Here is a 52,205-nt window from a genome sequence, read left to right as displayed (position 1 = left end):
TATACCTACATCGTTTATTCCCTCTTTTATTGTTCTGATGCTGTTGTCATTTACAGATTAACCTCTATGGTTTCCTGTTGTAATTCTTTTCATTTTGGATAGTCTTTGAAAGTTCATTTCCTAGGTTGGTATCTGGCTGGTACAATCCTGTGTCCTAGATTCAGCCTGTTGTCTGATGTTGTTTGTTCTCAGATCGAATGACTCCCTTTAATAACTCTTATAAATTTGGTTTGGTTTTTACATATTCCCTTAATTTCTGTTTAATCTGGAAATGACCTAATTTCACCATCATATTTGAACGAGAGTTTTGCAGGATATACTATTCTTGGCTGGCAATTTTTTTCTTTCAATGTTTTATATATGTCATCCCACTGCCTTCATGCCTGCATGGTTTCTGCCGAATAATCCGAGCTTAGTCTTACTGTTTCTCCTCTGTTACTTTTTGTTTTTCTTGAGCTCCTTTCAGGATTGTTTGTCTTTGGTTTTAGCAAGTGCGATTATGATATGCCTTGGTGATTTTCTTTTGGGGTCTATCCTATATGGGGTTCTTGGTCTACCCTATATGGGGTTCTTGGATCATCAGCTTTTTGTCTTTCATTATATTGGTAAAGTTTTCTGTCAGCAATTCTTCATTGATCTTCTCTGTTTTTTGTTTTCTCCCCCTGTTCTGGAACTCTGATCACTTGAAGATTTTTGCTTTTGATTGTATCCCACATAACTCTCAGGGTCTCTTCATTTTTCTTCATTCTTTTTTCTGATTTTTCCTCAAATAGAGTTGCATCCAAGTGGTTGTCTTCAGTTTCTCTGATCCTGTCCTCCATTGTTTCAAACCTTCTATGTCGCTGTTCATTTTTGAAATTTTGTTGTTTATCTTTTGGATTTCTAATTGTTGTTTGTGTATTTTAGCATTTTGTTCCTGTATTATTTTCTTGAATTCTTCCATTTTTTTGTCTGCATTTTCCATGAATTTGTCTACCTCTTCCATGAATTTGTCTAATTTTCCCTCATTTTTGTCTGCTTTTGCTTCAACTCTGGGATAATTCTGAGTATTAGAGATTTGAATTCCCTATCAGGTAGTTCTAGTGCCTTTTCTTCCACTGGAAAGTCATCTGCTGTTTTATTTTGGACACCTACTGGAATCATCCTGTCCTGTTTTTGTATATGTTTTGATATTTGTCTGCTGTCTTCAGGGCATTTAGTAGTTATTTTCCTCATTTATTGATTGTAGATTTGTTTGTTTCCTCCTGCTTTTTTGTTTTATTTGGCTATGTCTGAGCAGGTGGGCTGTACGTTCTTTGTTGTTTGCTCGTCTATGGGCATACTTTTCACCTCCTTCTCCAATGGGCAGGGTCAGTCACTCAGGTATGGTACAGCAAGTCAGGTCCAGCTGAAGGAGAGTTGCTGGGATGGCTTGTTTGTGGCATGTCCTAGGGCTGACAGGGCAAGCTGGGAATCAGTTCAGGGCAAGTTCCGGTAGGCCATGCCTGTGCTGCTTATGGTTGTGATGTTCAGCACACAGTGCAGGTAGGCAGGGAAGAGGGGGAAGATTGTGATGTGATGAGCTAAGATGGGTATGGGAAGGAGGAGAGAGAGGAGAGAGGAACAGGAGCCAAAAAATACACACAAACACACAAAAAAAGAGTGCTGAGGGAGCTTGCTGTTGGAGTGGAGAGATGAGAGACTGAGAAATGGAGAAAAACAAAAAGGAATAAAAAGAAAAAGGGTAAAAGAAAAAAATGAATAAATAAAAATCAGAGAAAAAAAGAAAAGGCCTCAGAGATCCCACCAGTGCAGCTGGTAGAACTGGGGAAGTTGCTCCCAGGCTGTGAAGTACAGCCTGGCTAGAAGGGGTAGAGATGTCACACAGTGCCAGGTATTCAGGAGACCAGAAAGAGACAGTAAGTACAGACAGATGAGTAACTGAAAATGAAGAAAGACAAAAAGGGAAAAAGAGAGAGAAGAAAACAAAACAAAGAAACAAAAAAAACCCAAAAAACAAGAAAAAAGAAATGCCCCCAGGGATGTCTCTGTGCGTCTGCACAGAGTAAGGGAGTAGCTCCCAAGCCATGGAGTATTGCCCCGCTAGAAGGGGCTCCCAAGCAGAGAAAAGAAAAAGAAAACAAACAAACAAATCAAAACAGAACAAATCAAACAAACAAAAGAAGCCCCGGGGGTCCCACCAGCGTGGCGGCACTGACCGTGAAGCAGTTTCACAGTTCAGTTGAGTGGTGTTTCAGGAAGAAGCAGAGATGGCACACAGAGCCAGGTATTTGAGAGGAGGGGGAGGTGTTGAGAGGTAAGGAAGAAATCTAAAGAAGTGGAAAAAAGCAACACCAGCAGCCAACAAATGGCACTCAGGGAGCTGGCCAGTGTGGGCAGGTGGAATCCAAGTGACACCGGGGTGAAGCTGGTGCTTCCTGGCCAAGAGACTGTGGCCACAGGAAGCAGAGGAGGCTGAGTGGGAGTGAAGAATGGTGGGAGGTTGGAAAGCATATATCGCTGGTTACTGGTTGTTCTGTCTTCTGCTGGAAACTCCATGAAGCTGCTTTTTAGTACCCCCGTTCACTGATCTCTGATAGGAGTCCAAGATGGCAGATCCATGCTGCGGTAGCTGATAGGGGACCTCTGCATGTATCGCTCCTCACTCTCTGTTCTCTGTCAGTTTCTTATCCCATTCGGTGCTTGGCTGAGTTCTTTAACTCTTCATTTGATGTATAGGGTTTCAGGACTGACATGTGTCTCTGTTTGACTTAGTTTTTCAGATCTTTGCTGTGGAGGGACAATGTGGTGCTTCTGTCTATAGCGCCGTGTTGCCCGCAAGTCCCCTGCTGTTTTTTGGTTGCTGTTAGCTTGTTAGATTTTTTCCACCCTCTGCTTTTTAATATATTTATGTCTTTGCATCTAAGATGTGTCTCTTGTAGACAGCTTATTGATAGGTCCTGTTTTTTATTCATTCTGTCACTCTCTGTCTCTTTATGGGTGCGTTTAAGCCATTTACAGTCAGTGTGATTATTGATAGGTGTGAGTTTATTGCTGTCATTTTGTAGTGCTTTTTTTTTTTTTTTTTTTGCAGTGCTGACGTTTTCTTTGTTCCTCTCACTCTTTTGTGCTGAATTCCTTTTGTTTGTGTTTTTTTTTTTCTTTCATTTTTGTAGATTTTGTGTTTACTGAGAGTTTGTTTTTCCTCTTTATTTTGATGAGTAGTTTTGTTAACTTTTTTTGTGGTTACCTTGAAATTTACCCCTATCTTCGTAAGTTTAAACTAGTCGTTTCTTACTTGATATCACCTTGACTTCCTCTCCATTTGAAAGTTCTATACTTACACTGTTTATTCTCTCTTTTATTGTTCTGATGTTGTTGTCATTTACAGTTTGATGTCTCTGGTTCCCTGTTGTAAATCTTTACTTTTATTTTATCCTTGAGAGTTCATTACCTCAGTTGGTAACTGGCTGATGCTGTCCTGTGTCCTAGATTCAGATTGTTGTCTGATGTTGGACTCCCTTTAATAATTTTTGTAAGTTTGGTTTTGTGTTGCACATTCCCTTAATTTCTGTTCATCTGAAAATGTCCTAATTTTATCATGATATTTGAGTGAGAGTTTTGCAGGATATATTATTCTTGGTTGGCAATTTTTTTCTTTCAAGGTTTTATATATATCATCCCATTGCCTTCTTGCCTGCATGGTTTCTACCAAGTAATTGGAGCTTAGTCTTATTGTTTCCCCTTTGTATGTGACTTTCCATTTTTCTTGAGCTGCTCTCTGGATTCTTTTTGTCTTTAATTTTGGCAAGTGTGATTATACTGTCTTGGTGACTTTCTTTTGGGGTCTATCCTATATGGGATTCATTGAGTTTCTTGGATGGTCAGCTTTTCATCTTTCATGATATTAGGGATGTTTTCCATCAGCAAATCTTCAATGATCCTCTTGTGCTTTCCATTTTCTCCCAGGAGGGAAGCAATTGTACCACACAGTTGTTGTTGTGATTAGGAGAATTTCATAGGGGCCCAGTACTTTCTTGAGGCAGTTCTTTTTCCAGATTCCTTTCCAGAGACCAGGACGCCTGGCCAGAATAAATGTATTAGTGCAGAATGGAGTCCAGTGTTGGCCTGAGAGCTCACAATACTGAAAAGGAACTTGGAATAGAAGTGAGAGTTTGAGAATGATAACAATGTGTCTTCAGGAAGGAACAGATGGAAAAGAATTATACAGTAAAACCTGTGAAAACCAGAACCTGTGTAAGGCAGAAACCTGTCACAGAAGGAAAATTCAAATATTTTTCACTAATAGAGGGCGATAGAAAAGTGGTAAGACTGTACTCTGTCGAAGGTGGAAAACTTGTAAGACCTAAAAATACAAGGCAGTCCTGAGGAGTTATGGCTCTCACAGGTTTCACTGTATTAGTTTCCTGTGGGTGCTGTAACAAATTACCACAACGTCATGACTTAAAACAACAGAAATTTATTCTCTCACAGTTCTGGAGGTGAGATGTCTGAAATCAAGGTGTCAGCAGGGCCGAGCTCCCTCCAAAGGCTCTAGGGGAGAATCCTTCCTCGAGAGCCTCTCCAGCTTCTGGTGGCTGCCGGCATTCCTTGGCTTGTGGTTGCATCACTCCAATTTCTGCCTCTGTGGTCATGTTGACATCTCTTCTGTCTGTCAAATCTCTTTCTGCCTCAGTCTTATAAGAACACTTGTCATTGGATTTAGGGCCCAGCTGGATAATACAGGATTATATCCTCATCTCAAGATCCTTAACTTGATCCTCTGCAAAGATGCTTTTTCTGAATAAGGTAACAGTCACAGGTTCCAGGGACTGGACATGTACATATCATTTGGGACCACCATTCAGCCCACTACAAACATCTTGGGCTACCTCATGATGGTTTCATACAGCCCAAGCCCACAAGCTCCTTTGAACTGGAGTTTGTATGGTCTTCATGACAATTGGAGGCCCTCAGACCACATGTCATCTGCTCTGTTGCAACTAACATTATCTACGACAGAACTTTAGGCCAAGAGCCAGAGCTGGACTCTATTTAAGACTGTTATGTCAATGAATCCATAACTTCCGGAGGAGAGTAATCCTTTACCCTACTTCCCTGGATTCAAGTTATACACATTACTGAATTTTTTTTCTAATTAATAGATAAGTCTGCAGCTCCTACCCAAATTTATAAACTCTTAGCATATGTAAATGTCTTTCTCCTTCTAACTCTAGATCTTTGAATTTTTTTTTTGGATCCTAACAAATACCGTTTTAAAGACCTTGAAATGTGAGTAAATCTTGCATTCTTTCATGTTCTTAGGACTCTACAATGTTTACAAGATACTTAAAATTGTATGCTATTGACTTCTGACTTGAGGTCACAAATTATTGGGTCGTTCTAGTCATATTCCCTGTGAGTCATAAAAAAATGCCTTCTGATTGATGTATTCACATTTACTAGTTACTGTATTCTTCATAGATACAATGAGTGAGTCAATAAGCCCAACACAATTGAATAACAAGACCCAGCAGATAAACATTCTATTCACTTCATCTTCTTCGAGGATTCATTATGTTATCTTTTGCTCTTTTTGTGTATCATTAAGGACTCATGACTTTCAGATTTATTCTATCAATTGATGTCAGCCAATATTCTCCTTTTGATGCCCACATTGTCCCAGCTTTGGCCAGTGAAAGTCCTTTTTAGGTCGACTCTTATGTAATTTTTAAAGACCCAATTATTTAAAGCTTTCTTGCTTTCTGGCCCAACAAGGTGTTGGTGTTCCAGGATTATTCTATGCTTTTCAGCTACAGACATGAAATTAGCCATTGCTCCAAAAAATCTTGGCTCCTTTTGTAAGGAAAATAGCATTACAAACCAGGATCTGGGCATTAAGGTCTATCATGGGGGTGACATTGCTTCTTGGCCGTTTCAGTGGAAAAAAGCCAAAAAGGAGATTACAATTTTTGTTTAATGTTTTATAAAGGCTTGACTTCATATTGATATGTCCAATTCAGTTCTAACAGTACATTGTTCCTACTCAGATTTTTGAGTCTACAATTGTCTCCTTTTCACTAACCCTAGAATCTAGCTTCCTATCAAAATAAACATAATTATTTATTTGCTTTATCTGACAATATAAGAGAATACTTCCAAAAAAGAACACTGCCAATACAAAGAGTATAAATCCTGAATAACGTTTTTGTATTACACTGCATACTCCTAAGAATTTGTAGCCAAATTCTTTGTTCTAGAGTCACTCATAGTCTCTCATACTGTGCAGCTATGTGAGAACTCATATGACAGTTTCAGTTCACTTGTTTCCACTCACTTTCATTTTGATGAGGCTGCAACCTGTCTATCCCCCTTTTCTACCTTTTCATTTTTGATAGCACTTATGAACTCCCAATACGCTGTAAAATCCACTTAATAATAGTAGAAATAATTATTACTATTGTCATTAATATTATCATCTCCCCCACCCCCTTTCCCTGTTGGAATATAAGCCTCATGAGGGCAGGGATTTTTGTTAATTAAATCTTCAGTTATTTTTTGAAGGCAAGACTAAGAAAGCTGGGCTTAATTCTGGGGCCAGGGGACCTCTACTGGGTCAAGCAACAGCAAGGACTGCAAGAGATGGACATCTCCAATGATGAGCAAAACTTCTCTAGGTGCTCCCAGGCACCCACTCTCTCCAATACTTTCCTTCTGTCTCTCTCTCATAAGGGCACTTGTCATTCGATCTAGGGCTCATTGGATTGAGTTCTGTGGGACTCAATTATAGACTGTGAAAAGAAAGCAAATCATTAGTGCTGGATCTGGTCCCCTGGGCTTTGTACCTGATCATCTGGGAGGTTTCAAAATGGAGAGGGACTCGGAAAGCCTTGTGACTAGAGTGACCTCACTCCTGGTTTTCCCAGAACAGTCCCAGTTTATAGCTGTCATCCTGTCATAATCATTAATAGTGTCCCTTTTCACTTGTAAAAGTGTCCCAGTTTAAAGGACTGGATGATAGGGTTAAATTTTATTGGAGGGGAGGAGAGGAGTTCTGGCAAGTAAGGATGTAATTGCTCCAGGAAAGAGCTGATAAGCAGCTACAGAGGAGGCAGCACCTCTAACACTTGGGCTCCAGAAATGCATGTTGGGTACACAAACAGACAACTGAATAATTGAGAGAAATTTTTATGTATCTATATATGCCAGCCAGAATGGATGGGCACCGCGACCAATGTAATAGAGACCCAAGGTGAGGGGAACCAGGGGTCATTTCTGGGTTCTGTGCCTGGGCAGTGCCCCCAGGGTGGAGGGATGGGGGAGAAGGAGAAGGGAGGGTGATGAAGGGCATATGGTCTTTGTTTTTGCAAACTGAAAACATATAGACAGTTCATAAAAATATAAAATCAATACAGTCTTCATTAAAAAAAGTCAAACAACACAGAAGCATACAAAATGGTGCAAAGTAAAAGTCTTCAGCAATATTCCCCCTGGAGAAATCCCCACCGTCTGTCTGCATGAGTCACCACCAAGCGGAGATGGCATTGTAAGCAGTTAGATTATCCCCACCGCTGGGCTGGCTGGAAGGGGCCCCCGAAGAGACAAACCAGCTCAAACATTCCAGAGCGGGGAGGAGGTGGGGGCTAAGAAGAGAGGCAGAGGTCATGCCCACCAATCCCTTTACTCTTCAAGAAACTTCCATCCTCTGCTCCTTCCCTGACATGGCACTTTTCCTCACCTGATGGAGGAGGGGGTGAAAAGAGGCTTTTAGAGGTGGGTCCTGGGTTTATAGGTTGGAAGGGGCCAAGGACACCGTGAGTGAGATGTCTTAAGGGAAAAAGGGTCCCAGAGGCATTTCTTGTGGAGTGAGGCCTCCAGGAGAGACCCAGCAGCACCCTGACCAGGTGAAGATTTGGTCACAGCCTCAGTCGGGGGTTCTCATGCAGCCAGAGGCTGCGCCTCAACTGCAGGCAGTTCCCAGCTGTGGAGTCCCAAGGAATGCAAGGAGGGGACTGATATTACTCCTCCCGTGCTTGGGGTCACCCCCACTCCTCCTGACCACAGATGTCCTTCAGGGGCCTCTCTGGCCTCAAGGTTAACAATATAACACAAACCCTAAAGACCACTTTCTGGCAGGAACCAAAAAGATTACCCCGGGTGACCCCATTCCATTTTTTATTCTGCATTTTAACAATTCTACAGGGAAAAGGAACACAGAAAGCTTTACACTTGTAATTGGCATTGTTCCATATTCACACCTCATCATACACGGACATTTTACCTGCTGCCCTCAGTATGCACACACCACTTACACTTTATAGTATTTCTTGTACTCACAGTGTTCAGACACGTCCCATTTTCAGTAGGGTGTGGGCCACCTCCAGATATGTATTAATACAATTTGTTGAACCAGTAACCTCTGCACAGGCATTTGGCTAGAAGTGAAATCAACATCAACACCATTACACCCATCCTTCCTCTTTAAGGTTTCCTTAGGATAGTGGGATTTCTAAGCCAACTGGTGTGTAGAGTATTTAATAAAAACCAACCCATTGCCATCAAGTCGATTCTGACTCTTAGCAACCCTATAGGACAGAGTAGAACTGCCCCATAGGGTTTCCAAGGAGCAGCTGGTGGGTTCCAACTGCCAACTTTTGGTTAGCAGCCAAGCTCTAAACCACTACACCAGATAGTTCTTGTTAAATATTTATATACCAGAAAAGCTGAACCAATCGTAATGGCTTCCCCCACAGTCCTACAAGTGCTGGATTTATATATATATATATATATTTATATTTAAATATATAAATTTATTATTTAGTTATTTAACAGATGTGTAGTTCATCCCCCCATTTTACAGATGAGAAAACTGAGGACCAGAAAGATTAGGTCACATTCCCCAGGGTCACTCAGCTAGTGAATGGCAGACTCAAGTCTAAAGGGCACATCTCTTGACCCTCAGTCAGTGCTCTGTCCACCAAACCACTCTGCCTCAGACAGGTGCATCTAGGCATGGACAGGGCAGGCTCTTCTTGCTTCCTTTGCCTCTTGTCCATAGAGGAAAATAGAAACACAACCTTTCTTCATAGGTCTTGTGTCGTGCAGACCAAGTTCTCAGCTTCAGCTGGGCCTTTCGCAAGCCCATTAGATCCAGGCCCTGAGGAGCTCCTCAGGAGACAGCACAGACATGGCACAGGATTCCACCTCTTCCCTTCTGCAGCTGATTAACTTCTGGGGTGAATTGGTTATTTTCTGAAAAATAATTTCCATGAATAGTCATTAGATGCTAGTAGCAGTAGTAAAAATATCACAAAAATCCCAACTATTTGATCATTTAACTTCCAATAAGTAAAAAAGCCCAAAGACAATTCCAACCCGTAGATCATGGACTTCTGACATTTGCTGAGATTATCTCCCAGTTCACTACCAAGCAGTTCCCTGGGGACCCTGCTTGGTCAGCGCTCCCCTGTCTGGGACCCTACCCCTCAAAAGCCAAGAATATAATTCTCGTAAAAAAAAATCTAAACTTCTTCTACCAGAGAGTTCTGAAAATAATGCTCTGGTCTGAGATGCTCTATGTAAAGCATCTAGCACAGTGCCTATCCAGAGAGGGTGCTCCATAAGTCGGAATTCCTTCCTCACTCATATTTCGTCTTCTCACAGAGGCCCCAGTACATCAACTTTTCAGAGAGACTCTCCTACCCATTGCTAGCATGCTCGTCTCCACCAAGATGCTCCAGGTCTTCTGCAATAGTCTCCCATGTCCCTTTCTGTCATAATCCAAAGAGTGGCACATGGGCAGAGATAAATTGACATAATGATTTCCCTCCATGGCAGTGCCCCAGGAGACATCAGCTTCATCGAGCCAGTAATCTTGATCCTTGTCTGTTAAGAGGCACCTGCAGGGGCTGACTTAGTGTTCATGGGCAATATCAACATGAATAGACAATGCAGCCATAGACAAACAAGGCTCACTGAGTAGGGGTGTTAGTGTGGAATCCACTACAATTCACTGCTGCTGGTCCAGGCAGATTCCCAGGTCACTGACTACCTAAATCTGAAGGGGTTATACTTGACTATTTTCTAAATTCTAGAGCTATGTTGTCCAATAGAAATATAATATGAACCACATATGTAATTTTAAATTTTCTAGTAGCCACATTTAAAAAATAATTTTAAAGGTGAAATGAATTTAATAATGTATTTTATTTAACACAATATATCCATAATGTTTTCTTTTCAACTTGAAATTAACATAAAACTATTAATAAGATATTTTACATTGTTTTTTATTTTTTTCATTGAATCTTCAGTCTGTTGTGTATTTTACACTTAAACAGCACATCTCAATTTGGACTAGCCACATTTCAAGTGCTTAATAGTCACATGTGGCTAGCAGCTATTGTACTGGACAGCACATTTCTGGAACATTAAAGTGAAGCAAATAGCATAATCTCAGAATTTCAGAAGACAAAAAACTGTTGTCCCTCAGATTAGAACAAATTTTCAAACAAGGCGCAGCTGAATTTTTTAAATATTTGAATTAGCTTTTAACATTAAAAATTCAGGAGATTTCTCACGAAAATTCTGAATTTATGGCTGCACTTCTGAAATTTGAATATCTGGCAGCACTGGCTCACATCCTACTCAACATCACCCAACTGGGGCTGAGATACAACTGCCTTCTTTAGATGGAACATGTTTGTCAGAGTGCCCACCACTCCTCCCTACTGAATTACATTCTTTGTACTATACCCTCATTAGGGGAGGGAGGAGATAACTGCCTGGCCCCCAGAGACATCTGTGCTCAAAAACCCCACTGTCTCTGAAGCACACAAGGTCACACTTGGGATGGTCCATTGAAGAATTACTAGCTTAGGACCACCCTTACGCTTGCGATCTATTTTACAGTGGAATATGGCAAGAAGCAAGAGAGAAAGAATAAAGCGAGTAACAGAAAGGAAGAAACAACTCTGGATGAAAGACAAGGAAGAGAAATTATATTTTAAAATAGGGAATATACACTGAGCAGTATTAATATAATTTTCCTTACATACACACACACACACACATATTTAAAAAAAAAAATGCCGTGAAGTTGATTCTGACTCATAGTGACCCTATAGGACAGAGTAGAACTGCCCCATAGTGTTTCCAAGGAGCAGCTGCTGGATTGGAACTGCTAACTTTTTGGTTAGCAACCAAGCTCTTAACCACTGAGCCACCAGGGCTCCCACACACATATATGTATTTATGTAGCAGTCTGCTTCCGTAAAGATTACAGCCCTGGAAACCTTATGGGAATTCTATTCTGCCCTATAGGGTCGTTATGAGTCAGAATCACTCAACTGCAACAGGTATACACATACACACAGACACACACGCATATAAATATACACACATGTATGTATAACACACATATATATATACACATACATGTGTGTGTATATACCTGTTGCAGTCGAGTCGATTCTGACTCCTGGTGACCCTATAGGGCAGAAGAGAATTGCCCTATAGGGTTTCCAAGGCTGCAATCTTTATAGAAGCAGACTGCCACATCTTTCTCCCTCGGAATTGCTGGTGGATTCGAACCGATGACCTTTTGGTTCGTAGTTGAGTGCTTTAATCAGTGTGCCACCAGGGCTCCACATATATGTGTGTATTTTATATATATATATAATTGTTGTTGTTGTTGGGTGCCATCCAGTCCATTCTGACTCACAGGGACCCTGTATACAACAGAATAAAATGCTGCCCGTTCCTGCGCCATCCTCACAATCATTGCTATGTTGGAGCTCATTGTTGCAGCCACTGTCAATCCATCTTGTTGAGCATCTTCTTCTTTATCCCTGACCCTCTACTTTACCAAACATGATGTCCTTCTGCAAGGACTGCTCCCTTCTGATAACATGTCCAAAGTACGTGAGACGAAGTCTCACCACCCTCACTTCTGAGGAGCATTCTGGCTGTACTTCTTCTAAGACAGATTTGTTAGTTCTTCTGGAATTCCATGATATATTCAACATTCTTCACTGTCTTGGTCATCGAGTGCCGCTATAACAGAAATATCACAAGTGGATGACTTTAACAACGATAAATTTATTTTCTCACAGTCCAGTAGGCTACAAGTCCAAATTCAGGGCGTCAGGTCCAGGGAAAGGCTTTCTCTCTCTTTTGGCTCTGGAGGAAGGTCCTTCTCTTCAATCTTCCACTGGACTAGGAGCTTCACTGCACAGGAACCCCAGATCCAAAGGATGCAGTCTGCTGCCAGTGCTGCTTTCTTGGTGGTACGTGTTCCCCCCTCTCTGCTCGCTTACCTTTCCTTTTATCTCTTGTAAGATATAAGGTGGTGCAGGCTACATGCCAGGGAAACCCCTTTACACTGGATCAGGGACGTGACTTGAGCAAAGGTGTTACATCCCACCCTAATCCTCTTTAACATAATCTAATCTTGCCTGATTAACCACAGGCAGAGATTAGGATTTACAACACATAGGAAAATTATATCAATTGCAAAAATGGAGGACAACCACACCATACTGGGAATCATGGCCTAATCAAGTTGACACATATTTTGGGGGGACACAATTCAATCCATGATATTCACCAACACCATAATTCAAATGCATCAGTTCTTATTTAGTCTTCCTTATTCATTGCCCAGGTTTCACATGCATATGAGGCTACTGAAAAGATCATGGTTTGTCTCAAGTGCACCTTAGTCCTTAAAGTTATGTCTTTGCTTTTTAACATTTTAAAGAGGTCTTTTGCAGCAGCTTTGCCCAATGCAATACGTTGTTTCATTTCTTGACTGCTGCTTCCATGGGTGTTGATTGTGGATCCAAGTAAAATGAAATCCTTGACAATTTCAATGTTTTCTCCGCTTATCACTATGTTGCTTATTGGTCCAGTTGTGAGGATTTTTGTTTCCTTTATGTTGATGTGTAATCCATAATGAAGGCTGTAGCCTTTGATCTTTATCAGCAAGTGCTTCAAGTCCTCTTCACTTTCAGCAAAAGAAGGTTCTGTCATCTGCATATAGCAGGTTGGTAATGAGTCCGTCTCCAATCCTGATGCTGCATTTTTCTTCATATACTTCAGCTTCTTGGATTATTTGCTCCACATATGGATGGAATAAGTATGTGAAAGGGTACAACCCTGATGCACATCTTCCTTGATTTTAAACCATGCAGTATCCCCTTGCTCTGTTCAAATGACTGCCTCTTGGTCTATGTACAGGTTCTGCATGAGCACAATTAAATGTTCTGGAATTTCCACTCTTCTCATATTATCCATAATTTGTAATGATCCACACAGTCGAATGCCTTTGCATAGTCAATACAACACAATTAAACATCTTTCTGGTATTCTCTGCTTTCAGCCATAATTCATCTGACACCAGCAATGATATCCCTCGTTCCATATCCTCTTCTGAATCCAGCTTGAATTTTTAGCAGTTCCCTGTCGATGTACTGCTGCAATCATATTTGAATTATCTTCAGCAAAATTTTACTTGTGTGCCATATTAATGATATTATTTGATAATTTCCACACTCTGCTGGATCACCTTTCTTTGGAATGGGCATGTATATGGCACTCTTCCAGTTGGTTGGCCAGGCAGCTGTCTTGCAAACTTCTTGGCATAGATGAGTAAGTGCTTCCAGCATTGCGCTCGTTTCTTGAAACGTCTCAATTGGTATTCCATCAATTCCTGGGGCCTTGTTTTTCACCAATGCCTTCAGTGCAGCTTGGACTTCTTCCTTCAGTATCATTGGTTCTTGATTATATGCTGCCTCCTAAACTGGTTGAACTTTGACCAATTCTTTTTGGTACAGTGACTCTGTATTACTTCCATCTTCTTTTGATGCTTCCTGAATAGCTTAATATTTTGTCCACAGAATCTTTCAGTATTGCAACTCGAGACTTGAATATTTCTTCATTTCTTTCAGATTGAGAAATGCCAAGCATGTTCTTCCCTTTCGGTTTTCTAACTCCAGGTCTTTGCACATTGCATTATAATACTTTATTTGGTCTTCTCAAGCTGTCCTTTGAAATCTCCTGTTCAGTTCTTTTACTTCATCATTTCTTCCATGCCCTTTAGCTACTCTACATTCAAGAGCAAGTTTCAGAGCTCTCTTCTGACATCCATTTTGGTTCTTTTCTTTCTTTCCTGTCTTTTTAATGACTTTTTGCTTTCTTAATGTATGATGTCCTTGATGTCATCCCACAATTCATCTGGTCTTTAGTCTTTAGTGTTCAGTACATCAAATCTATTCTTGAGATGGCCTCTAAATTCAGGTGGGATATACTCAAGGTATTATTTTGGCTCTTATGGACTTGTTTTAATTTTCTTCAGCTTCAGCTCGAAGTTGGATATGAGCAATTGATGGTCTGTTCCTCATTTGGTCCTTAGCCTTGTTCTGACTGATCATACCGAGCTTCTCCATCGTCTCTTTCCACAGATTTCGTTGATCTGATTCCTGTGTATTCCATCCAACAAGGTCCACGCATATAGGTACCGTTTATGTTGTTGAAAAAAGGTATTTGCAATGAAGACGTCATTGGTCTTGCAAAATTCTATCATGTGATCTCTGACGTCATTTCTATCACCAAGGTCATATTTTCCAACTACCAATCCGTCTTCTTTGTTTCCAATTTTTGCTTTCCTATCACCAGTAATTAGTAAATGTATCTTGATCACATGTTTGATCTATTTCAGACAGCAGAAGTTGGTAAAAATCTTCAATTACTTTATCTTTAACATTGAACAATATATATATATGGTTTTCAATTGCTACATACTTGGTGATAAAAACTTGAATGGAATGAAATTCTTAATGGTATATTTCAGAGTGCAACCATCACCAACTGTAAAATTGTAGGTGTAGACATGAAATGTCTAATTAATACAGATAAATTAAACACAAACGCACTAGGGCTTTTTGAAAAATTGTCAAGGATTTCCGTTTAGTAATTTTTCATGGTTTAATTTGGAAAGACACATGGATTTTGTAAGGATGACTGGAAATTGCTTTTTAATAGTTTGGAGGATTATCTATAAGTAGTGCACAGCTGGTCTGTGCTAAAGTCAAGGGAGTAGGGAGATGGCAGTAGATGCACAGCTCCAGAATGTGTTTGGGATTTAATGGTCACTAGTGATCTACTAATGAGTACTAGGAAACTGTGCATAGATCAAGAGGCAGTAGTTCCAACAGACAAGGGGATACTGTGTGGTTAAAAGTCAGGAAAGTTGTGTGTCCAGATTGTATCCTTTCACCATACTTATTCAACCTGTATACTGAGCAAATAATCCAAGAAGCTGGACTATATGAAGAAGAACGGGGCATCAGAATTGGAGGAAGACTCATTACCAACCTGCAATATGCAGATGACACAATCTTGCTTGCTAAAAGTGAAGAGTAATTGAAGCACTTGCTGATAAAGATCAACGACTACAGCCTTCAGTATGGATTACACCTCAACATAAAGAAAACAAAAATCCTCACAGCTGGACCAATAAGCAACATCACGATAAATGGAGAAAATATTGAAGTTGTCAAGGATTTCATTTTACTTGGATCCACAATTAACACTCATGGAAGCAGAAGTCAAGAAATCAAATAACACATTGCATTGAACAAATCTGCTGCAAAAGACCTCTTTAAAGTCTTAACAAGCAAAGATGTCACCTTGAAAACTAAGGTGCGCCTGATCCAAGCCATGGTGTTTTCAATCACCTCATATGTATGCGAAATTTAGACAATTAATAAGGAATACCTAGCAAGAATTGACACCTTTAAATTGAGGTGTTCGCAAAGAGTACTGAACATACCATGGACTGTCAAAAGAATGAACAAATCTGTCTTGGAAGAAGTACAACCAGAATGCTCCCTAGAAACGAGGTTGGCAAGACTTGGTCTCACATACTTTGGACATGTTATCAGGAGGGACCAGTCCCTGGGGAAGGACATCATACTTGGTAAAGTAGAGGGTCAGTGAAAAAGAGGAAGACCCTCAATGAGATGGATTGACCCAGTGGCTGCAACAATGGGCTCAAGCACAACAATGATCCTGAGGAAGGCGAAGGACTGGGCTGTGTTTCATTCTCTTGTACATAGGGTCACTATGAGTCTGAACCAACTCGACGACACCTAACAACAACAGTGATTTACATCTCACACAGCACTGGAGGAACTGCATAGACTCAGAAAAATTGTACAGTTTTAAAATCTAGGAGCAAAAACAGAATAAAAGTTAAAAGCCTTATGGAAAAGAAGGCATGTAGAAACAGACACATAACAATGTGGAAAGGATAGTAAAAGAGAATACAGCAGCAAAAGGTAGTCAAGGATAGCAGTATCTTTCTGCCATGGATGCAAGAGGAGTCAGACTAGAAATTAATGAAATGATCCACCATGCTGTCATAGAATCTCCTTATCTCTGGCCTCATGTAAGCTTCTTGGTTTTCTCCAAAAGCTATTTTTTAAGGCAAGGCCCCCATGCATTAGCATTCCTAGGAGTTCTCACCATTTGAAGACTCTTCTTGTGCACCTGAAATCCTATAAGGAAATGACCCTTTACATGGTTCTTTCTCTGGCCTTTAACTGTTCTTCACTAACAAGGCGCTGGGCCTTGGGAGGATGCTAGTGCCCCGATCCTGAGGCAGAGAAGGAGAACTCTGCTGAAGCTCTGAATGTGGGATGAGGAGAGGAAAAATGAGGATGTTAAGAATGGAATAGCCAGTGATTGGAGAGAAATCATGAACAACAGAGTCAAGAGGGAAACTACTACACCAAAACAAAACTTGTTGCTGTCAAGTCACTTCCAACTTATGGTGACCCTGTGTGCTACAGAGTAGAACTGCTCCATAGGATTTTCTTGGCTGTAATCTCAATAGAAGCAGATCACCAGGCCTTTCTTCTGTAGTACCACTAAATTAAAAAACCAAACTCATTGCCGTTGAGTCGATTCCAACTCATAGTGACCCTATAGGACAGAGTAGAATTGCCCCACAGGGTTTCCAAGGAGCAACTGGTGGATTCGAACTGCCAACCTTCCGGTTAGAAGCCAAGCTCTTAACCACTGTGCTACCAGGCTCCATAGTACCACTAGGTGGGTTCGAATCACCAGACTTTAGCACAGTAGTCAAACGCAAATAGTTTGCACCACCTAGAGACCTAGGGACCTACCAGATGGGGAACACTGGACTTTTCACCAAGTGTGGAAAGGAAGAGATAGTGACACCCCTGAGCTGGGAATGCCTCCCTTTCATTATTATCATTTTGGATCAGTGTAGTGATTCCTCTTTTATTGCAGGGTTCCACTTCTCCTTAGGGCAGAGGAGCACCTATCAGACAGACCCTCCTACAGAAAACCAGATTAAAAACTCCAACCAAAATATAAAACAAATTTGCTTAAGTCACTAGAGAGAAACTAAAAGTTGACACTTAAAAGATAGGAATATCACAGGGTGAGTTTCCCATTTTTTACAGCTCTTTGCCCAAGGACAGGCCCCACTTGGTGCCATGAGGGGTAGAAGTCTTACTGGCTTAAAGAACCAGAGGACAGAGTTTGGTGCAAACACAGAAGTTAGAAAGTGAGAGGCAAGAGCCATAAAGGAGAATCCTCAAATTCTGCACATAAAGTCTGCCCAAATCTCTTTGTGACCTCTGAACTATGCAGGTGTGGGGCAAACTCCAAGTAATCCACCTAAGGTTAAAAGAACTAACAGATATCAACTGACTATGGCATGGAATATCAGAGTTTGGAATTTGTGTTCATCCAAGTTAATTGCCTACTAAAACAAACTAGCAAACAAACAAAAAAATCAATATTCTTTAGAGGAACATAACAGAATTCAAGATCTCTCCAACATTTGATCAAAATATCCAGAATACAATCCAAAATTACAAGACATAAAAATAAACAGGAAAACATGATCCATACCAAATAAAAAAGTAATCAATGGAGACCAACCTTGTGATGACCTACAGGGTGAAATTTTCAAAGATTTTCAAATAGCAAACACAGGTATAGATGAAAATATTTTTATAATGAATGAGCAAATAGAAAATTTCCGCAGTGAATATAAACTATAAAAAAGAACCAAATGGAAATTGTAGAACTGTAAAATACAGTGTCTGAAATTTGAAAACAAAATATACTGGATATACCTAAAAGCAGATTGGTGATAACAGAAGAATCAGTGAATGAGAATAGAGGTTAATAGATACTACCAATCTGAAGAATGGAAAGAAAAAAAGTATTTAAAAAAATGAATAGAGCCTCAAGGATCTGTGGGGACAATATCAAAGGTCTAATATACATGAAGTTGGAGTTACAGAAGGAAAAAGAGATTGGTACAGAAAAACTATTTGAAGAAATAATGACTGAAATTTTCCAAAATTTTGATGAAAAATGTAGATTTATAGATTCAAAAGCTCAATGAACCATAGCAGAATAAATATAAAGAGAGCCACACCTAGGCACATTATAGTTAAACTGTTATTAAAAAAAAAAAAAAGATAATTTGAAAGCAGCAAGAGAAAAAGGACACATTTCACATAGGGGAACAATGTTAAAAAATAACAGCTGTCTTCTCATCAAAAACAATTGAGACCAGAAGACAGTAAAACAACATTTTTAAGTATTGAAAGAAAAAAAATTGTCAACCAAGAATTCTATATCTAGCAAAAATATTCTTCAAGAATGAAGGTAAAATAAAGACATTTTCAGGTTTTAAAAATCTAAGAGAATTTCTCACCAGCAGACCTGCACCACCAGACCTACTATAAGAAGTTTTTTTTTAGATGGAAGGGAAGCCATAACAAATGGAAACACAGATCTCAGGAAAGAAGGAAGAGCACTGGATATAGTAACTATGTGAGTAACTATATTACCATTGTGGTCGAGTCAATTCCAACTCATAGCAACCCTATAGGATAGAGTAGATCTGCCCCATAGAGTTTCCAAGGAGCGGCTAGTGGATTTGAACTGCCGACCTTTTGGTTACCCACTATGCAACCAGGGCTCCAGGTAACTATATAAGACTATTTTAAATACCTTAAAATATATATGACTATTTAAAGCAAAAATTATTGCAATATTCTTACATTTCACGTGAAGAGATAAGCAATATTAACTCTCAGCAGACTCAAAAGTTAAGGACATGTATATTGTAATTCTAGAATAACCATGAAAAAATAATGTGAAGAAGTATAATTAAACGATCAATAGAATAAATAAAAGGTTTATTAGAATAAATAAAAGGTCAGTAGATACAGGGCAGTTTGAGAAAATATTTAATTAACCCAAAAAGAGGCAGAAAATGAAAAACAGAGAAAAAAAAATAGATGGGAGAAATAGAAAATAAACAGTAAAATGGTTAACCTAAATCCAAATCAATTATCCAATAAATATTAATGGACTAAATATTCCAATTAAAAGGCAGAAATTATGAGAATCTGAGAAATCAACAAAAAAAAAGCAAGACCCAACTATACATTGTTTACAGAAGGCACCCTTCAAATATAAAACACAGATAGGTTAAACTTAAAAGATGGAAAAATATATGCCATACAAACAGTAAACAACATTGATATCAGGACAAGAAATATTACCCGAAATAAAGAGGGACATTTCATAATGATAAAAGACTCAGTTACTCAGGGAGACATAGCAATCATAAACGCATATGTACCTAAAACAGAGCTTCAAAATATACTAAGGAAAAACTGATATAAATAAAAGGAGAACTAGACAAATAGTTCTTAATAATTAATAGAACAACTATATAAGAGATCAGTAAGGACAAAGATAACCTGAACAATACTATCAAAATATTTTGCCTAATATTTATAAAACACTACCCTCGACAAGGGTCGTTGATGGCACAGAGGTTAAGAGCTTGGGTGCTAACCAAAATCTTGGTGGTTTGAATCCACCAGCTGCTCCTTGGAAACCCTATGGGGCAGTTCTTCTCTGTCTTTTAGGGTTGCTATGAGTCGGAATCAACTCAACAGCCAAGGGGCAGGGGAGACCCCCAACAAATGCGCAATACACATACTTTAATGCCGCAAGGTGTAGTGGATCCCTCAAGTTCTTGCTAAAGTGGAATGAAGGTCCACCTTGTCCCCTGTATTTGATGCTTTTATGTTTAATGGTAAAACATTCAGAATGGAATAGAGAGGGGGCTGATTCGAGGGATATTAGTAAGTTTTATGAAAAGGAAAAATGGGTTAATAAAGCCTTAGAATAATATCTGGCACTTAGAAACCTCTCCACTAGTGTTGGTTAATGTTACTATGACTACCTGAAAGTACTAGAGAGAGGAGAGCTGGCTGGCATTAGGATAACAGGGTGGAGGAATGTCCTGAAGACTGGATTACAGGGAGAATTTTTCCTCCTGTGTAGGGAGAAAGGAGGACCATGCTGGTGTCACAAGAGTGACTCCTTTCGAAGTAAAACACCTGCAGGCTGATAAAGAACTATAAGAATGTATAGACTGCAGGCACTTCCAGCCCTAGTTTCTTCCAAGCTGACTGCTAGTACCCTCCTCCCAGGAGATAAATGTGATAACTGTTATACCCGGGGGTGACTGGGATTTTTTTTTTTTTTTTTTTTTTTTTTTTGAGTCATTACATGTTGTTGGGGCATGAGGGACTGGGAATGGGGAGGAGGAAAGAGGTAGCCAGATGGAACACGGGGTAGCTGCTTGGCTTGGGGCACACAGAATCTATCCCCACAGAGAGGGTCGGAACTGTGGTCCAGTGTCCTCAGCAGTAAGGTAAGAATTCTGTGCTTGCCACTGGACTAAATCAAAAGCTAAGACGTTTCCTGAACACAACCAAACACTTTGTGGGACAGTGTAGCAGGGGCAGGAATCTGGGGACCATGGTTTCAGAGGACATCTAGGTCAATTGTCATAACAAGTTTATTAAGAAAATGTTCTGTATCCCACTTTGGTGAGTGGCATCTGGGGTCTTAAAAGCTAGTGAGCGGCCATCTAAGGTGCATAATTGGTCCTAACCTACCTGGAGCAAAGAAGAATGAAGAACACCAAAGACACAAGGAAAATATTAGCCCAAAAGACAAAAGGAGCCACATAAAGCAGATACTCCATCAGCCTGAGACCAGGAGAACTAGATAGTGTCCAGCTACCACCAATGACCGCCCTGACAGGGAACACAACAGAGAGTCCCTGACGATGCAGGAGAAAAGTAGGGTGCAGAACTCAAATTCTAGTAAAAAGACCAGACTCGATGGTCTGACTGAGACTGGAAGAACCCCAGAAGACATGGCCCCCAGATTCTCCGTTAATCCAGAACTAAAACTATTCCTGAAGCCAACTCTTCAGACAAAGAACAGACTGGACTATAAGACATAAAATGATGCTCGTGAACAGTGTGCTTCTTAGTTCAAGTAGATACACAAGACTAAATTGGCAGCTCCTGTCCGGAGGCAAGATGAGAAGGCAGAAAGTAATAGGAGCTGGTTGAATGGACAGGGGAAATCTGGGGTGGAAAGGAGGAGTGTGCTGTCACATTATAGGGATAGCAACTAGGGTCACATAACAACGTGTGTATAAATGTTTGTATGAGAAACTAACTTGAGCTGTAAACGTTCACCTAAAGCACAATAAAAAAGTAAATAAATAAATTCTGTGCTTGGAGGAGCTGGGAAAACAGGTGGGACCACTAACCATGGGTAGTCACCATGCAGGTCCAGATTGCTCCTCCCACTCCACAGAGCAAACCACAGTCCATACCTCCCACATTCACACACACACAGACACACTCCTCACCCTGAGAACCAATGAGGTCATTTGCATGCGAATTGAATATGCTGTGTTGGAGCATGTTATTGAATATAGTTGCTGTTACAATTGTGGGAAGGGGCCAGGAAGCCTTGGCAGGCCTGTCAGGAAGGGTAAGACTGCACATGACTCTTGAGATGGTGGGCATCTTGGGCTGTGGAGCACACCTGCCATCTTAGCTATGCTGGGTCCTGGGGACAAGCAGAGGTGGCCTGCCTGGAGGACCAGGGAGGTCACCACTCCCTGGAGAAGGGAAGTTTCTCCCAGCCCTTCTGGTTAGAAATGAAGTCCTATAAGTGCTTTTCTCCCCTCTATAAACGCCTGTAAACCCACAAAACATTTGTCATGCCCGACGAAGGCCCAAACATCTGGCCAGTGTCATGCTGAAAAGAAAAAAGAACACTATTACCAAGGTGTCAGGGAGGACCACTGTGGGGCAGCAGGAGTACTGGAGCACCTGGCCCATTTTCCAGATGGAGAGTGGCACAACCACAAGAAGCAGCATGAAGCCAACAAATGCAAACAGGGCCAGTGCCAGGGGGAGAGCCTCTCCTGGAAACAAAAAGATAAGAAACGCTTAGGAGACAACAATGGAGACAGAATCTACAGTTCTGGGCCTCCTCAGTTTCCTGGAGTTGGCTGTACACATTGGCCAAGATAGCAGATGCCAACATTCTGAGATTTCATCTGTGCCCTAGTGATTAAAATTACCACCATTAAAACCATTTGTCTAAAATCTAGACCAAGGGCTGGTTTCCAGAAAGCCCCAAGGAAGATTCAAATCCTTTTCTCAGGAAGGGAGACGCATCACTTGTTAAGCAACCAGCCGTGTTAGCGTGTTCCCTGGCACTGCTACCAGGAGGATGGCACATTGCCAGCCCCCAGGCAGGATGCGAGGGAGGTGCTAAAAGAGAACAGCACAGAAGGGTGATAACTGAAAACAGAGCATACTTCACAATTTGCTCCTGGCATTGATCCCTATTATGGAGGAAAATACTGAGTTGAGAAAACAGTCACACAATAACTGTTATATATCAAGCACCTACTATGTGTACTGGGGCTACTAACGCTTATGGGCACTGAGCCAGGAGCTAGACGGGTATCCTTCTGTTCTTCACAACAGGTGGGAATATGCCTGCTTTCATGGAGGCGGAAATCAACGTGTAGAATCGTTAAGCGACTTACCCAAGGTAGAGCTGGCAACAAAACCCATATATGCATGGGAAACAGCAGTGGAAAGGAGAGTTTTCAATGTATGTCTTACACTTTTTTGGGGAACCATATGAATTTACTAAATATTCAAAATAATAATTAGAATTGTTAATGACTAAAAGATTATACAAAAAATGTAAATAATGGTGTTTGAGTAGCTGGATCATGGGGTGTGGGTGTTTTGTTTTGTTTTCAAATATTGTAGACCATAAAGAATTCAAGGATTAAGTCAAACAAAAGAATTCTATAGACTCTCCATAATGTCCCTTCCAGACAAAAGAAGCTGTGATATAAAATAGGGTGCCTCCTTACCAGGTCTGAATCTCTGATGTCCCAGACTGCTCTCCTACAGCCCCCGCTGTTCACAGACAGTGACCGTCTGGTAAACCAGCCTTGACACATCTAGCCCCAGGCCCAGAAAGCTTTCAGGGGAAAGTGCTCCAGAGGGCTGCTTAAGTGACTCCTCACCCAGCCCTAAGGTGTACTCCTGCCTCAGGGGGAATTAGGGTTAAGCACACTTTCCCCTCACCACAGGAACCCACCCAGCCTGAGGACAGGTCAGTGAGACCAAGGGAAGACCCAGAACCAAAAGATTCCAGCAGATATCCACACTCCCACCTGGAGGAGCTGCCACCTGTTCAGGGCTCCAGGGAACCTGCCTGTCCTTACCTTGCATCTCGACACATTCTGCCTGACCGAAGGCACTGCGCCTCTCGATGGCCTTCACGAATGTCTGGGCCTTCACACAGTACCTGGCCGCTGGCTCCATGGTTTCCAGGTGCACTGGAATGCCCCCACTCTTTACCACTTTGACATATTCCTTTGGGAGACCAGGAAACACAGTGATACCCTGAGGGAGGTGGGACAGGAAAGGGTGAGAAGCGCCAGGGTAGAAGAGCTGCAGATCTATCCTTTCCAGGATGCTTCCAGGAACGTTCCTTCTCACTCCTTGACTTATATTTATCAAGCACCTACCATGAGCCACATGCTGTTGTAGGCACTGGGACACAGCAATGAACAAAACAGACAAAATTCCTGCCCTCATGGAGGTCACATGGCAGAAGATGGACAATATATAAACACATGTTGGGTGGTGATAAGTGCTATGAAGAAAATGAAGCAGGGCAAGGGAATAGAGAGCGATGGGAGGCATTATTGTAAACAGGGTCGTTAGGGAAGTCCTCTCTGACAGGGTAACATTTGGGCAGAATCCTGAAGGTGAAAACCCTGACTGAGTCAGGGGGCTTGGCATGACCACATGGTCAGGGGCATAAGTGCACAAAAGTGACAAAGCTGGTGAGCACAGTGCCCTGTCTCTCATCCATCTGTCCACCCCTCCACCTACACCCCACACCCCAAGGTCTGTGATCCAGGTCTGATCCTGTGAAGGCTTGTCTGGGCCAGGCCCAGATGACTCAGGGTACATACTCCTTTCTCAGCATGAGCCATGCCAGTTGCCAAGGGTGGAGAATCTGAGGAAGCTTCATGCACCCTCATGCCCAGGTCCTGACCTGTCTCCATTCCACTCCATTGGCCTGGTTGGCAATGCATGTCCTACCACTGGGCCCTGACCCAGCAGGGAAGGCATCAAATGGATAAATACTAGAAATCAGCATCAGTACCTACCTCACCTGCCTCTACTTAGAGCCCCTGTTGAATGGGTGGTGGAGCACATGGTGGCACCCTAGACACTGCTATGAAATCAGGATACCCCTGACATGAAAAGGATCCAATCAGAGGCCAGCAACCTGCAACCTGTAACCCATGAGGCATGATAACATAAGCAGGACCAACTAGATCCCTCTCCTAGGAATTCAGTCTTGGGAAGCTGGGACTAGAAGCAAGGACAAAAAAGAGAGTACACGATGAAGGGAATCAGGCCTGAGAGGTCTTGAAGGACAGGGAGCCATAGCCATAGGCATGTGCAGAAAGGAGTGATGAGGGAGCAGACCTGTGAGTAAGCAAGGCAGAGGGTGTGCAATGGAGATGACCCACCAGAAGGAAGCAAGGCCTCCACAGGTGAGGTCCCTGGGTAAGGGAGGCTGTGCTGCAACCTGGTTCTGTGCCAGCTCTGGTCATAGATTCTGTGGCAGCCCCTATTGATCCATATAAATCCTTATAATAAAGCCTATTTGTCCTTCTGCTGTCTTGAGTGGGCCCCTAGGCCTTGTCACCTTGAGCAGAAGCTCCACAGGTCTGATTGTCCCCTGGTTCCTGCTCAGGCTCCACCCCTCTGTGAGGGTTGATCTCCTACCCCACCCCAGCCCACAACAGCCTTCCCACAGGGGAGGACAGCATCCCATCTAGGCATTCCAGGGTCCTACCCGCTCACAATTAGACAGATTTATTCATAAGCCATCTCCCAGCCTGCCTCTTACTTTTACACCCTGCCCAGATACACACCCTCAAGAGGCTTGTTCCAGCCTCATATGCTTTTGAAATTTTCTGGTTGATCTGGAACAACCTGGTCTACTGCCCCTAAACATTCCAGGGAGGGCAGCTGAGAAGACCAGTTGATGAGGGAGAAGAAATGCATTGAAAAAATGTTGTAGATTCAACCAGGTTAGAGTTTAGGGCAAGAAGACATCCCCACACTTCAGCAAATCTGGCCTAAAAAGGCTCCCAGCCAAGACCTGAGATGGACCAAGGCTGTTCTTTAAAGAAGAGCCTGCTGGGATTGTTGACATACTCTCATCTCTCCTTTCCCATAAGTCACCCACTCCTGCTCATCCTCAGACCACCCCAGGCACTGAGCCTGCAGGGGCCAGCTTGCCTTGCCCACCCTCCAGAGTCTGTCTGTGCCCCTTTCTCCAAAGCCTCAGAAAAACAGAAGCCTGGCTCAAAGGCCAGGGCTAGAAGTCTCACCTTGGCACCGGGCTTGCTCCTCCAGTAGGCCACGTAGAACTCAAACTGAGGCCCCAGCTCTTCCAGCTCAATAACCAGGTGGAAGCCATCTTTGGTGACCTCTATCTTGGGTGGGGTAAGGATGGCTGTTGACAAGACAAGAGGAGAATCAAAGCCAGCCCCAGGTAGGACTGATTTCCCTGGAACATGATAACTAAGTCATTGGTGGAAACACACCAGGCCCTATGGAGAAAGGATAGGGTTGGCTGTAGCTCCACAGCATGTGGAAGCATGAATATAAATACTCTCCTGTACTCAGCAGGTACCCAGTAATTGCTTTTTTAATGATGGATGAATGAATGAAAAGAAAAAAAGACTTACTGTAATTCCCTTTTGCCACCCCTTGTCTACAATAAAGCCTTCTGTTCCTTTCCTTGGAGGCCATATACAGAAACTGACTAAATACTCAGGGAAACAGTCTTTCTTTCAGTTTTAAAATTTTATAATCCGTGATCCTCTTTTTACTTTTCCTAGAGAAATTGTTCCTCACCTTGGCTCATCTAAGTGAGCAGGTGCTGTTTCTTGCTTGTCAAATACCTACGGGAACTTGGGTCTATACTGATCACAGCCATGGCCCCTTTGCCCCATACCTGTAGGGAGCACATATATTCCTTTAGCTGACACAGGTCAGTGACATGTACTGGTTGCTGATGACTTTCAAAAATCAGCAAATCAGCAGCCTATGAATGGTCATTCTATTCTCAGGCCAAGGATTCTTCATCTCATATTCTGACTAGAAGCTGTTGGCACATCAAAGGGTTTTACAAATTCCAGTAATCAACTCTGGAAATTACAGCATGCACATAAGCACCATCTTTCACACGGATTCCAAACAGAGAGGACAACAGCCCCTGTGGATACATTCCCATCAGCAGGCCAAGAACAGAAGGGCCCCCACAGGCATTCTCTTTACCCTGGATACTGATGACAGATCCATGCTTGCCTCTCAGATCCAAATACTGCAGAAGAGCCACCCCAGATTGCTAGCCTTGGCTTGGGAAGTAGGGTGGGGAGTGTTTTGGGCTAGATCCCACTGCACTGGGATCAGTAAACACTTGGAAGATAGGCAGTTCCTGGACGGAGTTTTCAGAGACCAACACGTTCCCCCCTCGCCTTCCTCATTAGGGGAAGATGTGTGCCTAGGCCTTGTCACCTTGGACAGGAGCCTGGATAGGCAACAGGAAGACTTGGGAAGTCAGGGACCATCTGTGCAAAACATACTCAGTTCAGAAGCTTCGTGTTACCACACAGCACTGGTGGAACTACCTCTGAAACACTTCTAGAAGGAAAAGAGATCTTTGACTGTTCCATTTTTTAGTCTAATATAGCTAGAATTGGGTCCTCTGATCTTCATCTTTATTGAGACTAGAACTAGAAAAAATGATCTAAAGCTTCAGTTCAGAGACTTTCTGGACAGTGTTGCGGTAGGAACCTCTGTCCTATGCACTCTACAGACTTATCTCATTTAATCCCCACCCGCACCCCTCAGCATGCTTAATGAGGTAAATGCCATTCCTCTTGTACAGATGATGTAACTGAGCCTCAGAGAAGGTTAAGGGACTTCCCAGAGGACACAATTAACAGCCAGAATTTGAGCTCATGTCTATGTTTCCAGCCACCCCTGTGTAGTTTGTTTAGTCCAGGGCTTTGAACGAATTTCGTTCTGGTTGGACCCCCTGGTGATAATTTGCATTTCTAACAAGTTCCCAGGAAGTTAGAGAACTTAGAAATGCAAATTCTCAGCAGGGAACTTGTTAGAAATGCTAATTATCACCAGTGGGTCGAACCTGAAGGAACCAATTTGAAGCCCTGGTTTAGTCTCTGTAGTAATGGATCTCAACCACAGCTGTACATGAGATTGACCTGGGAGATTTTTTTAACTCCCAATAAGCAAGTCACACACAGATGATTTAAATCAGACTCGCTGGGGGTGGGTACCAGACATCAGTGGAATTTAAAGCTCCTAAGGTACCTCCAATGTACACTCAAGATTGAGAACCTCTGCTCTCAACAAGGCTTCTTTAAGAGTAGGAAATACTTCTCAGGAGAGTCTTAAAACAAGATTTTTCACATGCCTGGAGAGAAGTTGGGTGGCCTTTTCCAAACGCAAATGAACAGACTTAATGTCCTTAAGAGTTTCTATCCCACCCAGTTGCTAACTCCACCTCCACATCTTATGCCTTCTGATGCAGGTAAAGAGACTCCTGTTCCCCGCTCCTCCTGCAACCTTTTCTGGTTTACACAGGACTTCTTATGCACAAGTTGTTACTGCACACCCCTACTACGTAGGTGTTCCCTTATCTCCATCTGACCCAGGCCTTCCTTTCTAGCAACATCTGCCAGCCCCCAGCGATGGTCTTGACTGGGGTCCCATGCTCCCTAGACCCAGAGGGTGGTACTGGGTGCTGCATAGGCACTGCAGGAAGATCTTCAGTGCCCTCTGGTCCTCCTTAGCCTCTTCTGGTGCCCAGCACTGGAATCCTGCCACTTCAACAGCATCCCCCCCAGCACCTGGGGAAGGAGGCCTGGGCAGAGCAGCCCACATTCTGCACAATATTCTTTTATTGGTATCTGTCTTAGTTATCTAAACCCACTGCCATCAAGTCAATTCCAACTCATAGTGACCCTATAGGGCAGAATAGAACTGCCCCATATGGTTTCCAATGCTGTAAATCTTTACAGAAGCAGATTGCCACATCTTTTTCCCACAGAGTGACTGGTTGGCTCGAACCACCGACATTTTGGTTAGAAGCCAAATGTTTTAACCACAGAAAATCCACAAGTAGATGGCATTAACAAACAGAAATGTATTCTCTCATTATTTAGGAGGCTAGAAGTCCAAATTCAAGGTGCCAGCTCTAGGGGAAGGCTTTCTCTCTCTGTCAGTTCTAGGGGAAGATCCTTGTCTCCTTTCAACATCTGTGGGCCTGGCAATCCTTGGAGATTTCCATTTGTCTTGGCATCAATCTTCCCCTGGGTCTAGGAGGTTCTCAGCGCAGGGACCCTGGGTCCAAAGGACACTCTCCACTCCAGCTCTTCTTTCTTGGTGGTAGTAAGGTCCCTAATCTCTCTGCTCACTTCTCTCCTTTTATCTCTTGTAAAATAGAATGTGTGACTCAAGCAAGGGTGTGACTTGACTTAAGTAAGTGGTGACTTTAGTAAGGGTGTGACTCGAGATACATCACACACTAATCCTGCCTCATTAACATAGAAGTTTGGGATTTACAACATATAAAGTGAAGAATAGTTACACAATGCCACAAAATGAAGGACAATTACATCAGATCACAAAATGGAGGATAATTACATAATACTGGGAATCATGGCCTAGCCAAGTTGACACATATTTCTGGGGGACACAATTCAATCTATAACAGTATCCTAAGCCTACCTGATCCTGTTTCTACCTCCCCCCATCTCTCCTCCTCTCACAGGCTCTCAATTCTGGCATCTCTAAGGGCAATAATAATAATACCTACCAATAGTTTAGTGCTTATGATAGGACAGCACTGCACTGAGCATTTTCCATATATCATCTCATATAATTCTCACAGCTACCCAGTTAGGCAGGACCATTGCCCCTTTTACAGATGATGTGGCTGGGACCCAGTTCTCAAATGGCTGAGCTGGGATTTGAACCAGATCTATCTGACTTCAGAGATCCCAACTTCCCCTTCAAATCTATCTTCACCTTCCTCAGCCCCTTCTAGCTTGGGCCACACCATCTTCTAACCCTTCCTGATTTCCATCCAATCTCATATACTCCTCAGTAACCTCTGACTGATCTGATTATTGTAGATGCTGCCCCAAACATTCCTCTACCTTTACTCCCAGGGGAGGACCTTCTCCCCACATCAAAAAAACAAAGGCCACCGAAGATCCTTCCTTTGCCTTTCCTGAAGCACGAAACTGGTCGCATTCTCACCTATGCCTGTCTCAGAGGAGGAACTGCCTTGCTCCTTCCCAGCTCCACTCAGTCTTCCACCCTGCAGCCTGACCACCACCCCCACCATTCCATGAAACCACTTTCTCAAGGGCCTGTCCAGGGGCCTCCTGTAGGCCTTTCCCCTTGGGCCTATTGGCAGCTCTTCTCTTCTCCCCTCCATGTCCCTCTACCTGCAAGCCTCCCACTGATAGCCTTCCTTCCACTCAGTTCGTAAACCCAGGGGTTTACATTGTCCTGGGTTCTTGTTGTCCTCTATATCTTGTCCTTGGACAATCTTATCTGCTCCCAAGCCTTCAGCTATTAACTTTGTGTTGTGTGTCTGGTCTTAATCTCTCTGAGCCCCAAGGCCTGATTTCCATATCCGTGATATGATATTTTGCAGGAACCTCAATCTCAAAGAGCCCAAAGCCAAGGGCAGCTCCTCTTTCCCAAGACCAGTTGCTCCTCCTGGATTCTCTGCCTTGGATGACTTTCTCACCAACCCCATTCAGAGGCTGGACATCATCATTATCTCTCCTACTGCATCTCCTGATAGCTGGTCCCCAAGCTCTGATCTAACTCAGCCATGTCTCTGAAATGTGTCCTCTCCTCTCTCTACCCTCCCCAACTCCTGGGATCAGGACCCATCTTAGCCCAGCTGGAGTGTTACAACCCCCTCCTCACTCTTTCCCTGCCGTCCAGGCTTGTCTTACTCCAGTTCACTTTCCACATAGCAGCCAGGATGATTGTCCTGTAAAACAGACCTGGCCTAGACCCTCTCTCCTTCCATGGCTCCCTGGTATTGACTTGATTAAGCTTCACAGTATAGCTGTTTACCATGTGACCAGCTGCTTCCCTACCTCTTGCACATTCTGTTACACACTGGCCATTGCTCCTGCTCTGCCATATTTGACTACCTCTCTGGATTCTTCCTTACTTCTTTGTCAATCATTTTCCAGATTCTATTGCAATAGAAGCACTATTTATTTCCTAATGGTCATAGGAGGACAACTGTTTCTGGTGGCTCTGTTAAATGTATAGATTGTTTTGCACAAAGAGGCTGCTAATGTAGGCAGTGAACACGGAGCTAATTAGGACCCCAGATGGGAGGCAGGATAAGATTTATTGAGTCTTATCAGAGTAGAAAGAAGCAGTCCTAGCCCTGTTTCCCTACTTCAAGAGCAGCTTTCCTTCCATATTCCCAATGTCAGTGTCCCTACTACCTACAGACCCCGACAGAGATAGTCAGAAATGACTTCCAAAGTTGGAGGACATGAGAGAGAGGGCATGTGGGAAGCAGTTGGCAACTTTTAAAATGTACAAGTTAGGGTTGTTTGTGTTCACAATATTCTGGCTTTGCAAGACTATTTTGATGCTAAAGAGAGTCTGGAAAATCTGGGTCTGCATGGTCCTGAAGGAGATGTTAGGCGGTGGGAGGAAACTGGAAGAACAAGGAGAAAAGTGACTTACTTGAGTTTCGATTAAAGGGGTGCTCTAGGGTGCTCCAGGGTGAGGTCTGTGAGCCCAGTGTGGCTCTGACTCGGAGGTTGTACCACACAGTAGCAGTGATGTCATCAGTGACATCACACTCAGTACTTTTGGTGGGCGAGCACCAGTGGCTGGGGATCCAGAGGTGGCTCAGGTACAGGCTTTCATACTCCCTAGCCAAGAAGAGAGCACAGCGTCACACCAGCCCCTCCTACCCAGCCTCAATGATGGCTGTAAGAAACTGCCTTCATTCTCTTACTTTGGGTGGTTCAGCAAAATAATCATTTGCTCTGCACGCCAGTTCCTCCACTCTCCAACTATTCATTCTCCCTTACTCCTACTATTACCAGACAAGGAAAACCTAGGCATAAACTTCAGTCTGTCCAGATCTCTCCATCTCCATTGCCACTGCCCTAATGTCAGCCACCATCATCCCTCACCTTGCTGTGTTCTCCAAACTGGCCTCCCAGGTCCCGCACCTGCCATTCTTCAAACCATTCAGCACTCAGTAGCTCATGGCATTTCTCTCCTTAATGGCTTTCCACAGCAGTTAGACTGGAATCCAAACTCTTTCCCATGGCCTACAAGGCTCTGGCCTCCTCTACCCCACTTCCCCTAAGTATAATGTTCCTGCCATACTGGCCTCCTCACCATTCCTCCAACATGCCGGGCTTTTTTTGCCTTAGGAACTTTGCACTAGCTGTTCACTCTGTCTCAAATGCTCTGCTCCCACTGTTCACAAGGCTGGCTCCTTGTGTCCTATAGATATCAGCTTAACTATCATCTCCTCAGAGAGGCCTTCCCTGACCACCCAATGTTAAGGAGTCACAGAGTCAACTCTATCACATCACCCTTTAGCTTCTTGCTAACACTGATCACTATCTGAAATTAATCTAGAGCAGTGGTGCCCAAAAGAATTTTCTATGGGGATAGAAATGTTCTATATTTGCTTTGTCCAATATGGTAGCCACTAGCCATATGTGGCTATTGAGCACTTGAAATGTGGCTAATGTATCTGGGAACAAAAAAATTTTTATTTTATTTTAATTAATTTACATTAGTTAATTAAAGTGGCTACCACATTGGACAACGCAGATCTAGTGTATTTATTTCTGGATCTATTTACTATTTGTCTGCTCCTCTAGATGTAAGCTCCCTATATCCAGGAACTTTGTCTGCTGTACCCCTGAGCCCAGAAGAATGCCTACACACACAGGTGCTCAGTTTGTGTTTATCGTTAATGAAATATACTGAGCATATTTTGTGTCCCTGTCACTCTCCAACAGCTCCAAGAGCCTGGACACCTGGAGAAGAATCAAGCCCACCTGGCCCTGGGACCAGCTGACCTTTAGGGTCACATAGTTTGGCTCCTAGGTGCAAGCTCATAGTCAGGAAAATGGACATCCCCCTCTCCACCCCGAAAGTATCTGAGTCTCCAGTGATGTCCCCATCTCAAGTGAGAGCCAAACTCATTTCTTAAGATTTTCTTCAGCATTGGGCAGCTAACTCGCTGTTGAAAAGAATCCCCACCAAAATGTGTTTATAAACATTTGTGTTTCCAGAGAGTTCACTGTTAAATCCAGAGGAAAATTTCCCATGCCTCTTCAAGTCTCCCAATGCCCATACAGACAGAGGGTGTGGATCATTGTAGATATTCTATCCCCGGGTTCGCAAAGTCTCCCTGAGTCCAGGGTAAGGGCCTCCAGGAACCAACTGTTATCTAAGGGAAAACAATTTTTAAAAAAACTTACCCCTGGTACTCAACAGAATAGTATATTGTTTCTCCAGGCACAATCACTGGGTTCCACATCAAGAGATGCTTCATGTTGGTTGAGTGTACAGAGAGGTCCTGAGGGGCAGGCAGAACAGCCACTGTATCTGGGATCGAGAGGCAGACAGACAGGCTGACATGTAGGTTCAGATTGAGGGAATGTCACAACTTCAGATTACTGTCTAATGAAAGGTTGTTTATGAACCAGAAACAACCCTAATTTCATCACACGTGTGCTATGCTAAGCTTTTGTTATCATCTTCATTGTAATTCTGGCTTTGGTAATGATAAAGCAATGGCATATTAATATTAATAAAAATATCTGCTAAAATTTGTTGAGCACTTACCGTGTTCCATCTAGACCATGGGCTACACTGTTACACAATTACCTCATTCCTTATAACCATGCTGGAAGGTAAGGACTATTATTCTCTCCATTGGACAAATGAGGAAACTGAGGCACATTGTTTATGACTCTTATGTCATACTGACCTGCATCCAGGCCTTGACTCTGCCACTTACTATGTGACCTTAAGCAAGCTGCATAAACCTGAGCCTCCTACCCTACACAGGCTCCTGCCAGCTTCTCATCATCTCCCTCTCCTTCCACTGCCATCCTCGGGTACCAACACACATTCCTTCATGTCCCCCAACAAGGCTGAATAGGTCATCAGCTACCAGCTGGGAGGCATGGGCTCAGGCTCGCTGTGGAGGGAGCACAGTCAAGAAGGGCACTGAGCCTTTTAGGAGACTGTCGGGGAAGACTGCAGGAGCACAGGCATCTGCTTTATAAGTGCACATATTGTGCCCAGAGTATGCACACAATGGGTCTACAGTTTGCACACAGAATGAAAGAGGCCTGTGAAGCCAAATCTACTCTCACAAGGAGTTTGGGCAGCCCCGGGCTCATTCTTCCAACCAGCCTCAGGGGGCAGTCTGGCCCCTCTCCATGGTTCTTCTCTGTCCTTTTTCACACACTCCTCTTCTTATATCTAACACCTGCCTCCCTTTGCTGTTACCGTCACAGTGATAACATTGACAGCACCCTATGTCATGGGGCTGCAGCCCTCTCCCCAGGGCCTTTCATCTCCAACTCTGTCTCCAGATTGGCACCTGCTGCTCGTTATCAGGCCCTGCAACCTTGAGGGGATGGGTGGCTGCTGGCGACACCCCTCCTGACTCCCCTGCCTCTATTCTAATGCAGGACCCTGGTGGCGTACCTCCATCTTGCCCTCAGCATCTGTAGGCCTGCGTGTGAGGAAACACTTGGGGCACCTACAAGGGAGTCTTCCTGCCTTCTCCAACCCTAACCTCACAATCACCCAAAGGATGGAAAGGGAAAGGGCCAGCTGGGGTGTGGTGTGGCATGGGAGGATTGGGTACGGGCCTCCCTGTAGTAAAGAGGTCATTCTTCCTCTACTAAAGTATGCAAAACATTTCTCTCAAGCAGCTATTTGGGAAGTGTGAAGCTATTAAAGCATAAGGGATCCTGGCTCCTGACCAGATACCCAGCCCAGTCAAGGCATGCAGAGCAATCACAGAGCCCGGCCCTTTTTCCAATTCCACAGGCCTCGGCTGAGACCCTTGAATCCTCTGATTTTCTCTCCCAGCTCATTCCATACCTGGCTACAGTCTATCTCCTTTCCCTTTCAAGTGGACTGAGGGAGCTGCCCCAGCCAAATTACTGGTCCCTTCCTCTCCTGCTCCCTCCTAACTGCAAACACCAAAGATCCTCTCCACTATCACTCCTCCAGGTGCCAGCCTCACTTTGCTTCCCCAGCTGCTCTCCTCCAGCCTTGAACTTGGCTCCATGTCTCCTGAGTGGGGCCTGGGACACAGGATAATTTGCCTCCTTCCCTTCCACAAGTTATTTTTTATTTACTGCAACTTCCTTGGCCCCTAAATTCTTCAACCTCTGCGGCATACCCTGTGCTCCCCCAAGAGGTCACAACTCTGCCACCTTTCCATCCCACTTCAGATATCTGATTCTTCCTTTGCAGGGCTGTGGTGAGGATCATCACAGCCATGCATATAAAATGACAGGCACAAATCCTGTAAGAGACACCTTGATGCCATCCTACCTTTCCTCAAGCTACCCCAAGACAGTAACAAACCAGGGCTGTTACCCCCAGCCTGGTACTTTAAGGAGTTCCATGCTATTGGGACTGGGCAGAGAAGGTAGACAGGGCAGGGAGGGTATCATTCTAAAAGTGCTTTAAGGCTGTATGGAGACAGCAAGCAGCCTAGCAGAATGAGGCTGAGAACATGCTAGGCTGAGGCCTAGCACTGAACATGCTCTCAAGAGCCAGCAGCAGGAGCTTTGAAAGGAAGATACAATCAATAAGACAGGATGGCAGGATATGTCTCTATTTTTTTTTATAAATTTGTATTATAAAAATTTCAAACATATTCAAAAGCAGAGAGGCTAATATAAGAATGCCTATGTACCCTGGTAGTGAAGTGTTTAAGAGCTTGGCTGTTAACTAAAAGACCAACAGTTTGAATCCACAAGCCACTCCTTGGAAACCCTATGGGGCAGTTCTACTGTGTCCTATACGGTTGCTGTGAGTCAGAATTGACTCTACCTCAACAGGTATATACGCCTATAGGAGCCCTGGTGGCACAGTGGTTAAGAGCACAGCTGTGAATGAAAAGGTCGGCAGTTCAGATCCACCAGCCACTCCTTGGAAATCCTGTGGCAGTTCTACCCTGTCCTATAGGGTCACTGTAAATTAGAATGGACGCAACAGCAACCTTTTTTTTTTTGTTTGTTTATGTGCCCATAAGGAGCCCTGGTGGTGCAGTGGTTAAAGTGCTCACCTGGAGAATTCTATCATTTAAAAAAGAATTAACACCAATTTTCACAATATCTTCCAGGAAATAGAAGAGGCGGGGGCACTTTTGAACTTACTTTATGAGGCCATTATTACCTTGATGTCAAAAGTAGATAAAGAAAATATTAAAAAAATAAAACCACAGACTGGTATCTCTCATAAACTCAGACACAAAAATCTTACAAAATATTAGCAAACTGAATCCAACAATGCATAAAAGGAATTATACACCATGGCCAAGTGAGATTTATTCCAGGTATGCAAAGCTGGTTCAACATTTGAAAATCAATTAATGTAATACACCATATCAACAAGTTAAAGAAAAAAACTGTACGATCAAACCAATTTACATGGAAAAAAATCATTTTACAAAATCTACTCAATGGCAACAGTTTTTTTAAAATATCATTTTACGAATTAAAAAAAACTCTCATCAAGCTAAGAATAGAGAATTACCTCAACTTGATAAAGTGCATCTACAAAAATCCTATAGCTAACATCATACTTGATAGTGAAAAACTGAATGTTTTCCCTCTAGACAGGGAATAAGGCAAGGATGTCCACTCTCGCCATTCTTATTTGACATAGTACTTGAAGTTCTAGCCAGTGCAGTAAGGCAAGAAAAAGAAGTAAAAAGGCATACAGACTGCAAAGGAAAAAATAAAACTGTCCCTATTTTCAGATGACATGTCTACAAACCATGAGATCCCAAGGAGTCTATAAAAAACTCCTAAAATGATTAAATGGGTTCAGCAAGATCACAGGATACAACATAAATATAAAAAATGAATTGTATATCTATAAATTAGTAATGAAAACATGTGCACAAATTTAAAGTATAATATCATTAACAATCACTGAAAAGAATGAAATACTTAGGTGTAAATCTAACAAAACATATACAGAACTTGTGTACTGAAAACTATGCAATGCTGATGAAAGAAATCAAAGAAGATCTAAATAAATAGAGAGACATACTGTGTTCATGGATTGGAAGACCCAACATAGCAAAGATGTAAACTGTCCCCAAATTGATACACAGGCTTAATGCAATTTCTTTCAAGATCCCAGCAAGGTTTTTTGTAGGTATAGATAAGCTTTTTCTGAAATGCTTATGAAAAGATGAAACCAGGATAGCTAAAACAATTTTGAAAAAGAAGACTAACACGGAAGGAATCTGTCTTCCAAATTTCAAGACTGATAGTAATCAAGACTGTAATATTGTCAAAGTGACAGACACACAGATCAATGGAACAGAATAGAGATCTCAGAAATATACCACACGAACATGGTCAGCTGATTTTTGACCAAGGTGCAAAAGTCAGTTCAATGGAGGAAGGATATGTTTTTCAACAAATAATATTGTAGCAAATGGATATCCATAAGCAAAAACAAACAAACAAAAATGAACCTCAACCTAAAACTCACACCTTATGCAAGTATTAACTCAAAATGAATCATAGACTTAATGTAGAATATAAAAATATAAAACTTTTAGAAGGAAATATAGGGCAAAACTCTTCAAAGCTAGGCAGAGTTCTTAGAATTGACATCAAAAGCAAGATTCATAAAAGGAAATACTGATAATTTGAACTTCATCAAAATTAAAAATTTTTTTGCCCTGTGAAAGACTCTGTTAAGAGGATAAGAAGGCAAGCTACAGACTGGGAGAAAATGTTTGCAAACCCCATTATCTGACAAAAGATTAGTGTCTAGGATATAAAGTAATCTCCAAGCTCAACAGTAAAAAAGCATAAAATTCAATTACAAAATGGGCAAAAGACATAAAGAAACATTTCAATGAAGAGGACACACAAATGGCAAATGAGCACATGAAAAAGTGTTCAACATCTTTAGCTATTAGGAAAATGCAAATTAAAACCAGAATGAGATGTCACTATAGACTTAACAGAATGCCTAAAATAAGAGTGACAACACCAAACATTGGTGAGGATGCAAAGAAACAGGATCACTCATACATTGCTGATGGGAATATAAAATGGTACAGCCACTCTGGAAAAGTTTGGCAGTTTCTCGAAAATTTAAACATGCATTTACCATATGATCCAGCAATTGCACTCTTGGGCATTTATCCCAAAGAAATGAAAATTTATATCACACAAAATCTGCCCATGAATGTTCACACCAGCTTTATTTATAAAAGTCAAACTGGAATTAGCCCAGATGTTCAACAGGTGAATGGTTAAACAAAATTCATACTGCAGAATACTATTACTCAGCAATAAAAAAGGAACAGCTTGCATGAATCTCCAGGAAATTATGCTGAGTGAAAAAAGTTAATCCCAAAAGGCTATATACTGTATGATTACATTATACAACATTTTTGAAAGAACAGAATAGTAGTTGCCAGGGATTAAGAATGGGAGTGCGGCAGGGGAGCAGGAGGGAGATGTATGTGGTTACAGAAAGACAACAGGAGGGATCATAGTAGTGCTGGATTTGTTTAGTATCTTGACTGCAGTGGATACATGAACCTACACACACACACAAATACAAGTAAAACCAGGAAAATCTAAGATGGGTGGATTATATCAACGATGTCAATATCCTGGTTTTGATATTATACCATTGGTTAGCACAATACTAGTTCTGGGGAAAATTGGGCAAAGTGTATGTACAAGGGTTCTATTATTTCTTACAACTGCATATGAATCTACAATTATCCCAATACGAAGTTCAGTTAAAAGAATACAACCATAATGTCATCACACCTAAAAGAATTAACATTGATCTTGAATATCTGGATAGCAAGATATATTTTAAAATATGATGGGATAAAACCAAACAGGATGAAATGTACCTCAGAAAAATGTAAAGTTCTACAATTAGGTCCCAATAGTCAATTGTATCAGTGTAGACTAAGGGAGAACTGGCTCAGCAGCAGATTATATGGCCACAATCGAGGTCTTGGGACACGATGATCAGAGCAGACCAACCACTCATCAAGGCTTCAAGCCACACACTCTGAGGCTGAGTTACTGAGTACATCTTTCTTCATGAGGGGGCACACAGGCAGGAAAACAGATGAGCAAAACTATCTAAGCAATACCTTTTCCAGAGGACTGAATTCACAATCCTGATCTCTCTCAAGGTGTATTAAAAACTTTACACAAATTTAGCAGCTTAAAACAGCACAAATTTATTGTCTTACAGTTCTGTAGATCAGAAGTCTGACATGAGTCTCACTGGGCTGGAATCAAGGTGTTGACAGGGCTGCATACCTACTCGAGTCTCTGAGAATCCGATTCCTTTCCATTTCCACCTTCTAGAGGCCACCAGCCTTCCTTGCTCATGGTCCTCTTCCTCCATCTTCAAAGGCAGCAATGGCTGGTAGAGTTCATCTCATTCTTTGAATTTCTCCTGCTGCTTCTGCTGTCATTCCATTTCTCTCTCTCTCTCTCTCATTGCAGCCAGAAAAGGTTCTCAGCTTTTAAGAACTCACATGATAATCTAAAATAATCTCATCTTGAGGTCCCCAACATCAATGACATCTGCAAAGTTCCTTTTACCATGTAATGTAACATATTCACAGGTTCCAGGGATTAGGGTGTAGACATCTTTAACCCAAAAAAACCCGTTGCTGTTGTGTCGATTCCGACTCATAGCAACCCTATGGGACAGAGTAGAGCTGCCTCATAGCATTTCCAAGAAGCAGCTGGTGGATTCGAACTGCCAACCTTTTGGTTAGCAACCGAGCTCTTAACCACTGCACCACCAGGGCTCCAATGTTTAGGGGGCCATTATTCTGCCTACCACGTGGGGCTTGCATTGCAGGGGATATTTGTTGAACTTAACTATCCTTTCCAGACTTTCTCTATAGCTGACTTTCCTTAAAAAGTCACCTGTCACTACCCCTCATTTGGGTCCTCCTCCCCCACCTTTCCCTCCAACCACACTTATGGCAAACAGATCAGAAAAGGCATCACCATCTTCTTTCTTAACTCTACTTTGTCCCTCCTCCCTCTTAATGTCTCAGTTTCTTCTGCAGAGAAGTACAAAGGGCACAGGCTCTGGAGTCAGGCAAACCAGAATCAAATCCCAATCCCATCACTTACTAGCTGTGTGTACTTGGGCAAATACTTAAACTCTCTAAGACTCTGTTTTCTAGTGTGTAAAATGGGAATAATATCACCTAAGCTGCAGGATTGATGTGAGATGTCAAGAGAACATTTTTGTTAACCTAGGGTACAGTACGTGCTCAGAAATGGCAGTTGTGATTGTCATTGTTGTTGTATTTATTATTCTTTATTATCAGTAGTGGGGATCAGTTTCCTGAATCACACACTGATTGAAAGGGACAGACCAAGGCAAATGATTTCTAAAAAAGAGAGCAAAACCTCTACCCATTTTTCCAGGTCTATAGATTAATCGAAGTCCACTCAGAATTTGCTGGAAATAGTCAAAATTGCATTTATCTACTGACACTACTATCTGTTTAAGTGACCAACAGATGATAATAACTAACACTTGGAGGAGCACATTGAAGTCTTCAAAGTGATTTTGTTAGCACCATCTTATTTAACTCCCCCTCCCCCAACCCTCAGAATGTCTATTATGACCATTTCACAGATGAGGAAACTGAAGTTACACGACTTGGTCAATGAGCCAGTAAGTGATAGAGTCAAAACTCACACATAGGTCTTTCTGGCTCCGAAATTCTTGTGGTTTTTACTAAGCCACATTGGCTTTTTTGTTTTATTTTCTTTGTAAGTTTATTTTCTTTGCAATATGCCAGAAGGGCACATTCACCTCCTGGTCTGTTTGGAATAAGAGTTTTCAGGAAAAAGCTTAAAAGTCTGGTCTGCCTAATTGAAGAAACTGTCAAGTTAAAAAATGCTGGCGTTTCTCCTTCTCATTCGGCCTCCCCATCTTCTCCCTTTAACTGAGTGGAGGACTCTTTCTGTGGCAACTTGTTTCCCTCACCAACTAATCAACCAATCAACTAACTACCAACCAATTGGCATGTTTAGGCAGAGCACACAGGGCCAACCATCTGGTCGGAGGTCAAAGAAGAGAGAGGTCTGAGAAGGGTCTGTAAGAGAAGAGACCCACTTGGAATGATCACAGAGGATGGGCTTGGAATGGGGAAGGGAACTAAGAATGGGACATTTGGTGGGAAATTACAACAAAGGCCAGGAGAGGAAATGCAGGTGAAACATGCCAACTATGAAGACAGTTGTTGCCTGCAGTTGATTTTTTTTTTCAAGAAGTAGTAAGAAGCTTCTTAGTTCAATCAGATACACGAGACCAAATGGGCAGCTCCTGTTCGGAGGCAGGATGAGAAGGGTGAAGGGGCAAGTCTTGTGTTAAAAACCATTTTTGGAAGTCCAAAGATAGTTTGGACACAAGGAATATCTAAATAGTTTTTTAAATTCTAAATTTGCAGTCTGAGTTTGGGAAAGACAGAATTAAGAATAGCTGCTAGAGGGGACAAAATATGTTCTTCAGGATATAAAGACAAGAAATATTTACAGTAACTTGTGAAATACATAATATTAAACAAGTGATAGTAGGAAATTAATTTTTTTAAAGTAAGGAATCTTTTAGATGAGTATGTCAAAAAGCGTTAAGAGTTTACAGGATAATTTGATGACAAAAAGGAACCTCTACTAATTTAAGCATGAAATAATATAGTCATTTCACATAAAGTGACCAAAGTTTTAATTTTAGTTCTTTTCTATATTGTTCATGTAACAATGTTGAGCATAGTATTTATTAATATATCTTTACATGTATGCATTTAGGCATATACAGATATATAAATCTGCAAATAATTCATATATATTTAAAGCTTATACGTATAGCTTTAAAATATAATTAACTCTTCAGTGTATCAAATGAAACAATGTATATATCATATTAAATTTACCATCTGGATAAACTGTAACACCTTTCTTAATAAGCAGAAAATTATATCATTTATTCTTATATCTATTTGTATTTTTCTGTAATTATTGTGCTTCATATAATTAACTATTTATGTTAATTATCATCTTTAACCAAAGTAGCCAAATTTTCTTTTCTCTAGACAAAAATAGAAAACCAAGTACTGTATATTTTTTTCTGTAAACACTCATATTTTATCATTTTAATAATTTCAATGAGAAAAAATGAATAAATAAGTAATATCATACAAATAAAAAAGAAGTAGAAAGAAGTAGGGTTGAACAAATATAGGGTGGGGACTGGGCAGTGAGAAAGAAACAGCAGAATTTGGGTATCATATGATAGGAATTGAGAGCTGTGAAGTTTTTTGTTTTTGTTTTTTATTGTATTTGAGATGAAGGTTTAGAGAGCAAACTAGTTTCTTATTAAACAATACATACACATATTGTTTTGTGACATTGGTTGTCAACTCCATGACATGTCAACATTCTCCCCTTCTCAAACTTGGGTTCCCCATTACCAGCTTTCCTGTCTCCTCCTGCCTTCTAGTCCTTGTCCCTGGACTGGTGTGCCCATTTAGTCTCGTTTTGTTTTATGGGCCTGTCTAATCTTTGGCTGAAGAGTGAACCTCAGGAGTAACTTCATTATTGAGCTATAAGGGTGTCCGGGGGCCATACTCTCAGGGTTTCTCCAGTCTCTGTCAGATCAGTAAGTCTGGTCTTTTTTGTGTGTGTGTGAGTTAGAATTTTGTTCTACATTTTTCTCCAGCTCTGTCCAAGACCCTCTATTGTGATCGCTGTCAGAGCAGTCAGTGGTGGTAGCTGGGCACCATCTAGTTGTGCTGGACTCAGTCTGGTGGAGACTGTAGTAGTTGTGGTCCATTAGTCCTTTGGACTAATCTTTCCCTTGTGTTTTTGGTTTTCTTCATTCTCCCTTGCTCTAGACGGGGTGAGACCAGTGGAGTATCATAGATGGCTGCTCACAAGCTTTTACGACCCCAGATGCTACTCATCAAAGTAGAATGTAGAACATTTTCTTTATAAACTATGATATGCCAATTGTGCTAGATGTTCCCTGAGATCATGGTCCCCTGCGAAGGTTTTTGATCTAGGAAGGGACACCATACATAAATTTGATGTTGAAGCCAGTTCCAAGCATTTGCAAATTGCTTCAGCACTGATTTGTTGCCTGGCTTAAACTAATTAGAATAATTAGTTCTCAGTATTTTAAAAAAATTTAAAAAGGCAGAAAGCACCTGAGCCTCCCATGAGTGCCAGCAGTCTGGAGTATTAAAATTAGAAATATCTCTTAAACATGATTTGACATGAAGAACCATCAAAGGTTAAAGAGCCGTGATTTTGGAATGATGAAACAGGCAGATACAAGCAGGCTGGAGTGGAGTAAAGACAATTATGTAACTTCACTTAACCAGGAAAATGCCCCGAACCAATTATTTTTAAAATGCTACAGAGGGCCTGACTGCTACTTTTTCTTCAGTGACCAGGAGACGAGAGAAATTCCATTTTTATAAAGTTTGTACCCAATATTAAGCTTGTATATTGTATCTTTTTACTAATGTGTATTTTGTTATAGTCTTTAATTACTTTAATCTGTACTGTTTACAGTTAATATCTCCAAGGCACACACAGGAAGACCAACATACCTACATTTCACCGTTTAAAACCAGATAATGAGATAAATAACAAAATGCATGGAGTTTTGCTAAACTTTGACTACATTTTGATGCTTAGAAGCTTTCCAGATTTCCAAACAGAATATAGCCTTTTTCTTTTCTTCAGGAGGTAGGGATAGGGGTTTAGGAGGTGAGGAGACCTTTTTTTTAAAAAAACAGACACACAATGTTCTATACATATATTTCAACCCCAAACCCTGAGAAAGTATTTTTCAGTTTTTTAACCTGTATTTGAATCCCAGACTATTGGCTGTCTTCTAATGTATCCTTACCTGTCAGCAAAGGTGGAATCAAAGCGTACAGAAACCACATGATGAGACTTGTTGAGATTTCTTCTAGAATCATCCTGAGGGTCTGTTTACGATGGCTTCAGGTTGGCCCAGAATGTTGTTTCCTGCTGGGATGAAGCATCCTGTCCATCCTAGCCATCTTTGCTTCAGAACACCAATGTTGAGGCTGAACTGAGTTTTAGTGGAGCCTGAATTTTTCCAGAAAGAGGAGCCAGCCCAGACAAACCAGAAGGGGCGGGCAGCACTCTCCTCTGTACAAACCCAGATGTTGCATCAGAGGGAGCAGCCTAGGAGAGTTCCAGAGAAAATGTAACTCTGGGATCCTGAAAATCTGCCTGGGGGAGACAACCAGACCTCAGGCCCTGGGTGGAGGGGAGGACCCTGAATGCCCCAAGAGGTCTTCCTTGGCAGTGAGCAGGCAGGATTATCTTTCCAAGCCCTCATACTAGCTCTCCTCTTCCAAGTCTCCCTCTTGGAAGTTCATTTAGGCTGGCTACTGATTAACTCTCTTTGCTAATAAATACTCACTTCAGAAAAGTAGAGAAATAAAAAAAAAAAAAATTAACAGCTTTTAAGAAGTCAGGAAGTGAGGAAGAACATACAGTTTTACTTGGATTTGCAAAAAGAAAATCTGAAAGGAGATATAAGAAACTAACAAGATTGGTTACCTTGGGGCAGAGAAAGTGGGAATTGGGAAGATGGGCAAAGGAATGAGAACAAGACTTATTGCTGGATATCTTGATTACTGAACCATGTGGCTGTATTATTGAAAAATTAACACCAATTTAAAAAATTAGAAAACTTTATCATAGAGTTTGGCCCCTTGAAATGTTGGCTCTTTAAGAACTCTGAACACTCTACATGTGTAAATGCAATAGTGGAAAGGTCGTGGGTTTTATAGTGCAACAGATTTTCTTTTTTTCTGCATTTTTTTATACTGCTTTAGATGAAGGTTTACAGAGCTAATTAGTTTCTCATTAAACAATTAATACACATATTGTTTTGTGACATTAGCTGCCAACCCTGCGTCATGTCAACACTCTCCCCTTCTCAACCTTGGATTCTCCATTTCCATTTGTCCAGCTTTCCTGTCCCTTCCTGCCTTCTCATCCTTGCCCCTGGGCTGGTGTGCCTATTTAGTCGTATATATATGGTTGACCTACAAGTTTGTTTGTTTTTTTAAAATTGTGCTTTAAGTGAAAATTTACAGTTCAAGTTAGTATCTCATACAAAAATTTTACACACATTGTTATGTGACCCTAGTTGCTCTCCCTATAACGTGACAGCACACTCCTCCTTTCCACCCCACATTTCCCCTGTTCATTCAACCAGCTCCTATGCCTTTTTGCTTTCTCATCTCACCTCCAGAAAGGAGTTGCTCATTTACTCTCATGTATCTACTTTAGCTAAGAAGCACTCTCTTCACAAGTACCATTTTTTCTTATAGTCCAGTCTAATCTATGTCTGAAGAGTTGGCCTCGGGAATGGTTTCAGTTCTGACCTAACAGAGAGTCCAGGTGCCATGTCTTCTGGGGTTCTTCCAGTCTCAGTCAGACCATTGAGTCTGGTCTTTTTACTAGAATTTGAGTTCTACACCCCACTTTTCTCTTGCTCCGTTAGGGACTCTCTGTTGTATTCCGTCAGGGCAGTTATTGTTGGTAGCCGGGTACCATCTAGTTCTTTTGGTCTCAGGCTGATAGTCTCTGGTTTATGTGGCCCTTTCTGTCTCTTGGGCTAATATTTTCCTTATGTCTTTGGTGTTCTTCATTCTCCTTTGCTCCAGGTAGATTGGGACCAATTGATGCATCTTAGATGGCCACTCGCTAGCTTTTAAGACCACAGACGCCACTCGCACAAATGGGATGCAGAACATTTTCTTAATAAACTTTATTATGCAAATTGACCTAGATGTCCCCTGAAACCATTGACTGCAAGTATTAATATTTGTTTTATGGGTCTGTCTGAAGGGTGAACCTCAGGAGTGACCACAGTACTGAGTTAAAAGCATGTCCGCGGGCCATACTCTCCGGGTTTCTCCAGTCTTTGTCAGATCAGTAAGTCTGGTCATTTTCTTTGAGTTTGAATTTTGTTCTACATTTTTCTTCAGTTCTAGCCGGGACCCTCTATTGTGATCCCTATCAGAGTGGTCGGTGGTAGTAGCTGGGCACCATCTAGTTGTGTTGGACTGTCTGGTGGAGGCTGTAGTAGTTGTGGTCCATTAGTCCTTTGGACTAATCTTTCCCTTGTGTCTTTAGTTTTCTTCATTCTCCCTTGCTCCAGACAGGGTAAGAACAGTGGAGTATCCTGGATGGCCGCTCACAAGCTTTTAAGACCCCAGATGCTACCCACCAAAGTAGGATGTAGAACATTTTCTTTATAATCTATGTTATGCCAATTGAGCTAGAAGTCCCCTGAGACTATGGTCCCCAGCCCTCAGCCCACTAATTTCGTCCCTCAGGGGGTTTGGATGTGTCTATGAAGCTTCTGTGACTTTGCCTTGGTCAAGCTGCACTGACTTCCCAAGTATTGTGTACTGTCTTACCCTTCACCAGTTACCACTTATCTATTGTCTAGTGTTTTCCCCTCCCCAACCCTCCCTTCCCTAATAACCATCAAAGATTGTTTCTTTCTTTCTTTTTATATAAACAGAAGATTGTTTATATATATAAACCTTTAGATGAAGGTTTACAGAGCAAATGAATTTCTCATTAAACAATTAATACACATTGTTTTGTGACATTGGTTGCCAACCCCACGACATCTCAACACTCTGCTCTTCTTGACCTTGGGTTCCCCATTTCCATTCGTACAGCTTTCCTGTCCCCTCCTGACCTCTCATCCTTGCCCCTGAGCTGGTGTGCCCATTGAGTCTCATATACATGGTTGAGCTATGTGTATTATTGTTTTATGGGGAGCACAAAAGGTTTTTGTTCCAGTTTCAGAACTTATTTGCAATGTAACCTTGGGAAAGTTAGTCATTCATTTATTCATTCCACATTCACTGAGGGCCCGCTCTGCACTAGATCCACAGTTCCTGCCCTTAAGAAGTTCTTCCCAACTAGTGGTGGGTATGAAAATAAAGTAATATTGAATTGAAGTGACAGAAATATTCACAAGGGGACATAAGAGCACTAAATAGAAACACCTAATCAAGTCTGGAGGATCAGAGAAGGCTTCCTAAAGGAGGTGACTTCTGGGCTGATTACTAAACACTGAAAAGAAATCAGCTAGTCATGGTATGTTTAGGAAACCACAAGCTGTTTTGCGTAACTGGAGAGTAAGGTCGCAGTGGCAAGAGATGGGGCTCAGAGGAAGACAGAAACAGAATTCCAGAGAGCATTGAATGCCTTGCTGAGAAGCTTGAAGTTTATCTTGATGATCAAAGGAGGGCTTAAAAAACTCAAATCTGATCATGTTATTCCCTGCATTTGAGTTTTAAAAAGGTTATGACTGTGGTGAAGAAAGCTCTGTAAGGGGCCAGATAGGAGGCAGAGGGCCAGGAGGGGGCTATGGTGGTTAGCTAGGCAAGAGGTGTTGTTGACCCCCACTAGGGTATCTGATGTCTGTAAGAGAAAGGACCAAGTTCAAAAGACATGAAGGTGGTAGAATTAACAGCTCCTGGATATTGAGTGGATGGGGAAAGCAGAAAAGGAAGAACCAAGCATGACTTTCAGGTTCTGGTTTGGATAACTGGGCAGATGGCAGATTGCCAACTGAAATAATGAAGAGGAGGAGGGTGGGGTAAGATCACAGAAGGCAGGATTGGAGGTGGTATAGAAAAGAGTTGCCTGTGTTTAGCTCGAGACACTTGAATTTGAGATGCACATAGGGCAAGGAGAGTCTCCAGTATGTAAATGATCTTTGTCTCAAGTTTGAGTATCAAGTCTATGGAGCCATGTTCCCTATCTTTAGCATTTCAGTGGTAGCTGACACCAAAAGGTGCATGACAGCATCCAAGGGAGTATGTATACTAAGGAGGGCTGTGCCAGGTAGGGCCAGGGTAGGAAAAAAGAACTAGGGAGGAAATGGTCAGAAAGGTAGAAGAAATTGTGGTTCTGGAAACTATGAAGGATGGAGTGATTATCAAGGGAGAGTGCAGAAGAGAAGATCAGTGAGTTAATCATTGAAAAATGTCCCCTATGTTTAGTAACTGGAAGGTCATTTGTAATACTGGCAAGGGGAGTTTCAGTGGACAGCTTGGATCAGAAGCTAGACTGTTAAAAAAGTTGAGGAGTGGATGAAAAAGAGAGCATGATGCTCTGTTAATCAGAAGGCAAAGAGTAACTTCATGAGCCTCATTTTTTCATTTCTAAAATACATAAAATTATGCCTTGCATAATATTTGTGAATTAAAGAAGAATGCAGACAAAGCACATTAACACAGTGCCAGGAACACATTAGGTCTTCATAAATGGGAGTTATCACACTTGTTATAATATGTATAGAAAGAGTTTTATAGAGAGAGAGAGAGAGCTTTACATGAAGATTTACAGAGCAAACTGGTTTCTCATTAAACAATTAATACACATTCATTGGTTGCCAAACCCAGGACATGTCAACACTCTCCTCTTCTCTACCACGGTTTCTCGATTACCAGCTTTCCTGTCCCCTCCTGCCTTCTAGTCCTTGCCCCTGGGCTGGTGTGGTCATTTAGTCTTGTTTTGTTTTATGGGCCTGTCTAATCTTTGGCTGAAAGGGGAACTTCAGGAGCGACTTCAGTACTGAGTTAAAAGGGCGTCCGGAGGCCATACTCTCAGGGATTCTCCAGTCTCTGTCAGACCAGTGAGTCTGGTCTTTTTGTGTGTTAGAATTTTGTTCTACGTTTTTCTCCAGCTCTGTCCGGATTCTCTATTGTGATCCCTGACAGAGCAGTCAGTGGTGGTAGCCAGGCACCATCTAGTTGTGCTGAACTCAGTCTGGTGGAGACTGTGGTAGTTGTGGTCCATTAGTCCTTTGGACTATTCTTTCCCTTGTATATTTGGTTTTCTTCATTCTCCCTTGCTCAGGATGGGGTGAGAACAGTGCGGTATCTTAGAGGGCCACTCACAACCTTTTAAGACCCCAGACACTACTCACCAATGTAGGATGTAGAACATTTTCTTTATAAACTATGTTACGCCAATTGAGCTTGACGTCCCCCAAGACCATGGTCCCCAATACTCACCCAGTAATTCAGTCCCCCAGGGAGTTTCGATGTGTCTATGAAGCTTCCATGACTTGGCCTTGGTCACTTTGTGCTGGCCTCCCAGTATTGTGTACTGTCTTACCCTTCACCAAAGTTACCACTTATCTAATGTCTATTTAGAGTTTTTCCCTCCCCACTCCTTCCCTCCCTTGTAGCCATCAAAGATTGCTTTTTATGTGTAAACCTTTTCATGAATTTTTATAATAGTGGTCTCATACAATATTTGTCCTTTTGTGATTGACTTATTTCACTGAGCATAATGCCCTCCATATTCTGGTTACGTAGTATTCCATTGTGTTTATGTACCATAGTTTATCCACTCATCTGTTGATGGGCACTTACGTTGTTTCCATCTTTTTGCTATTGTGAATAATGCTGCAATGAACATGGGTGTGCATCTCTCTATTCATGTGACGGCTCTTATTTCTCTAGGATATATTCCTAGGAATGGGATTGCTGGATAGTATAGTATTTCTATTTTTAGCTTTTAAGGAAGCGCCATATCGTTTTCCAAAATGGTTGTACTAATTTGCATTCCCACCAGCAGTGCTTAAGAGTTCCAATCTCCCTACAGCCTCTCCAACATTTGTTTTCTGTTTTTTTGATTTCCTGCCAGTATTGTCGGAGTGAGATGGTATCTCATTGTGGTTTTGATTTGCATTTTTGTAATGGCTAGTGACCGTGAGCATTTCCTCATGTGTCTGTTAGCTGCCTGAATGTCTTCTTTACTGAAGTGTCTGTTCATATCCTTTGACCATTTTTTAATTGGATTATTTGTTTTTCTGTGATAGAGGTGTTGGATTTTCCTATAGATTTTAAAAATTAGACCTTTGGATTTGTCATAGCCAAAATTTTTTTCGAGTCTGTAGTTTCTCTTTTTACTCTTTTGGTGAAGTCTTTTGATGAGTATAAGTGTTTAATTTGTAGAAGATCCCATTTATCTAGATTATCTTCTGGTGTTTATGCATTGTTAGTTATGGTTTTTATCCTGTTTATGCCGTGTATTAGGACCTCTAGAGTTGACCCTATTTTTCTTCTATGATCTTCAGAGTTTCTGGCTTTATATTTAGGTCTTTTAAATTGGTTTTGTGTATGGTGTGAGGTATGGATCCTGTTTCTTTTTTTTTGGATGGATATCCAGTTTTACCAGCACAATTTGTTAAAGACTGTCTTTTCCCCATTTGATGGATTTTGGGCCTTTGTTGAAGATCAGGTGACTGTAGGTGAATGGATTTACATATGGGTTCTCAATTTTGTTCCATTGGTCAATGTATCTGTTGTTGTACCAGTACCAGGCTGTTTTGACTACCATAGCTGTAAAGTAGGTTCTGAGATCAGGTAATGCAATTCCTCCTACTTTATTCTTCTTCTTCAATAATACTTTACTTATCCGGGGCCTCTTCCCTTTCCATAGCTAACGATTACCTTTTCCATCTCTTTAAAGAATGTTGTTGGTATTTGGATCAGGATTGCATTGTATTTGTAGATTGCTTTGTGTAGAATTGACATTTTCACAATGTTGAGTCTACCTATCCATAAGCATGGTGTGTTTTTCCATTTATATAGCTCTCTTTTGGTTTCTTGCAGTAGTGTTTTGTAGCTTTCTTTGTATAGGTCTTTTACATCTCTGGTTCGATTTATTCCTAAGAATTTTATTTTTTTAGGTTCTATTATAAATGGTATTGTTTTCCTGATTTTCTTTCCATCGTTCTTTTTATTGCTATATAGAATCCAACTGATTTTTGTATGTTTATCTTGTATCCCACTACTCTGCCAAATCTTTCTATTAGTTTCAGTAGTTTTCTCATGGAGTCATTTGGATTCTCTATGTACAGTATCATATCATCCACAAAAAGGGATAGTTCTACATCTTCCTTACCAATTTGGATGTGCTTTCTTTTTCTTGCTTTATTGCTCTAGTTAGGACTTCCAACACAGTGTTAAATAGAAATGGTGATAAAGGACATCCTTGTCTTGTTCCCGTTCTCAGAGGAAATGTTTTCTGCCTCTCTCTGTTGAGAATGGTGTTGGCTGTTGGTTTTGTATAGATGCATTTTATTAGGCTGAGCAATTTCCCTTCTATACCTATTTTGCTGAGAATTTTTATCAGGAATGGGTGTTGGACTTTGTCGAATGTCTTTTCTGCATCAATTGAAATGATCATGTGATTCTTTTATTTATATGGTGGATTACCATATAATTGATTGATTTTCTAATTTTGAACCATCCCTGCATACCTGTTATGAATCCCAGTTGGTCATGGTATACTGTTTGTTTGATATGATGCTGAATTCTATTGGCTAGAATTTTGTTGAGAATTATTGCATCTACAATCATGAGAGATTTGGTCTGTATTTTTTAATGGTGTCTTTTGGTATCAGGGTTATGCTGGCTTCATGGAATGAATTCGGCATTATCCCTTTCTTTTCTATGTTCTGAAATAGTTTGAGAAGTGCTGATGTATGCTTTTCTTTGAATGTTTGGTAGAGTTCTCCAGCGAAGCCATCTGAACCAGGGCTTTTTTTTTAAACTGTACTTTAGATAAAGGTTTACAGAAAGAATAGTTTCCCTTTTAACAGTAAACATATTCTTTTATGACAATGGTTAACAACCCCAAGACATGTCAACACTGTCCCTTCTGAATCTTGGGTTCCCTATTACCAGCTTTCCTGTCCTCTCCCGCCTTCTAGTCCTTGTCCCAGGAATGTTGTGCCCCATTAGTCTCGTTTTGTTTTATGGGCCTGTCTAATCTTTGGCTGAAGGGTGAACCTCAGAAGTGACTTCCCCACTGAGCTAAAAGGGTGTCTGGGGGTCATATTCTCAAGGTTTCTCCAGTCTGTCAGGCCAGTCTGATTTTTTTTTGTGTGTGTGTGTTAGAATTTTGTTCTATATTTTTCTCCAGCTCTGTCCGGGACCCTCTGTTGTGATTCTGGTCAGAGCAGTCAGTGGTGGTAGCCGAGCACTGTCTAGTTGTACTGGACAGTCTGGTGGAGGCTGTGGTAGCTGTAGTCCATTAGTCCTTTGGACTAATCTTTTCCTTGTATTTTGTTTTCTTCATTCTCCCTTGCTCCCAAAGGGGTGAGACCAGTGGAGTATCTTAGATGGCCGCTCACAGGCTTTTAAGATCCCAGACATTACTCACCAAGGTAGAATGTAGAACATTGTCTTTATAAACTGTGTTATGCCAATTGAGCTAGATGTTC

At 41.7% G+C, this 52,205-nt stretch overlaps 1 protein-coding gene across 1 annotated transcript; it reads right to left on the bottom strand.

Moving 5' to 3' along the window:
• Positions 1 to 8,728: 8,728 nt before the first annotated feature.
• Positions 8,729 to 33,199, bottom strand: IL20RB (interleukin 20 receptor subunit beta). The gene is made up of 6 exons (XM_023735994.1): positions 33,074 to 33,199; positions 31,305 to 31,495; positions 25,871 to 25,995; positions 23,675 to 23,825; positions 22,203 to 22,345; positions 8,729 to 9,231 (listed from the first exon to the last, which is right to left on the bottom strand). Exons 1-6 carry the CDS (start codon positions 33,145 to 33,147, stop codon positions 9,124 to 9,126), a joined length of 792 nt encoding a protein of 263 aa, XP_023591762.1. The 5' UTR covers positions 33,148 to 33,199; the 3' UTR covers positions 8,729 to 9,123.
• Between the last annotated feature and the right edge of the window lie 19,006 nt (positions 33,200 to 52,205).

This window comes from Trichechus manatus, unplaced genomic scaffold (genome assembly GCF_000243295.1).
Source record: "Trichechus manatus latirostris isolate Lorelei unplaced genomic scaffold, TriManLat1.0 scaffold00084, whole genome shotgun sequence".
In the NCBI taxonomy this organism is placed as follows: Eukaryota; Metazoa; Chordata; class Mammalia; order Sirenia; family Trichechidae; genus Trichechus; species Trichechus manatus.
The sequence above is the reverse complement of the archived record's forward strand: the minus strand, read 5'-3'. Positions and strand labels throughout refer to the sequence as shown.

What these genes read in the sequence shown, in the direction of transcription:
- IL20RB (XM_023735994.1), bottom strand. Translation starts at nt 33,147, where the DNA reads ATGAAGCATCTCTTGATGTGGAACCCAGTGATTGTGCCTGGAGAAACA. An exon ending in TATTCTGTTGAGTACCAGGG is followed by an intron (nt 31,496 to 33,073) that starts GTAAGTTTTTTT and finishes CTTCTTGGCTAG; the next exon opens with GGAGTATGAAAGCCTGTACC. An exon ending in CCCCTTTAATCGAAACTCAA is followed by an intron (nt 25,996 to 31,304) that starts GTAAGTCACTTT and finishes TCTTGTCAACAG; the next exon opens with CCATCCTTACCCCACCCAAG.